The following is a 72,089-nucleotide window of genomic DNA, read 5'->3' on the forward strand; positions in this document are numbered from 1 at the left end:
CCCAGCCAGGTGCAGAGATAACCAGGGGAGCAGCTGTGTTACTTGTCAACGGGATTTCCCAGGGACGCTGTGAAGCTGATACCATTTATGTGCCATAATCTACAACATCAGCCTCACGTTGGCACTGCCCGGCCCCATCGATCCACGGTCTGGGCTCAAGGGAGCTGCAGCTTTCTTCCAAGACACTTCTGTGCTGCATACTTTGACTGGAAGGTATGATTAAGTCTGAATGTCAAAAGGTACTGAGGGGTTGAGGAATAAACTCAGGGGAGACGAATGTAGTGAGACGTGCTATTATTTAAAAATACCCTGGATGATTTATGCACCTTCTGTTGCCCTCGTTCACCCCCTCACTGATGCTTATGCATTTATGGACTTGAGCTTTCAGCTGGCAGCAAGGTCTTTCTGCCTTGAGGAGGAGATAAAGATTCCTGACACTGAACTGAGGCTCATAACCTACTGAAAACCCAGTGTTGTATGTTCCTGACCTTTTTCCACACTTCAAGAACTAGGAGGTACCCAGCAAAACAATCAGGATTAAATATTTTTTCCCCCATGCATAATGGAGTCACTCTCTGCTATGGGATTACAGAGACCAAAAAGATAAATAAATTCACAGATGGATCAGACAAACTTATGGAAGACAGGACCAAATAGTGCCTATTAAGCGGGATGATTGAGATGCAGTGTCTGCTTAGGAAGTTGCTAAATTCTCATTGCTGTAAACTAAGACAAGAAGGGGAAAAGGAGCTGGATGCTTAAGGAAGAACTGCTCTGGCTGCTGTCCCAGTTTATACTCTCACTTAAGCATCTGTTAATTGCAGTTGCCAAAGGCAGGAGCTAGGGATGGATGGATGACTGGTCTGAGTCAGAATGGCAATATTGAAGTTCCTATCCCAGCCTGGTCATCTCCTCCCAGACACCCACATCCTGATCCAGTCGCGACTCTGACTCAGTCAAAATGCGTGGTGAGAACCGCCATGGAGTCACCTGGCACCAGGACCAGGGTGTGCATCACCACCAGCAAGAGGCTGTTCAGCAGCACTGAGCATTAACTTGGCGAGGAAAATAAATCATAGAACTCATTTTGGGGGGTTATAAAACCAGTTCATTCTGCAGATATAAACATTATAAAATAAAAGATAAAATAAATCATTAAAAATGGGAACACAGCAGGAGAAAGGAAGTAAGGAGAGGTAATGAATCTGGAAGGACAGATAAGCAGCTGGAAGATGAAAGAGGAAAATAAAATTAGAAAACAGACCTGCAGTGGAAGGAGAGTGTCACAGAAATACACATTTGAGGGGCAAGTTCAATTGGTGACTGAAGTCAGTGGATTTAACATTGCCTGCAGATTTTCAGCTGAAACTATCAAGGAAGTAAACTTCAGAATTATTACAATGTCATCTCACCTTCCAGAAATATCAGCAACTGCTAACATTTATATATATACACATCAATGTGCATATATATACACACATGCATATACGTTTTAAAATATATCCACATATGTATCCACACACGTGTAAACATTTAGGATTGCAGAAGAAAATAAGCTTTTTTGTGAAGATATCAATGTTTGCTGTTGTCAAGGAGGGAAAGCCACATACATTTCATCTGCGGTTATTTCCTAGCTATGCCAGAGGTATATCACTAGCAATATGCTACCCAACAAAACCTGGCAATATGACAACTTTGAGTGAAAGCTTTGTGAAAACAGAGACTGAAAGATTTGTAAATGCATCTGAAATGAGATGGACAAGTCAAAGAACCCCATCCAGCTGCACAACGAATTTAAAAATGTGATGCTATGCCACCAATGATGGCACTTTCTTGGAAGGTGTAATCACGTGAGGAATGTGCATAACCCCAGTTTTCTGTATGCAGTTTCTGGCCACCCTGGGCTGGTGCTTGGGGTAGAGAGAGGAAATTCTTGTGCACACACACACTCTCCCTGGAAGCACATAAGCCATTACTTTGTAGCAGCAAGGCTTCCTCTGACCTTTGGGTATTGCATATCAGAAAATGGCACCTCATTATGCAGCTGCAAGAAGTCAGAGCAAATGGGTTTTGGTTTTTTTGAAAAAAAAACAAGCAAACAAAGAAACAAAGCACAGAACTAAAATAAAAATCCCCAAACCAAATGAACAAACAAGTCCAAACTTGTCCTACAGCCAAGATTCACCCGAGTTCCCTCCTTGGTTCAAATCCTTCTCTGTGGAGTAATACAGCTGAGTGAATAAAAACGTGCCCCTCCTTCCCAATTCACTCCAAAGTAGAGATGATTAAAGCTAACCATTTATCATGGTCCCCTCTGCGCGGGGCCAACTGCTCTGAGCTGCAAGGAGAAGGTGCAGTATCGCTTAGCAAGGAAATTCCAACAAGGACATGGCACACTTTTTTAGGACGAAATCCAATTAAAACATTTCCATTTTCACCTCCTGACCACCCAAAGTAAAGCAGAGTACATCTAGCTCCAGAGCACTTCAAAGCACTGTTTAATTGTATGAATATTTTAAACGTAGCACAAGAGAGACGGATCCTCCGCTGCTCTCAATTAGCAGAGCTTCACAAAGTCGGAGCGATGCACACCAGTGAGGAGTCAGGCCCCAGATGGGGTTGAAGAAAAAAGAGATCCGAAAAACACAATAACACAGTATTGAAATTCTGGTTTTGCAGAACATTTAAATATTTCTAGTGCTGTTCTGTATGATGCACAAATCTACAAAGGTCTGATTTTAACTATCATCCCTGTCTGGCAGGACTAGCCTTGCTCGTACTTGGTGGGGATGCAGGTTAAACACCGGAGTTCTGCAGAGCTGAGAGCTCCTGCAGCTGAGCATCCATGTGTCCTGCCTTAGAGTCCCTGGACTTACAGGACTCTGGATCCCCGGTGACATGAGATTAACCATTTCTGAAAGTCTTGATTCTACAGGTTTTAGCAGAAAAGATAATTGAAATACCATTTGAAATGCGATATTGAATGGTGTAAGGCAGCCCCATCTCCTGAACGTTGTGTATCACTTCGGGGCTCTGTGCAGTGTCTCTGGTACAGCTGCTCTTGGAGTTGTCTCATTTAAGGAAATAAAATACACACTGAAAAGAGGCTCCTGCTCCTTGAGTCTGGTGTTCAGAGCATTCTGAATACGAAATGGCCAAGGAGACTACAAAAAAATACTCATGTTTCCTTTTTTTTAAAAAAAGGCAGAATTTCAGGATCTCAACAGGAAAAGATACACTTGATGGGGAAACATTCAGTAGAGTTTAACAGATTCACATTACTGCAAGAGAGCTATTTTGGATGGCTAAAACCCCTGCGAACAGAATCCAATTCTCTGGGTTTTTTCCAAAGATTTCTGTGGAACCCTGTTACATTTTTACAGAATCCTAGAAATTCCCTCTCTGGTGGATCCTCTGAGGTTTCGTCATTAATGCAACTCCTGGAAGAGTGCTCTGCATCAGTGGAAGAGGGAAATAAAGTGCATGTTGCATCCCCAAAGAGCCAAGATACACACAGAGCGTATTCACACATCTGCAACCAGCAACCTGAAACTGTAAAAGCCGATGGCACCGTATTACTGAGTTGCTCTTCAGAGAACTTTGCAAAGTCTTATGTTCATACCAATGATAATGAAAGTGATTAGCACAGTATGATTAAATTCCCCGTAGGACATTTTTTTAAAAACAAAAGGTTGGAAGTTGGAATTATGCTCTTCTGTAATGACTTTCAGATTATACTGTCTGAACTGCATCGTTTTGCTTGGTATAAAAATATTAACCCATGAGAGAAGCTGCAGATGTTGGTGGTGTTACCAAGTCTTCAGAATCAAATTAATAACCCTTCCTTTCACCACCACCCTCCTTTTTTTTTTCTCTTTATAGATCTTTAAAGTAATAAATAAACCCTAGTTTCACATGTTTCCTAATCTCAAGATATTCAAAGCACTCTCAAGTTCAAGTGGCCTCATCTCAACAAGCTCCAGCTCCCTCAGCCCCAGAAAAAGGTTGTTGAGTTAATAGGAAAATGGAAGGGACACTCATGTTTTAAACTAAAGGAAAAATATAAAAACAAAACAAAACCACACACACATTGACCTCAACCCTGAATAACAGCTTTTTCAAGGTGAAAATGAAAAGCCATCACCCTGCGATTGGCCACTGCATGTGAAAGGGCCAGAGCTGGATGGGGGGTCTGGAGCCCCCATGCTGCATGGTGGAAAGGGGGGTGTTCTGCCCCAAACCCTCACAGCTGTGGAAGGGGAAGGGTTTCTAACACAAATCCTTCTCCGGCATCAGGCTGGCAGCCCCTGAAGCTCTGCAGGACCTCACAGGGCACTTTGCTCCCACTTACAAAGGGTTTACAGCCACACAGCCTCACCGCCTTCTGAAGGAGCTGCTGGACAGCCACAGCACCTCACTGCTATAGGGGCTTTAGCACATTGATCTTTCTAATAGTTTCACATGTCACTGACAGAGTAGCCTATTTAGCTTCAAGGCCTTTGAAGAATTAGCGTGTACCAGACCCATGGCATTAAACAGACTCTCTGAAAGTTAATATGTGCAGTTTCACACCCATTAAGTGCTGGGAAAATTGATCTGATGTCAGGTGGAGGAAGTTTTTCCACAGACCCTCTCTTTGGGCAAACAGCTAGAAGGGACCACTTCAGACATCACCCGTTTCAGGTACAGTGGATCTTCCTGATCCCCTTAATAAGCAAATTGCCCTTTCAATAGTGTCCCAAGGACTTCTGCTGCCATTAGGCCTGAAGTAAAGCTTACAGTAGCATCTTCTAGTCTCTACCCATAATTTGTCCAATGATAGGAAGACCATAAATTCAGTACTGAGCTCTCCTGAATAGCTGCCTTACTATCCAAAGCAAAACTGAGGCTTTGATTGCAGACCCAGGTTGCACCAAGGGATTTGCTCAGTCTGCTGTCCCAGAGCAAGATCCTATGCAGAAGACCTCCCTTCAGAGCGTTATCTTACACCCTAAAATTATTTTTCTCTGCACAAAAAAAAAGAAGTAACAGATACATAGTGCATGGTTGCACTTCTCCAGATGCATTTCCAAGGCCAGGAGTGCCTTACAGATGCAATACTGGCCTTTTGCAGAACACCCTCACAGGCTGAGGCAGCAGATGTTTTGCAACAGCCACCTGTGACTTCCTCGCCTTAATCTCCCAGATCCCTGGCATGTCTCCAAAAATAAAGAGATGGGGAAGGAGGGTTTGTTCCTTTCTCTTGTCACCTTTTGAAAACACTAGTACATAATGTAAAATAACAGTAACCTGAACTTCCATATTGAGTTCTGCCTGCTAAGGGATGGAAGGTTGTGAGCAAAGCTTGTGGTGCTGATGTGTGGGAAGCTGCCTGACTCCCCTGCCCACGCAGTTGCCCTGACCCAGGGCAGGGAGGGGGGACACCTGGGTACTGGAACATTCATGCTGTGATTTAGAGAAAAAGAGCCAGAAGAGAGTGTGATACTTGGGGCTGAAAGCACTTGACTTTAATGGCTCAGTGACTCACAGGGTTTGGCTGTGCTGGGACACACTGTGCAGGATTTCCAAACCCTCCCCAGGCCAGAGTACAGCAACTGCATCCCACTGGTCCATGCGCAGTAACACTATGTTTCTTCCCATCCCAGACAAATTTCCCATGTATTATCTTCCCAGGCTATCTACATTTGTCAAAATGATTTTTTGCCAAATTTCAAGATGAAGTAGACTCCTCTCCCCTATCTTTATTTAATATTAAGATCTGATCTACTTACCTGCCCGTTAAATCCTAAGACACAAAACCTGGGAGGCAGGGTCAAATATTTGCTACATGAGAAAGGTAGAAGTCTATGTATCTTGCTGGACAAATGTTGACTGTGAGTTTGGAAACAAGTGACTGCTCCCTAAATGTTTGTGTAAAGTTTTGCCTGTGTGAAAATAGTCTTTAGACATCACACTTCCATAATATCATTTCTGAGAGTTCAGCTTTTTTTCCTGTTATTCATCAAATCTGCTGCTTTCTGCTCTCTCAACTTTCACTGCACAAATGCCTCTCCTAGGAGACAATTATATACGCTTTTTTAATATTCTTAAATGTTATCAGATGCCTCTGTAAAACAGTTGTCAGATCTCCTACAAAAATCTAAAGGATTGCTGTTTTGCTTGGAGTGCCTTTGCTTATAATAAATCAGATTAACAAGACTAACTAAGTGCAGTTTAACTCTTCCCACTGTGACTTGAGACTTTCCCGAACCACACGCGCTGCACTTTTCAAGCTGCGCCAGCTCTTTTTACCCATTAATGAAAATGAATTAGGGGAGAAGTTCTCCATAACATACTTTATTTTTCAAATCAGCATGAAGGATGAGCACTGTGCCTGGCAGCCGTCTCCTAACACACACCTCTTCCCTTGTTAGACCAAAGGTTAGACCAACAAAAGGGGGTTGAGATCCCAGAGTGGCGGGGGAAAGTTTGGGGTGCTTGAGCTCAGAGTGACAGTCCTCAAAACAGCACCGAAGATCCCAGGTTGTGCACAGCAACCTGATGAGCAATTAAGGCTAAATTTGACCAGCCCTTTACCAAGGAAGTGTATTCACCTCTTGCACACAGTGCCTGGGGTATTTGACATTCCTTGACCACTGCATACTTCAATTAACTTGTACCACTGATTTCCTGAGTTTATTTTAAAATAATAAATAAATCAATATAGAGCTATCACTTCTCATCTGTGAAAATAACCAGCAACGCCACTGCGTTTAATATCCTGAGAGGGAAAAGAGCAGAGAAACAGATCTTAGAGAAGGTGCCATCATGCTGGCCTGGAGAGAGACCAGCAGAAATAAAGAGTTAACAGCAAGACTTCAATTGGCTTGAAAGGTGCTAAAATTTCATTCTGCCTGTTTCAGAACGTGGAGCTCAGACAGAGGGGTAAGATACCTGCAAGAACACCTCTTCAGAGAAGCACTGCCTTTTTAGACACATAAGAGTGGACATTTGTAAGGAGACAGATCTACCAAACTCAGAGCTACTATTTTCCAAACAAGCCACTCTTATTGAAATTCCTGATGGATTTGCGTTCCCAGGTGTTCTCTCAAAAAGCATGTCACTGTCAGCGGGGGAGTGACTGGGAGGAGAATGCACAATCTATATCCTAAATCAGAAGGATCTCAGAAAATGAGCTGGCCAAGGAACAGCACAAGAGAAATGGGGCTTATGATGAAAACACATAAATCTGTCCCCCAGCAACCTTGATGTCACGATTTTCAGACACCATGTACGATGGCGAGACCTCCACTTTCCAATTCTTTTTCATGGATAATTCAGATTCGTGAAGTGGATGGGAAACTTCAGCCAAACTTATATCACCACACAGAGTCTCAAATATTCACAGGGTTTTGCATTATGAATCACTGTGCTAACTGGTGCGCCCGCAGGCAGCTTGGCCACCTTTGGCTGTCCTGGCTCTGGCGTTCAGCAGAAAACCTCTCAAGGTCTATTAATCCATTTGACCAATGACACACAGAAAAGTCATTTTTAAGAATGGTCAGTACAAATGTCAAACACAGTTACACTGGATTCGGAGCAGATTGCACCTCGACCTTGCCCAGGTCACAGCCCTGCAACCTCTCCCGTGCTCAGGTGGGAGATGCTGCAGACCCCAGGGCACTGCACTCCACGTCCAAGGTGACACATGGCGCTTCCATCATCTTCACGGGAGGTGCCAGGGTCCCAGTACAGATGGGAAGCCAGCACGCACTTCCTAAACTGCCTGGCCCCAAGCATAAAGAAATAAGGATGAGAACAGAGCAACAGCAACATTTTAATTCACTTTGCCAAAAGAAAACTCAGTGGCGCATCTAAAACTTTCAGGGAAAGTTGCATGAGCTGCCAAGCCTATTTCTTCAGGCACAGAAACCCAGTGAAAAGGTTAACTCCGAAAAATCTCATGTACTAAATAAGCTTTCAAGGGTTTTCCTATGCTCCTTGTCTCTCACCTAGGCTATTTTCTACTACTTGTTTAATAACAGCGCAGACACCAGTGCTGTAACTGGTGCCACGTTTCCATAGACTCTCTGAACAGAGCCTGGCCAGCGTGAAGCTCACTGAGAACAGGAGTTGGACCAGCTGTTCATTTGACCTATGTATTATCTTTTTAAATATGCAATTGCAAATCTTATCTTTTCTACACATATGGCTCCTCTACAGAAAACGCTCTTTCCACTAAGGGAACCTCCAGGGGCATAGCATTAGCTGCAAGCAAGCAATGCAAATACCGAAATGCTTTATCACCGTAACAGAGTCCAAATGAAAAAGCAATATTTGACCCAGAGATATTTTTCAATTTATTTTAAAAACCCAGATGACTAAAGGCTTCTGTAGGTACATCCAAATAACAAACAGTAAAATTATATAGCAACTGCTTACTGACAAACTACAACCAATGAGGCATAGTCCTTGAAAACTCAATCATGAGTTATGTCAATTTGCTGTATTTTCACATTTTCCCTCTACCATGAGTCTTCAGATAACCTGCACCCATAAGTAGGTCAGGCAGAAAACAAAGGGGAGAGCAAGGCAGGTTTGCCCAAGACAGAGGAAGGTTGCTGTAGAAAATTTGAGACAGGAGGCTTTGGGGGAATAAATATCCTGCTGTGTTACTTGTACACATCAGTGCAGAAAAACAAGCGTTTAAGGAAAGGTAAATTTTATACATGAATACAAGGCTACTCACATGGCCTTGTCTCAGGAGAATAAATTATTGCATCACTTGGGAATAAAAAAATCTATCAGGTTTAGTGCAAGCTAAGGAACCTCACAGAGCAGTTTGGAGCAGGAAGCAATGACTGCAGTGACATGGACGGCTGAAAACCAGACACAGGGACAGGGGATGCAACAGCTGGATCACATCAAGAGTACCATAAGATATTTAACAGTTTCCTCTGGGCAGCTATATAAGATGCCACTTTGACACTTCTCCTGACAATTTTTTTTTATTGGGTTTTGGGCTGCAATGTGAATTCCCAGTAGATGTTTCATGATAAGCTTCCAAGTTCATATATACGATGATTTGATTGAACCCCGAAACTCAGCTGAAACTGCTGAGCTTCATCCAGTTATGAGGTAAACCAAAGTAAAATCCAAACAATGTCTGGGCAGCAGAGTCAAAGGTCAGAATTTGTAAAAGAAAGCAAACCCAAGGGAGTTCCTTGCAGTTCCAGGTTTCTCAATATTTCTGACATAGCAGAGAATTTCTGGGAAGCCAGAGAAAATTAGCACAGAACCAAAACCAAGTCCAGCTGATCCATATGCAGGAGGGGGAAAGGGCTATGTATAGACATAGTGAAAATCCAGAACTGCTCCAAGGCATTACTAAATGCATCAAGCAAATTCCAAGTAATATGTTTCTGCTCTCTCAGAATTAACAGGGTTAAAGTATTATCACTTTCAAAGAGAGCTAATCTCTTACTTGAGATCGGTTTAAAAAATTAGGGTATGGAGCTGTGTTGTTTCTGTGTAAGCTCTCAGGCCTCCCCAACACTGGTACCAAAGGTCAACTTCAACCAAATGGGACAAAGACAGGACAAGCAGCTTCAAACCATGCAGGAGCTCAGGCCAGGTTATGCTGGGAATGCAGAGCACCTTACCGTGTATGTGGCCAAAAAAAAAGCCATCTTCCTGTAAGAATGTGTTTGTTGGTATGGGTGTTATTTTATTTTTGATGGATATTTGTGCATCTTCAGGAGTGCTAAAGCCACAATTCTGCGCACTGTGTACCTGAATTTTGAGCAAAGCACACACAAATGTGCAAACTATTCAACTCCATTTTTCTGTAAACGCCGTCATAGAGTTTGCTCTCCCTTTTGCCTCTATGCTCCAGCCACAAGACAGATCCGTAAATGATACATATGACAAACACTCCCAAAAGCGTTTATGTGATTGGGGTTGCTCTGGTATTTCTGAAAACATTGCTCATTGGAAATTCAGTGTCTGCATAAGACCCTTTTAAACAATTCTTGATTGTTTTGTTCCTTAGGTACTCTTTCTGTTTCATAGTGGTTTTCAACATGTCCTACATTTTGACTGCGATCATCCAGGTACACTGAGAAATCCTTCAAATGCTTTGATGGATTTCAGAAATCCGCATGTTCTTTCTTTTTATAACCCGCTATTTATACCAACCATTGGAGTTAACTCTAAAATCTTCACAAATACAGACAATTATGACTCTGTTCTTTGAAAGCACACAAACCCAGGCTACCTCTTGCAGTTACCAGACGACAACAAAGTCCTTGGGCTCTATAGGAGCACTTGGAGTCAGCATTATAGAGGTTATATTAGGGAAAAAAAAAAACCAAAAAGCACAATGCAGCTACACAATGATCATTTGTCCTCCAATTTCACCCAATAATACTGATTTAAACAAATGGCAAAAAAAATTTAGCTTTGCAATCTAAGACACAGAGTCTTTAATTTAGCTGGAAGAAAAACTCACACTGCTTTCAGCATGCATTACAGCTCAGGAAAAACATTCGGGCTTTATTTTGGTATCTTCTCTTGATCTTTCTTGTTGAGAATGACACCAAAGGCAAGAGCCTCTTCAGAAATGTCATCTCTTAACTAAGATAGAAATCTACAGATCAAAACACTGATACTTCTGTTTCTGACCTGATCTTGTGGCCGCAGTGGCCACCAGCCACAAGCTGTGCTGCAAACCACCAGACACTTATTTCTGTGCTTACAAACCCAACTGCACTTCCATTATGCTGCAAGAAAGGTGAAAACAAGCAAACCACCTTATTTCCACCAAGTTGAGTCCTAATGGGAAAAGTTTCTACTCAGCTCCCTGACCAGACAACTGTCTCGTATCTGGAGAAGCAGCAAGAAAACTGCAACTCCCAAGTAAATCCAAACAGGAACGACAGATTAGCTCGCATCTTTATCTTGCTGAACAAGAAGAGAAAAACCTCATTCCCTGGGCAGAGCAGAGCCTTACCTTGCAGCCACAGCAGGAGGGGTCCCCAGGAGCTCCTATTCCCAAGAGCAGGGCTGCTGTTCCACCTCCCACCTTGCCAGACAGGTGGCCCCAGCTGCTGCACATCAGCACATCACAGAGAGCTCAGCTTAGGGCTATCTGCTGGGAGAGGGGGCCTGCAGGTGTTTCCACTTATGCAACAGCATCTTGATTGGGATGCCCTGCCCAAACCAGTGCTGGGCTCCAGTCCAGAGCAGCTTGTGACTCCCTGTCCCAAAATGTTTTCCAGCCTCAACCTTCCCAATGCTTCACTTGTGCCTTTCTTGTTACACACCTTCCTAGTACACTTTTTTTCCTTAGGACTGAACTTAGGACTAAAACTGAATCTAAAGCCGAATGATTGATCTCAACCCTGAACTGAAGGTGCTGAGCAAAGCACAAGGTCAGCAGGACCCCACCTTGCACTGCTGGAGAGAGTGAGGGGTGATATAATGAGTCTGCTGAAGCTATTGGTAAAAGGTCCATTGTGACTCCAGGATTTCACTTCCCAAGCTTTGCTGGGCATTTCACTCTAACAAGCCGGGCTGTTCGTCCTGGTGCCAGGCCGCTCAGCAGCTTCTTGCTGAGAAAAAGTCCATTCCCTTAGACACGAGTAATGCCAATGTGAGGAATAAAGGAATTTTCAGCTATGTGAAGAGTCCTGTCCCACCTGAAGAGCACAGAGGCAGCAGCTTCTCTCCTGGGAGACCCAGGTACAAACCCTCTGGGAATATGAAGAAAATCCGAAAGAAACTCATTAGAAAAGCAGGAAGAGAGATCAGCAGTCCCCTGGCTGATGAAAAGAATTGTTCTAATGTAAGAAATGTATAGTTGAATATACACACTAATGGTAGAATACTGAAGGAAACAGCGTGCCTCTCCTTCTCCAGCTTATCTCTTCTGGTTGTTGATGGTATTGGCTGAAAACCAAACTCCTGGGCTTCAGGCAAAGCTCTTTGGGGTCTTTAGGTCTTAACAAGTTCAATGAGAACTTTGACCTGCTGCCTTTGGTCAGCTGCTGTTTAACCGAAAGGCAGCAGTGGTCTGTGCAGCTCTAAGCAGCAAGCAAAGCAAAGATAAAAATGATCAATGGAGGGAATTAGTGGAAGTTTCTCCATTTTCTGGCATGACAAAAGCAAGCACCACGTGTATTTGAAAAAAAGACACTTCCTAATTGCGACCACACAAGTCAGAAGCTTTTATTAACAGCTCAGACAAGAAATCCGAAGTATATGATTAGCGATCACTACCAAGTAAGAAACGTCCTATCTTTCTGACAACGTGTAAGAACATAAAGCTAAATCAACCGTTTTGTGATTTTGGAAGTACAGTGGGTTGAAACATATTTCAACGTAATTAACATGGCCAAACTAATGCATCATAATGTGTTAGGCTGTTGAATTGCATGGCTAGAGAGCAAAGAGTGAGGGTTTGGCTCAACGGGAACCAATGCCTCAGTTATTCCTGCTGTACTCCACAAATCCTCTTATTTAAGATTAGTATTTCTATTTTCTGTTCCTAGCTGTTTGGGTTGAGGCACTTTTCCTTTCGTACTGCAGCATGTGAATCACACTGCATATTAAAACACCACTGTAAAGAGCAAAAGGAGTTATTCGGTGATTTAGTCATGACCACTAGATAAGAAAATTTGCCCTCCCTCCTCTCTTTTAGCCTCCAAATGTGGGCAGAAGGAAGTTTCACTTGAAAAACGACACTTTGTGTTGTAAACTGTTCGAAATAAACCTTACCTGCCTTTGCATATGTTTGCAATTTAAAATGGATCTGTATTTAAACTAAATGAAATATTTACCAAAATGATTAGGGACATTTTTCATTTGAATAAGTCAATGAGTTATATCGTTAATACTGTTTAAAGGATTGGTGCATTTTTCCAATGAAAAATGTTTTGGCAATACTATTTTTTTAATATAGTTAAAAAATTGGCTATTTTTGGCAGAACAATTAGTATCAGACAAATAATCGAAGTGGTTCTGACTTTCTCATTATTGATAAAAGCTAGAGTCTCAAATTCTAAGACTTTTGCCAACTACTAAGAAACTCCAGCATTAAGCTCTGCATAAGGAAAGCTCAGGCCCCCCCTTCCAATGTAGTGGGCAGAATAAATCCCTGAGAAAAAAAAACTGTTGCTGTCAAAGGAGACACAAGAGGAGAGAAAAAAAGGGGAGGAGACAAAGGAATTTAGAAACTGGCATATCCGCAACAAAGCTAAAATCTCAACTGGTATAATTCGCTGTACAGCTCCAAAGCCAGTGGAGCATCATCATGTCCCAGCACTGAGGGTTTGCCCACACTGTTGTGCTTATGGCCATGCAGCAGAACATTGAATTCCCCACTCTACATATAGTATTTCTTTTCTGGCAACTACTCCATCCATTGTGGTGTTCCAGTATCTGAATTTGCTGGTGTACTGCCAGAAGGGATGTTTTCTTCTCTATTTGGAGGAACAGTCATCTTCCAGCTGATCCTTGATCTACTGAGTGTTAGGAAACCATGCTGAGGTGTCCTCCAAAGACAGAAATCTCCTGGGAAAGTTTTGCCAGCCTGGTTCAAGCTCTCCAATCCAGCTTTGAACAACAGTTTTTGGCCCCAAATCTTCTGTTCTTGTGCTCAATTGAATGTGAGACTCACAGGGAGACCTGTGATATTTACACTGTCCAAGTGTTGTCCTTTGCTACAGGAATTTATGGTGGTAATAGCACCATAAATGCTTTTTTCTAGCACTGTTTATTTCACATTATTGTCAGATTCCCTATCTTTGTCTTCTAAAGGGAAGAGGTGTTTTACAGTACAACAGCAGCACAGCAGCATTAGGGATGCTGGAACAATCTTTCTAATTGATCTTGGAAGGGGTGGGCAGTGATTTCCTTCCAGTGATTTTCATTAACTGAGCTCTTTGTTATTGCTTGGGTGTGGGTTATGAATCTCATGGTTTTCACATGAGTGTACCTTCAGTTCAAACACAGTTCAAACACAATATAATCCTCTTCAATAAAGAGGTGGAAGAATGCAGTTTTCAGTAGCATTTTTATTAAGTACTGGCAAACCCTTATGCATGTTAATGCTTGATAAAACCACAGCTGACCCAAATGCAAAATACTGTGGTGAGTTAAGGCATATGACAGGTGAAGCAAAACAGACCCAGTACTACATGACACCCACCATCCTTACAAACTCAATTCATAAGCACAGGGAAGTAGGAGGGGAGACTGTGCTCCTTAACATAGTGAAGTTTAATCATCCACTTTTTTTAAATGATTATTTTACTCCAGGCAGGCTATCTAAAAAAAACCCCACAGAATAACTGGATGAGACATTTGCAAGTGGATTGCATCTTGTACTGTCATTGAAGTTATTTTGTGGCAACACATTGATAATGGGCCATTTATTTCATATTCACATTTACAAACCCAGTCAGAAGAATGGAAAATTAGGTGTTTTTATGGCTTATATATGCTAAAAACCACAATTGCGGGTTGGCAGTTACAAGTTCTTGATATTCAACACAACATTTTCCTTTATTCACTTTTGCTTATATACGTAACCTATACAAAAATCAGTAATGCTTTACATTGCTGCAAGCAGGGAATGGGGGTTGTGCTAGTGCTTCTGCATTCCTGATGCAGGGATATCATACTGGTTATATACAAACCTGTCTTCCCCACAATGACAGCAAAAAACAGGGATTTTAATGCTTGACAGTATTTTCACAATACCACTGAGAGAATGTGCAAGAGCAAAAGCAGCTCAGTTCAATTTGTGTTATTTAGGAACTACTTGAAACAGTGCTAAAGGACTATGTGATGTAATTAGGCATGAGGTCAGAAAAGCTCCCAATACGATAAATAACTTAGTTTTGAAAACATCTTTTCCTGTTCATTAGGAAAAGCAAGTGTTAAGCAAGTAATCTCCCTCTTCAGTGCAATTTCAACACAACATATGTCATGACTTGTCTTACGAAATGAATTACAGGGCTTTCTGATAAGGCTTCATTTTACTAATAGTAAAGTGGCTTTATACACCCAATAGGGCTTTGTTAAGATGGAAGCATATTGTAGCACTAATGAAGCATGAGTTCAGCCTAATTAACAGGATGGCAACAGCAATCATACAGCCTTTTCATTCACTTTTATACATTCTGTCAGAGTAACAAAGTTGTGTTCGACACTGCTGGAACCCCCTGGCTTTGCTCCCTATTTGCACGCCTGCTAATCCTGCTTCTTTGTTCAAATGGGCCCAGATCCAGCCAAATGCTAAGCCCGTATAATCATAGATAATAAGGCAGGGCCCCCAGGCAATGGCACCGCTCATCCACCCACCTGCCAGCTCCCACTCCTCATATTTAACTTTAAGCACGAGAGCTGATCCCTTGCAATCAGCAGGGCCGCTCACAAATTTCCAGTTAAGCACACACCAAAGTGCTTTACTGGATTAGGGCCACTGTTTCTGTTGTAAGAGGGAGAGTCAAAGGCAGAATTTATTTGCCTGAATAACCTATTTTGCCCGTGTTGGAAAACAATAGCATTTTCATTACCCACTTCACAACTCACCTGAATGAATGGGAAGGTTTCTTGCCTCCAGCTGCTCTTTCATTTGTGCTTGTAAGCTCAGCCTTTGAAGGGCAGTCCAGGGTAAACTGTATCAATGAGTTATTTAGGCCTTACGTGGGCATGATGGAGGAGATGTCCAGGCAGAAACTAAATTGGTTTCATTAATTCTGACATGTTCCATGCAGTCTCTCATTTGAAGTGCTGAAAATAAGGCTGCAGATGGGGAGCTAAAGACGCTCTCCTTTGGCTTGGCTCCAGCTGGAGTAATTACATGCTGTCTGGCTGGATCCCCTCGTATGGCTTCAAATGGAAAAGTAATTCTCCACTTTTCTTCATGAAGCACTGCAATGTAGCATGGCAGCTGCAGAACGGCATCTGAGCAGTACCTGCAGTTCAGCAGTAGTGGGAACCATCTCTTGTAGACTAAATAAAGGCTGAACTCCTTCAGTAACCACCACAGATCCCTTGGAGAAAACTGTCCCCCTTTGGGGTTTGGCTCCTGACCCATAAGGGCTCAAACTGCAGATTGTGCAGATAGAGCTGGTGGGAGGGTTGGTACAGAGATACCCGCTACACCATAAAATTTTGGGGCAATTTCATCTCCAGTTCTGAAATAATAAACCCTGACTGCAGAAGATTACCTTTCTACTTTATTATAGTTCATAACTAGTGTGACAATGTTCTCTGGTGTGGCCCTGCTGTCAGTCGCTTGGCAGATCTACACAGCAACCACTCCAAAATCATTCAAGATTTACACTGAACTCAAGCTCAGATATTGGCCATCTCCTGCCTTCAGAATGAATTTGTCTTGCCTTGGTTAAAGTAAATCGTACACTATGTTTTTACATAGAGTAACTTCGTAAGCAACACGAAAAGAGATGAAGGAAGCTGTGATCAAAGTCTCTGGTAAGACTACAGTCATTGAGTGTATCTATCAAGTTGCTAGATTTTGCTCTTGTTCTAAAATGTTCCTTAGAAGATGCATTTTCATTTGATCACACATTTAAATAAAAGGGATCAACTGCAGCAGAACTTATTCTTAAAGAAACTTATTCACTTCTACCACTTACAGCCTATGGCAAGCTGATAGGAGTAGAAAAGATGACCCACTATTATTGGAGGAAACCTGAATAAAACAAAATTCGGACAGGAAGAGACAGACTGGACAGCTTCATAGACTGATAACATGTCAGGAAATCTCTCTCTTGATTAATGTATTTCAAGTCTCAGAGTGACTATGATTTTTGGCAAGAAGGAAGCTGGGTCAAGGTAAAACAAGAGGTGGGACACTTTGGCCACAAGGTGACATCTATCAAGACCTGTCCTTTACTGGTTCTTGCTTCCACATTGACCAGGACAGATGACAAAATAATACACACAATGCTGTCCTAAATATAGCTCTTCAGTTCCCAGGATGTTCTTTCCCTTCCATGATTACAATGCACCTACAAAAGATGTATTTCATTTGTACCTAGTGAGAAATAATTCTTATGCCCTAGTTTATCACAAAATAAATTGAAATCATGTTCTATGGTTATTTTTTTCATTACTTTTATGGTAGAGCAGAAATGCCTGCGGGGGAAGTAAGATGAACACCTCCAAAACATACTAGTAAATGAAAGGGTCAAAAACACATGAAGAACAATTTCTTTCCAAGTGTTTCATTTCATACTAATCTTCCAGGAAAGGAGCACAACGAGATTTGACCAAGTGTGGCATGAAAGCAGAGCTCGGGAACACTCGGGACACTTTCAATAGTGGGTCCTGATACAATATACATCTTTATTTGCAGGTACCTTCCCCCATGTCTGGCTGATAAACAGTATAGGGTGCAGATCCTGAGAACAGAAGATAACGATGTGGGAACAGAGCACACTAATAAAATACAATGAAGCCTTTTACAAATGGATGTCACACCATTTTTTTTTTTTCGGTCTGAGAAAAATATTCAGGACAGAAACCCTCATTAGAAATGAAAAACTTTGAGACAAAATGTGTACAAGCTCAAGACACAGACAAATAGTTACAAAATGTCTTTTATTATTCCAGGGAACACAACACCATCAGCAATGAATATGCTGCTTGTCTGTATTTATATTCCAAACAGCGTTGTTTCCTGTAAATCATTGGTTCTACATTTACCTGAGTTTTCTTCATCTTTTTTTTTTTCTCCTTTTTTTTTTTTTCCTGAAATTAATCATATCCATCAACACATAATGGCACGGGACACGTTCCCACGCCTAAGAAAAAGCATTCCTTTCAAATCTGTCTAGATACCCCACTCCCTGGACATTTTGACTTATGCTGCAGTGACATTCTCACAGCATCATTATCAACTTGGATGCAAAATAACTGATGTTCTCAACAAATGCTGCCTGTGCAGATGGAGCAAGCAGGTCCATGGCTGAGGGAAGAAGAACGAGCTATCGTGGGTGCCATAAGAGCACGAGGTGTTAGCAGAGATGGCTGAAGCTGCAAGGAAATGGTACGATGACTGGCAATAGTACGATGACTGTATCTTTGGAAAGATATATGGAAAAGAATAATAAGTAATACTAAAAATACTAATTAGAAAAATAGTGGAAGTAGAAGTGGGGAAGGTTAATCAATTAATGTTTTAATAAGAAGAGCTCCTGTGCTAGACATGGATATACAGCTCAGCACGTGTTAAAATACTCTGCAATTCAACAAGCCTTCTCTAGCTTGAAGTAACAACCAAGCTGGTACAGGTACCTCCATGCCATGCATGGCTGGGTGCTGTGAGCTGAGGTTTCCCCATCCCTCCACCCAAGTAAGCGTGTCCTCTGCGGAATTCTCCTGCCCTACCCTGACCCAGCTGCACCAGAAGAGGTGAACCACCAAGAACAGTGGACAGCCAGCCTTCTTCAAAATGCTGATTGCTATCTCAGCTATTTCACTTTGAAAACAGATTTCAAGTGGGAGGAAGCCAGGGCAGGCAGAAATAGGGGACAGTTACTGCAAGGACACAACCCTGCTGCAGTGGGTGGGATGGAGCAATCTGACCCATCCCGTGTCTCACCAGCAGCGTGAATGTGAGCTCCTGTGAGGCAAATAACAGGGAAAAAAGCATTCAAAGTCTTGTAGAAAAAAAATATTCCCTTTTCCTCAATTTCACAACCCTCTCTCTTTGCTTTTCGCGCTCCCTCTATTTCAGGTGGCTGATCAAGGGGGTTTCCTCTTCACCCGCAGCTCAAAATCAGAAACCAACAGGAAAACCCTTGTTGCCAGCAAATGGCTCAATGACTTCTCCAGCTTGGCATCAGGCAGGGCAGGGGGATTACAGTAACCAGCATCAACAGATTTGCATATTCAAAGCCTGTAATTGAGGAATAAGCAGTAATACCATTATACAAATCCCTGGGCCCTGAGTGGCTGGAGCCAGAGCTCAGCATACGGCATCCTTACCGAAATAAACCCACAGTGACGATGAGGCAACACAGGGGCAAGCACAGCCAGGGAGCAGAGAATTGCTGAACGGGAGGAAAAGGCACCATAATTCATCAGTAACTAACCATGTTCAGCCCTGAACTCCAACGGCTGGGACACCTTCTTCCCATCTCAATATTAGATGTATTTGAGCTCACAGTGCTTTTCTGGGTCCACAGTGAGTTGGTTGGCAAAATTATTGCCTGCAACTGAAGAAAGGCTACAGAAGTATATCAATAAAACAACATCCTTTTGTGTGCTACCAGTGAGCTAAGCACCCATTATCATGGTTCCTTTCTTCTTTTTCTCTTAACCCTTTTCAACCCTCTCAGCAGCAGAATTGAACTTGAGAAGGCATATTTCATCTGGCAGATAATTCTTCATCAACTCCACTTGTGAACTCATGCTTCAAGGTCAACAAAGGTTACAGAGAAATGAGAAGTTCAATTGGTGCATTTAAGAGCAACCAGTAATTACAGCAACATTTTTTGTTTAAAATGGCTGGAACACTGCCATGCTTTCAGAGGGATTCTGTTCAATACTGTCTTACAGTATTTTCCACAATAAATGGCTGACTCCACACCAGTAACTCAGTTCACCTTGATTCATGAATAACCATTCCTCACTTCCTACTATAAATACCATTCTAAACATATGGGAGAGAAATTGTAGTGAATTAGGGTTGTGCATTATTACCATGATTAGCTGCATTTGTTACCCAGCAGATGTCTGGGTAGTAAAAATCCCCCGTGAGTACAGCATCCTGGAGCTTCCCAATTCCTTGATAACTGGTCCAAGAATTTCTCATCCCTGCTGTGCTCTGATCCTGGTGGCCCAGAGCAGATGCTCGCTGTCTGCCCATCTCCTGCAGCACTGATCCCGCTGTCCCCACCACTGCGATCCCAGCAGAGCATCGCGCTTTCTCTGCTTTTCTATCTCCTCTTATCCTCCCTCCAGCTTTCCTGCAGACATTCATCATTCTCACAATACCAAAACACTTTGACAAGCTGAGCCAAATACTTCCCAAGCATTGCATTGCTGATTACCACCAGAGTTACAAATTTGATGCCTGATCTATCTATAAGTATTTACAATACTGGAGATACAGTTATAAGCATCAAGATGGAGCTAGTCAGACGTCGCAGCCCATGTCTGGCCCCTCTTTCCCTGGGCACCTCACCACCACATGGCTCTGTTCCAACAAAAAGCCTGAAGACATGAGGAGTAACTGGCACAAAACTGAAGCCCACAGAGATCAAGCAACTGGTCCCAAAACATGGAAGACAGACGGTACTGCCTTGAGAGCTCTGACGTGAGATTATCCTTTCCCCCCGCATGGGTTTCTCCATCCCAGGGATATGTCACTTTTGTCAGCTCATGTCTTCCAGCAGAGAGAAAAAAATATGTCACTGCCCCCCAAAGGCTCTTGCTCCTACAGGCTGAGATAGCGAAGATGCTCCAAAACCACTTGATCATTTACCAAACAATTATTGTTTACTCATTTTCAATCGGCACAGGATATAACTTGCAAAGTAACACTAACATCCAGTTCAGCCTCTCCAGATCAGAGTCATGATTAAGCAGCTCAGTTTTAATCCATTGCATTCAGAGACATCTGCTTTTGAACCTCTAAACTGAATTATTTATTTTAGAATAACTTCTGGAATCCATCGCCGAATCTCTGCTACAGGAAAGCCTGGGGAAAGGAACTTCTCTAACACCACACAAAGGAGCTGAAAACCAACAGAACCAAGTTCCAAGGCCAAGATTTTCAAGGTTTTAATTGAATAAACAAAAAAGTATAAAAATACATATCAACATGTTGTGCATGTTCTCTTTCTAATGGTTACCTGGCAAACTCTTCAAGGCAGGGTTGTTCTGAATAATTAAGTGCCATAAGGTGAGCAAAGTATGCGCCCTGCTTTATTGAACAGCCATTAGCCACACTAGAAACTGCACCGTAACATTAATTTGGCAGCTACGAGACGTTGGCCTCAAACAGAATTAATGCACGTGCACACATTTGCTACCCAGTCATAAATTTTAGTAATGCAATTTTACGAGCCTCTTAAAAGGTAACCATTGAAAAAAAAATAGTAACAGGAAAGGCAGGGTGAAGTTCAAGAGCAATATTTCATTACCAAGACAAGGAAAGAAGAAAAATGACTCAGCCTCCTTGGTTCTCCTCTCTCCTCCCACCGTTACTTGGGGAAAAACACACAGCACAACACAGATTTGTTTTATTGCAGTGAGTGTGTCAGCCCAGCAGGACGGCAGATCAGGAGGATTTTTCAATACAAGCAGAGATTCATCTGTCACTAAAGCAGAGTTTACAGCAAAGCTTTTCAACAGGGACCAGGCTCCCCATCGTTTCCAGGGCCAGGCAGAATAACAAGCATTTATCTGGTCTCTCTCCCAGGTAGGGATGTTTTACTGTATGTCGTTCCCTCTTTTCCCTCCTTCAAGGAGGGACACCCACCGTTGTGCACATGGGCTGGAGCCCCACCACATACTGGGGGACAACATACACACCACTTCAAGGCTCAAAATAAGCACAGAAAACAGAGTAATTTTGTTGTGAAGAGCAGGATTTGACATTTTTCTTATAACACCAGCAATCAGAACTGCATGTTCTTACCTGAGGAGTTCACCCGCTTATTTTCACCTTGAATAAATGAAATAATTTTTCCAACTCTCTGGTTGCAGAGTCTGGCCTGGAAATGCAACTTCAACAAAGCACAACATGAAGCAAAAGTCACCATCGTAATACTGCCATTTCCAAGGTGGTCTCATGATGTTTTGGGGATGGGTGAGAGGAAGGGCCAGGTCCCACTTCCTTAAGTGCTGGCAACCCCACCAGTGGGACAAGATCTTGGACCTCAGTGGACTTTCAGCTGAGGCCAAAGCTGATGTGTTGATACATCTGTTTACAGAGGAAATCTGGCTGACTTTAAGAAAAGGCAAGATCTGAGCCTGCACTGTGTGCCCAGACACTTGCTTAGTCCCAAAATCCACAGATCTGGGATACAAGAGGGCAGGGAGAAGCAGGATGTGGGATGGGTAATTGGGAGGCATCTGCCACAAAACTCTGAATTTCTAAAAGCCTCCAGCCTCAGCAGCAACTGTGTCTCAAGACACCTTTCTCCCCACCATTTTTCCTCATCCCAATACTGCAATAATTCTCACGGACATCTTCCCTACTCCAGTGGAGAACCTTGCGCATCTCATCGCATCCACCGCTGATCCACAAGGACCAGCAATGCCCAGTGGCACCGTGCGCAGGTCAAGCACAGTTGCTTTCTTGTGCTGGGCTCATCCAAAACCATTCACTAGTCTTCCTTAAAAATCTCAGTCTATTGCTCCTGGGAAGGATTCGATGTACTGTTGCTTTTGGAAAAGCTTTGTGGCTCTCCTACATCTAATTTGTGCTACATTGCAGAAAATAAATAAAACCACATGCAACTTACTTATAGGAGGAGCTTGGCTACAGTCAACCCACTTATTCCTTTTTTGAAGATTTTCTCCAGCTTCTAAGTGGACTGTGAAGATTGATGTAACAGCCTGCAAGAGATTGAGTGGTCCATGTTCCCAGAAGTCATCCGAAGTGACCCAGCTTGCTGGAGAACTAACAGCAAAGCAGCACTTTACCAGATTTAATGCTCTTTCCTGAAAAGATAACAAAGAAAAATAAGATGAATGGAAGTATCTCATCTTTATAATTACTTCCACAGGTGTTTGCCTTTTCCCAAAGTGCACACCAACGGAACTGACCTTTCCTTTCAACAGGACCAAGCTGCTTTGGGCAGACTATGGGCTGCCTTTTCTTCCATGTGCAGATTCAACAGGATGGAGTCACAGGAGCATCTCAGAGGGCAGAATATGGCCCTGAGCTCCAGCGTTTTGCCTTGTGACTCTTTTGTGCATCAGGCAGAGCCATTCATCAAAGCTATATCTGAAATAAAGAATTTATTCAACTGGTACAACTAATTGCTGCGAGCAATACATTCAGAGAAGCACAGAGAGCATGGGCTGCATCTTGGTCACTGATACAGCACTGAGTGCAGGAGCTTTCTTGGACCTTGAGACTCAGTGACTCTTACCAGCAACTACTGCAGAAACCTGGCAGTTGCCCCATTTTCCAGCACAGCGATGACCCAGATGAGGTCTATATATCCTCCATATCCAGCTTCTTGGCTGAAGAATGCTGAGCCAGAGTGCTTTGGGTTTTTTGGCATGAGCCTGGTCACATTTAGCATTTTTATGAAAGTTCCTGCTCTGGGATTCACACTGTAACATAAAAAAATCCAGAGGGCACTTCTACTTGTAAGCTTCTGGGCTTGATGGGTACAAGAGAAAAACCTGAAACTGATGCAAATCAGGAAACCATTTCCAAAAATGAAACCGATGCTGAATTGTGAATCACAAATCCCCTACCAAGGGGACCTGTCATGGTTTGCAGCCTGACTGACAATATCTGAGCACCAGGGGGTCCAGCTGGTGTCCCAGCCCCACAGGGTTCACTTGGCAGTCTCCATCCCAACCAAGATGGCTAAAGCAATGCATCAAAGGTGCTTATGGGGTAGAGATGAGGAAATCAAGACCTTGCATTACTACATTTTCATGTCATTGTTAGTTATTTATATATGTCGTTTCTGCCGCTCCCCTTTGCAACCTCTGATGGTGGGTTACCCCCGGTGGTGGGCTCAGCTCAATCTTAGTTTCAACACCTGGAATTTTGAGACCACCTGTTTTTGCAGTTAACAAGTCAAAAGCAACAAATTAAAATCACATAGAGATCCTAAACAAATTGATTGTCTGATGATAGGTGACTATAAATAGTGATCTACTGACATAAAAGTGACAGTGGTTGCATAAACATATAAGTGAAATAGATACCAAATTATTAGTCATGACCTTGTTTAAACAGTTGATATAGAAAAAAAACAGTCATGAAATAACCTATAAAATGAAATATTATGATTAGTGTCAAGAGCTAAGCTCCCAGAATCCCAGACATTGTGACGCAAAGGAGCTTTTTCAAGAAGCCAAACAAATTCATTTTTCATTATCTTCTGCCATCTTATTATTTCACAAGTGAGAAATCCATTAGCAATTCTGCCAAGAACTAGATAGGCTGCTTAGTTAATCTAATACTGAGGCACTCACAACCCATGGCTATCTTGATGTCCCTGGGATAAACACACACACACAAAAAAAAGAGGAATAGCAATGGAATAATACGTTATTATGACTGTTTCATTAAAACTTAGGACACTGTAATTTTGAAGTTTATTTGGTATTATATTTAAATGAACCAAAAGGCAACATTGTACAGTAACTTTATAAAATAAAAGTATTACATAGTACATTAACCAAAGCCCCATTAAAAAAAAAAAAAAACCCTAAAAAGTAATGTGGGGCAGATCCTGCTCTTGCTTTTCTGCACACATGATTTATTGAGCTGATTTCAAGCAGCAGTCTTGTTTTAGGAAAAGCAGATGGGATTTGCCCCCGCAATGGAGTACCTTGTCTTATAATTCTTGCAGTTTCATTTTATCATGTGTAATATATCAAGTTTATAAGGCATAAATAAGAAAAACAGTTCAATATGCTCATCATGATTTTAATTAATACAATCTAGGACACTTTTTTTCAATCACACTAAGGATTACACTGTACCTATAGCTTTAATTTGTTTGGGGATTTTTTTTAAAATACAAAAGTCTATCATATAGTATACAGTATGTACTAGTTGACAACTGGTTCACAAGGTTGATCACAATATTCTCGCAGGTTAATACCGTCAGGATTTCACCTGGTTTGTTTATTCTGTGCCAAACCTCAGGGCCCCTCCTTCCCATGTTGCTCTCCTCCGGCAGCAGCATCCCAGCGCTCCATCCCCTTTCCTATTTTAAGCCAAAAGCTCTGTGCCAGATGTGAAACCCGCTGAGAACAGCTGGGGATCCACATCTCAGCGGTGCCGAGGGGATGCTGGAGGCAGCCGGGGAGCAGAGGAGATGCAGAGGCAGCGGCTCCCAGAGGTATCTGCGAAGCAGGGCTGTGTTTTCCCTGCTCCCCTCGGGCTCCCAGGACTGTGGAGATGCCCCCAGAGGTTTCAGGAGCCAAATCAAGCTCCAAATGGGAGAGAGATCTGTGCCAAACCAGGGGTGCCACTGGCTGCTTGTGCAAAGTGAGGATGGGCGAAAGTACCTCAAGAAATTAGGAGCAGCGTGGATGCTTGGGATGCTGAGTGCTTGGTTTGAGCCAGCTCCACATCACTCATGCCTCCATAGCCTTCCAGATCCTTCCCAGGATTTTGGTCATCTCTAATGCAAAGACTCATCTGGTGCCAGCTGGATGAGTCTCACACAGAGGGAAGGGAAAAAATAAAAATAATTTAAAAAAAAATCCTTGCACAAAGAAAACAGGGGTCCTTACATCTTCTCTAATGCACCAGTGCAAGCCAACTGACCCCTGTAATCAATAACTTCTCCTGCACCCTTCTCACATCTCCACTTAGACATTCAGATATTTTCTAAAATCAGATTACTGAGATGCAACAGAGGAAGTGCTGCTGATTTTGGGCTGAGGGGCAGCAGGGCCAGACCGCTCGTGTCAGCAGAGGGGGGCTGGCGAAGGCAGAGGGTCTGCCCAATGTCCATCCTACACCCACCCTGCACCTCCAAGGGACATGTCACACCTGGTGAGGGCAGATGGGGACTGACACTGTGCCACCACAGGGCCACGCTGCTCTTTCTGACAGCCCCTCGTGTTTGCTATTGCTGGGCCAAGGAGGGATTAAAAGGGCTTTCTGACATTACCTGGAACCAGGAATAGATTATTTTTTTTTACATATACAATCTACATAAATTGTGCATAAGGTAAGCTGCAGAGCGATAACCTCTGGAGTGTATTCACATGTCTAATATTAGACATCTTGCTGGCGGCTCTGAACCATCCCCAGAGGTTTCTCTACCTGTCTATATTTACTACATACAGATCCTGAGCTCCTAAACTCAGGTTCTCTGAATCATACCATAACCAAAGGCAGCCTAAAATAGACAGTGTGAATTGCTCCCTCCCTGCTGTGACTCTATCCTGCAGCATCTGGGAGGAAAGAGAAATAATCTTGGTATTAGAAAGGGGCCAAAGCTACAGAATTTGTGTCAGGATGCAGGCCAGGCAGGCACAGGCTTCGGTCCAGGGGTTTATCCTTGTTCTGTATTTGCTGATGGGTCACCCAGCCCTGTGCTTACACTGTTTTTCTGACAGATAATGGTCCCAGGGATCACCTATCCCTAAATAAAATACAGCACACGAGCTGCACATAAACAGCTCTCCGGCTGCAGGAAAGAACTGACACGCATCTAAACACACAACAAAGCCTTCACCTCCCACATACCCTTTCCTCACTACTTTTTTTAAACCAGCCAGAAACAAAGAGCGTGTGCAGCACATCCCAGAGCGCTGGAGGAACGAGCATCCGATGCTTTCCCAGCTGCTGTGTCATTGTGTAGGGGGCTGCTTCTGAAGGAATCAAATTACCTTACCTAAATAAAGAGCATTCACTAAAAGAATCTCCTTTCCCTTAGAGGACTAGCAAGATCACATTATTTCCTGAAAATATATATTTATATAATTTTTTACTGTTTTTTTTCTCTACCATCTATACTTGACAGAAGAGTAATACTGTCTGGGTATTTGCTTTCACTAACCATGGCAAGAAATTTCTGTCATAGCTTGAGAATTCCTTTGAACCTGCTATTTGCATTTGGGATAAAGCATAAAATGGACTTTTCCTATGGGATACAGACTGCTTGCTGTCCGGTAGAGTCAACCATCATGCTTAAGTACATTAGCAAGAGGGAAGCAGATTTCCCCATGCCAAATGCATTGCATTAACAGCAAGTTTCCACTAGTGCTGAAAAACTGTGCCCTTAATATAAGTGCTCAGTAACCACCAGCCCTGCTGTTTGAGGAGCACTCTGAACTGTATAGAAGGCTTGCGGGAAAAGAACTTCCATTAGTACCCATTATGCTGTGATTTATGTTATGGGCTTAAAATAGCAAAATTAAACAGTGCTATTTAATCTACAGTCTAAAAAAAGGCACACAGACTTTGTGAAAATAAATTATAACTGTTCAGATTACATTTCCAAGAACTTTAACAGAGCGTTGCTTTGATTTGCCAGCTTTGCTTGCTGGCAGGAGTGAAATTGAGACAATTTCACTGTCTGCGGAGGTAAAGAATACCCTTTTGGCAAGGCAAGTTTGCCAGCTCTATGCAAATGTTATTCAACAGAAGCAACTGAAACCTCTTGTGATTGCTTTAAAACATAATCTTTTTGGTCTGCAGCACATTGCACTTATCTAAGTACTCAGTGATGATAGAGTGGGTCTTAGGGCAAGACCAAATACAAAGAGCCCTTTTTAATCTGAACACAGGAATGAACTCTGTTCACAGCTACTCAGTCTGCTTTCAATCAAATGGTCACGAAATACAGAAATACTATAAAATAAATACATTCAGAGTTTTCTACATTGTAGAGAGCTTTAAGACTTTCCTAGCTCCCCGATCTAATGCATATAGAACATTCCCTTCTATACAGTGCTACCTCCATGTACCCATACTTCTGTTGAATGCAACATAGCTCAGAAAACCTTCCTCTTTTGCCTGGATTCTCATCAGTCTCTGATTCTGTAAAACATTACACTGTTTCTTTAGGAAAAAAAAAAATATTGCACTTTCAAAAATGCATAAAAATTTAACTGAGTTCCCATTAACTCCACCACACAGTCTGTTATTTAAAATAATACTTTTCAAAAAAATGTTTCTCTTGTTGTTTTGCCGGCATTCACAGCATTCTCCATCAGGATATCCTCAGAACATTCTTCCTTAGCAAACTCCTTACAGTTTTGCCATCAGAGGTTTGAAAGACAGCATGAGAGATCTGAGATACACATGGCTGGGAGTCACAGGTCTGTCCACGGGTTCAGGATTTCATTGTACAAATGGGAACTACAATGACCAGAATAACCGTACAAGCTGCTGCTGTTATCAGGGCAGCTATCTTGCAAACCTTTGCTCTTCTGAACTCAGCTTCTTTGCGTTTTAATAAGGAATCATAGCCAGGAGTATAAATGTCTTCCATCCAGTATTCTAAGTTGTTTGGGTTCAAGGATTCTTGAGTCTAAAAATTAAATGAAAACAGTTGTTAATTGTCTAGAATCTGCCATTAACAATACAAATAAATAAAGCAGATGTGCCTGAAGGCCTCCCAACTGCATCTGGGTCTGCGTCAGGATAAAGTGGGTTATCGTCACTTCTCGCTTCCCTTCAATTCCGTTGTTTCTGGCCTCAGTTCCACAAGACTGACGAAAGTGGCAACAAAATACTGCAAAAAATAAACTCCTGCAACAGTATAATTCGGCAGCAAAATCCCTCACACACTCCTGATTTGTCAGAAACTTCGTCATCACGGATGGCATTTAAATAAAGTCTCTTTAATCTGCTAGACAGCAGAGATGTCAGCACCTACCGGTCTGTTACTGCTTTTTAAATTATTAAAGCCCAGCTGATGGGAAGGGTTCTTAACACATCCTCCTCACGCACCACATTTTATAACGCTAACCCTATTTTTGCTGCCCTAACTTGTTCACAGGGTGCAACTGCCCAGCCCCATCAGCACAGAGCGCTTCTAGAGGGGACATTCGCAGACCCCTCCAGAATGACAACGCTGGGGCCACCAGCCCTTCATTTCAGGCTGGGAATACACAATCACAGGTGCCAAACAGCCCATGGAGGGGGTTGCAAGTGGGATTTCTATGAAATCAGTCACCCAGGACAGAGTGATCCTCAGCTTCGAGCTCTCCTCCCAGCTCCATCTTCCAAAAACCACTTGGGTACCTGATGCTGTCTCAGTTTTAGGGGCAAGAGGAGAAGGGGAACTGGACACCCAGCATAAGATTTGCTGCCCCACAGTACACGCTTTGGACCCTTCCACGGATGAGACCATTTACCCTAATGGGGGCAAACGAAGGCAATATTCTGCCCATTGCCAAAGTCTGAGTCTCTCTGGGTTGCAGGTTATTTTAAAAGTATCTTTAAAATTAAAGACTTTGCCCCCCCATTCCACACAGGGGGGAAAGAAGAAAAAAAATACGAAGTGAAGGAAATCTGAAATCAGAAAATTAAAGGCAACCTGGGGAACTTTATCAGTGTCTCCATCTAAATGTTTTCTTTTTCTTGTTTTTATCTTTTAGTTTTTTATTTCTTAGAATTTTAGCTCTTCAAGCTTTGCATTTTCACCTTGCCTGTTTTTTCCCTTCATCCTTTCTGTTAGAGAGAACAGGGGAAAAAAGAGGGAAACCCAAACACTAGCCATTCTATTACACTTACCAGCAGAAAGGAATAAAGAAGAAAGAACATTTTTTAAAATGACAGCTTTCTCTTGAAGTTGTCTCCTGTGTCTGGGGCTCCAACAGGCCATTTCTTTCAAAAATTAAAAAGATTGCACATAAAAATGTTCTAGTGAGGATATCCTAACACATCGCACTTCTGGGCTTGTATCAGACCTGATCCAAAGCTTGTTGGACTCCGCACTAAGAAACTCCAGCTGACTTGAGAGGGATTTGGGTAAGCCTTTAATTGGCTGATTCAGATTTTGTGGCCACGAGCTACTGGCTGGAACTTTGCTTTGCCTGAAAGCAGCGGCTGCTTTATGTACAGAACAACTACAAGAAGCGATTTTATAACTACCCCAGAAGTAAACATTTTAAACTGAGCAATGGTTTTATGATCATTTAATTGAGATCTCTGTGATAGCATCAGTATGCTGAAACAGAGACCATCAGCTGAGTCTGAGATTGTACCATTTGGGCTCTGAATGACCGATTCCAGATTTCTGAAAAAAATCGGCAATCTCATCTCTAAAGGCATCACAAAATGGCCTGAAAATGTTTCGTCCCAGTGGATCATCACACACAGAGCAAAGAGATGAGATCTCACACAGCCCCCACACCTGGGACAAACATTGACCTGACTGTAGCTTTGCAATTTCCTTTTTTGAAGGAAAGCCCAGCAGACTTGTCAAGTGCCAGGAGAAATCTTAAATAAACAAAAGGAGAAAAACCCCAAAGATAGTGATGCTATGCTTCAAGGAAATAACAGTTTGGGACCTTTCTGCTCTGGTATTGACCTTTTAACTACTTCAGAAGGAAGATGCATTATTAAAAAGGCCCATTACTGTTAATCAGCTTCCTTTCCCATTTCATGGCCAGACACAGGAATGTTCATTAAAGCATAATGTATTTACTCTCAGTTCTAATAAACTTAATCACTGAGAAAAAAAAATCCACTCATCAGTCTGTGTCTATTTTTTAAGTTTGTCAGTAAGCTCTATTATGAAGTCTAGACATGGGCTTTGCGGAGTAGATGCAATTCTGACAGTCCTTTTGGTGGGAGCGAATCACACCAGTAAAGTTTTATCACCTTTATCCTCAAGATAAATGATGGCAATAAGCCGATTTCTCTGGTTTGCTCATAGTCGTGCAGAGCTGCTTACAGGGAACGAAAAAGCCCTGCGAGGAGCAGATGGAGAACACTTCCCCCAGGGGAGCTTTGCCTCCAAATATCACCTTCTTCGTTGTCTCTGCACAGCAGGTAAGGGGTGCTTTGCAACTGCCTGCTCCAGAGGAGCTTCTTTCAGCCTATTCCTACTCTAGCATACAGTCTGCAATGCCAGGGTGAGGAATTTAGTAAGTCTTCTAAAGCTTTTAAGACCCAAAACGCAGCAGGCAGGTGAGGCGTGATGCAGCCTGGTCCCTATGCTATGCAGCTTCTCTCTGAGTGCACTTTACCCACAGCAAGGAGCAAGGGCTGCTGAGGGCAGGGAAGTTTGTATGAGTCAAGCCAGGAAGTTAAGTTTTTGTGCATAAATTCCTGCACAAATGCTCGTGGGAGTTGCACTGCAACACTGTAATGGTTTTAATTCCAAACCAGCTAATGCAGAGTCCTGAGGCACGGCAGGTCTCCTTGGGCTAGCCAAGTCTTTCTCATAGCATCCTGATGTTCTCCTAGGGCTTAGTCTGAAGGGTTTGGAGCTGGGTTAGGTACCTGAGTGCCGCGCCATCAAGACCCTCAAGTCTCAGGCTTTTACATGCCACCTTCCCCAGCAGACAGGCTTTGGAGACAAGCAGACTCCATCCTCGAGTATGGCTGCACAGCACAGACTACTGATTCCAGAGCTGGGGTAGTGTGGTGCTGGTGAGCCCCGAGATGTAGGTCAGTGTAACCCAACTGCTGCCAAGCCTGCAGCCAAATGAGGCAGCTTGTTCTGCTCTGGGGCACATACACACATGCAAGGAGCCCAAAATGCCTGAGGTTGACACCAGTCCCCTGCAAGCTGCTGCATAAATGCATACAAACAATAAACAGTGATCTGCGCATCACTGTGGATTTCATTAGGTGATGTATTTTGTGTTTTATGACCAAATGCAGCAACATCTGTTTGATCTTTACACATTTTGGGTGTCATTCTTCACGGTTCCTCTTCAAACCTGTGCTCAGATATCTTCCTTCCAGAAGATGTCTGCATTTAGCTGGTTAGACAGGGCATCCAACGTGGGCACTCAGTCCTGAATCTAGGCAGCCATTATGTATCAGGAATGTGATTTCAAATACACCACAGTTTGGGAAAATTTAAATCCAAAGTTTGGATTTGTCTCCCAGTAACTTGCTCTGCTTGTTGCAGAAGGGTCTGTACACCTCCAAGCTGAACTAAAATGTAAACAATTCTCATGTTCCTAGCAAAATGGAAAAAGCCCTAACACTTAAAATCTCTGTGTACAAACAGACAGAACAAGGATAGAAGAAAAAGCAGCAATGACAGCTTCTGCACCACTCTGCCTCGCTGCAGGTAGGGACTCATTCATCTCCGCACCCCTCTATCCCTAAACTCATCTTTAGAGCTACTAACACCGTGATGGCTTAGCAGACAACACTCCACTGCAGAATAAGCTGGGAACACCAACCTGTCAAGGATCACCATTCAGCGATCAAACATCCACATTTTCCTTTGTCCCTGGCCAGGATGGGGAGGGATCAGCAAGATTAGAGGCTCAACACTCCATAGTCCCTTCCTGAGCTATCCAAATCCCTTCTTAAATACCTATTCTGGCAACATACATTTGCAATCAAGCCATTCAAATCAAACAAATGGGACTCACTTGTAGATCCAACGCTGCAATCTTGCCTTTATCTCCTGAATTCCTCGTGTATTCCTCTATGGTCCATGACGGCTGGGCGCGTTTCACTTCAGCCAGCTCTGTCAACCTCATGTCTGTGTAGAGCGGGTTGCTTTTCATGTGTGACTTGAGTGATGCAGGGTAGGGATGAGGACTAAAGACTTGTTCAATCAAGAAAGCATCTTTTGGTTGTTTAGAGAGTCTATGTGGCTGTGGGATTTCGTATTGCCTGTCTGCCTGCAATAGGGTTCAAAAGAATTTGAGAGAAGAAACAGGACTATGAGGGGGTTAAACACAAAGGACAGAGATATTCCTTTCAGAATCACCATATGATAAAAATGCACCAGGTTTTGGCTGCCCTTAATTCATCTGCCCACCTTCTTCTCGCCACCAGACAAAAAAGGTATTTTCCAGACACAACTTAATGTTCACCGTAACATGAACACAAAGCTGATGCAGCAGAGGAAATTTGAGGTTCTTGCTGTTTACAGATTATAAAACTATTCTGAAAACAGCCCTGACACCCATAAAAAACTCAGCTGATCTGGAAAAGCTAAGAGGTCCATGCCAGCTTCTAGATTTCTGTTTCTAGATCAAATCTTAACGTGAAGACATCTTGATGGAAGGCCCCAGGTAGCACCCTTTTGACACTGCACCATCCATGGTACCAAAGCAACGGAAGCCACAGTCTACCACAGTAATGAGGAGGAGACTTACAAAGTCAACATTTCATCCAGGGCAGAACAATGTACAGAAAAGCCAAGGTTTGGGCTTACTAAGGGTAACCTTCTTCCCCTTCTGCAACCTACTAATAACCCATGGTTTATGGTTTCTTATTTACCCAACTGCACTTATTTCCATCAAACCTCTTCCTCTCCTTTCTCAGCCCTCATTCCCCATCATGAGGCACAGCATGCCCGTCATGTAGTCCTGAATGACAAGGGAGCTGAAGGCCCCTCAACCCTTCCACTGTCCTTGAAACAGAAACAAGAGTCCACACCATGCACAGTTTCAACAGAGGACATCCATGATATCTGTGAGATCTTTGAATGTGAAACTGGGTGGCTATTGGGAGGGATGGGCAGAGTTTTTCTGACCAGCCAAAAGCAGACCACAGCTATGCTGCATTTCCACAACAGGAGGCTTAAGACTCGTTTAAATGACCGTGAAAGTCAAATATAGAGAACATAACTACAGTTAGCATCTCACGGTACACATACAAGGATTCTTTTCTTGAGGGATTTGAATCAATGAATCTATTTTGTTGGCTTTTAAATATGCACATAGTTCTCTGATAAAATATGTCACAATACAATTTCAAAATATCCCTTCTAAAACAGCCACTAGAGAATTTCAATTTTCCCCACACCCCTTTCACCAAGTTAATTATCTGACCTCCTTATATTGCCACTGATGATGAGGAATACCATCATCTTCCAAAGATGTCACCCACACTACCCCCCTTCCCTTTTCAAAAGAACAAAGCTTTTAAGAAACAACTTGACCATATTGCAGCTACCAAGCAAGAACAAATAGGTACAAAGTCACTCAATTATGATAACCATAAAGACAGGCATAATATGGCAAGGCAAAGTATTGTCACACCCTGAGGCTTGTGATGACTATGGAAGACATAACTAGATTATTTTTAAGTGCTTATTATGTGAATTAAATTTGAAATTACCTCTTTAGATTTCCTGTGCCAGTCCTTATTTTCTCCTCCATCTCTCTCTTTCATCTCCTCTTCCGTAATGCCAACTTGGTTGGTGTAAGTAATAGCTCTCCAGTCTCGAGGAGAGTTTGAAATACTTGCTATTTTGGATTCAGTTGCACTGTTTTCCTCTGTTAAAGATCTCGATGATCTCCTAGTAAACAAACTTTTTTTTAAGGCTTTTACTCGAAGACTCTCGCTATTACTTCCACTGGCGTCTGAACAGCACCATTCTGGATTATTCTCCAGTTTGCCTCCATGAGGAGTATTGTGGCACTGAAATATCTGTGGGGAGTTACTCTCATCTGATGCAGCCTCGCTTGTCAAAGAATTGAGATCTATTTGTACATTGACCTTCTCTGGCTGCTGAATTTTTTGATCCAACTTGCTTAATTTTCCCAGGACTTGAGAGATTTCTTCTCGGACGCCTGAGAGAGATTCCAGTTTCTTCTCTATTTCACCAATCCTCAAAACTAATTTGCAGACACTTGTTTTTAGTTCATCATCTGTGTTACTGATGTCTGCCCGGACCACTTTATCCAATTTGTTACAGGCGCTCCCATTGGAGATTTTAGTCAAATTGTGCTCAGGTGAGCTCTCACAGTCTGATTTATGCAATTGAGACAAGGAACCGGTGCTGTTGTAGCACGAAGACTGCATCACTCCGGTCGACCCACTGATACTCATGTCATCCAAAAACCGGAAAATGTCACTGATGTCATCGCTCACAATTTCAGAGTCATCATCCGATTGCTTAAGCGAGTGCCGCTCTCCGTACTTGGCTTGGCCCGCCGCACACAAATCCTTGCATTTCTTGTGGTCCAGAACTTGCTGCTCAGTTTGCGTCCCAACACTCGTGGTCCTGTCAATGCTTAAGATCTGGACAGAAGTACAATTAATGCTTTTATCCTTAAATTTTTTGACTGGCTCATGTTTCTCCACATCTAGAATGGAAGGGATTTCCTTGGGTTTATGCCCATTGGGTTTCACAGCGTAGTTTGCCTGCATAATCGGTTGCTGATCCTTCGCGTTTAGGTAGGACTGATGCCTGTCAGCTGAAGGAAAGTTTGGAGATGGGTTGTTCGAACTCTGGTATCGTGGCTTCTCTTCAGACTGTTTCCTGTTAAAAAATGATCGTTCAAAGTCAGGTACCTCCTCAGTATTTAAACTCCAGCTTTTAGCTGGCCAGGCAGTTTGCTTGGCAGGCTTTCCAGTCCACCTTTTGTTGTCCTCCGGCCCAAGAACAGTAGTTGGGCCAAAATACGTTGAAGCTTGAAGATCATCTAAACTTTCATGCTTTACTCGTCTTTTGTCTGGTATAGGAGAATAAACTGGATTCAAGTACTGGCTGCTGTATGGCATTTCAAAGCTGTGGTTGAAGAAAGCCTGCTTAGAGCTTTCTTTCCTGTTCTGAGGCTCTCTGTGTCCGTCTTCTGGCTTTTTATTGGACGGTATTAAGTTGGGAGATATTGTAATCAGATTATGAAAATCTTCTTTGAATATATTTCTTTTCTGGACACACGACTGCATCACAAACGGCTCATCATTTGAAATGAAAGTTTCTTTTATGCCTGCGCTTATAGGCAAGGAGTCCTGGTCTGAAATAGATTCATTTTCAAGGTTCATGGGGAAGTATGTACTCTGCATCTCACACGGTGGGGACGTGGCGATGGAGTAGGACGCCAGTGCCTGCAACCTGTCCAGAGAGGCAGCCCGGCCCTTCATGTCCTTATTAACGCCGAGTAAAAAGTTGGGTTCTGATGAGGGGACAAACTGCTGACAGTCTTTGCAGTCCATCTTTCTGCATTTTGAAGACCTTCTGATAGGGAAGCCCTGGTTAAACTCCTGGTCATTCAGCTCGCAGTTGGGCACGCAGTCTGCCATATTGCAGATTTCCGTGTCAGATCTACAGGATTCAAAGGACTCTTTCTTCTTCACTTTCTGCCTTGAGACTGGAAGTTTCTCCTTGGCCACTCCCCCGTTCATTTGTATGAGGTTGAATATCGTTACTATATCTGCTGCAACCATGATTTTCTTTGATTGCTGATTGTTTACAGTGCATCTCATTTTGTCTTTGAACAAAGTTGCTGGGAAATTAGGATCCAGGCAAGCGGTGTAAAACAGCACGCTTCTGAGCTTGGCCAACTGGGATAAATCAAACCTCGCACACAGGGACTTGCAGAGGTCCTGGTAAGAAACAGTATTTTGCTTCGTGTCCAGCTCCTCCAAGATCTTCACCAGGAAGAGTGAGGATTCCTGGCTGGTCTCCATGGCTCAAGCGTATTTTGTTGTTTAACCTGGAAACCGCGTTCCACTTCTACAGCAACACACAACAGCAAACAAAAAAGATTGTAAGTCACCCACAGATAATATTCAGGACCTTGTCATTCAGTCACAGATGGTACCTGATCACCTAGGCATGCAGTTGGGGGCTTGCTTGTATAACCCATCCTCGTGTTTCTGAGCTCTAGGCTGCAATCCTAGCATCGATGAAATCAATACTTAAAAGGAATCAAGATTTTCTCCAAAGAGGCTCATTTATTTTGGTGTATAAACAGCAGAAACTTTGGAGGGGCTGAACTAATGGCAGATATACAATCTGAGTCTGCTTGCTATGAGGCTTTCACAGAATTTCTTACCAACTTGTGAGAGGTGGAAAGTACAGACATGTTAACCTGTTAAGCAATAATTTTAGCCCTAGCCTAACCAGAGATGATCTACTACACCATGACAATTCGGCTGTTTTCAGATCTGACTGCAAATGACTCTCAGGAAGATTTTCTGACAATAAACTTCCAACTTGTTTTTAGAAGTTATCTGATCACATAATTACCATCTTGCTTATTTAAAACCATTATTTTCTCCTCTACTTTGAATTATCTCCCCTGGATAGCATGACACTTTTTCCAGAAATACCTTTTCCTAAGTTTATGATTCAGGAATGGAAAAGCTACCTGGTCCTATGTGAAAAATCTGTGTGAGCCTCATTTCAGCCATAAAGTGCAAAATTTAGAAAAGAGCAGAAAGAGTTAAACAAAAAAAAAAATCCCCCTGAATCTTGAAACCAATCCAGCAGATGCCATAGGGCTGGCTGCCAATCAGGGTGGATTTGAAGACTGAGAAACATCAAGGACAGAGAACATCCTCTTCAGTGATGTGTTCTCAGAGAAACCCTGGGAGTGCAGCTCCATTCACCAGCCTGAAATCACAGGGCAGAGCTGGAGAGCGAAGGCTGCACATTTATGTGGATAACAAGAACAGCTCGAACAAGCACAGCTAAGGCTACCAAACATCTTGAGAAGGATATAAACCCCTGCGCTTTCAGAGCTGAAACCAACCTCTAGCTATTATGGATTAGGAAAGGATGTTGATGGGAGGGCAGATTATTTTTCATCTGCCTACTGTGAATATCCTTGTCAGTGTCTCTGCTGTTGGCTACTAGGAGAGACAGAGCACGGGATGATGCAGTCTGCCAATTCCTCTGTTTGGTCACTTTGTCTTTGTTATTCTTATTGATAGGAATGACAAAAATATATTCCCTTCTCCCAAGGGTATGGTACCTTCCCCCATTGACTCCCAGCCTTAGATGACCCCTGGAACTTGTCTCTCCATCTTCACCAAGTGCAGAATCACTAAGTCAGGCTTGCAAGGTTTCTTATTACTCATTTAAAAAGTCACTTCCCAGCCAAAACTCTCAGGATTCCTGAGCACCACACCAGGAACACAGGACTCCTGTTCCCTCTCTTGTAGCTTTTCATCTGCCCTGACATTACATGCCGGTGATCACTATCAGTGTCAGAAGCCAGCACACATCATCTTTCATAAAAAAAAGTAACAGTAGCATCTTCCAGAGAAAAAAAATAAAACCTCCAGGTTGCCCATAAGAACATGAAACAAGACTCCACACAGACTTGGCAGTTTATTTAAGTGGCATCTTTCTACTACATATTATCAGAAGCTGAGCAACAGCACTGCGAATGTATTTCTATGATTGTAAACACTACTCTCAGAAACCAACGGCTACAGGGATTTTCCAACGCCTCCGCTGCATGCATGTCTGCTTTTAAAGCTCCTGTATTATGCATAGCAGCACAACTCTTCTGTGAACTGACAAAAGAGCAAAAATGTTATATTGCTCACTGCTCGGCTCCAGAAAGTCATGCTTAAAGCTGGAGGAGGTTGCTTGTATCCCTTTTTTGTTTATCAACAGTGCATGCTCATAGGCACAGCCTTTCTAACAACCTGCTTTTGTATTTCTCTGACATGTCACCATCAGGCAATGAAGCTCCCAAGCTAGGTCCAAACCACTCTGTCTGCCACTAGAGCCACCAGCACTGCTAGAGCGAACTTCACATGTGGGGCTTGGAGACTTCCCCATCTCCCAAGGGACTGGCATTGCAAATCGATTTTCTGCATGTTATCAATCTGCCATTTGGGGCGAGAGTGGAAATCTGTCTTTTTGTCACCTCCGGGCTGAATACCAGCAAAAGCAACTACCTCCTCCCATTTGTAACTTCACAGCTTCTTGCAAACCCCTCACCTGGATATGCATTTTCACAGCCTGATACACACTCTATGCTGTCTGCACCAGCCTGCCAGCACCCTGCTTTCTCCCCACTCACACTCCTGCTAAAATACGCGATAGCCAGTTTGCAATAATATATTTCTTAAAACCACCAACCCGTTTAGTTCCCTACCTTCCTGTCTTTACTGTCTCATCCCAGTGATGATATCCCAGACACAGTTTCTTTAGTTTTTTTATTTTTGCACCAGGCCATTCTTAGCATACTCCTCCCATCAGAGGTTTTAACCTCAATTCAGGTTTCTAAAACCTGTGAATCTGGTAAAACTTAAAGGCAGTCTGATTTTCAAAGATGTCAAGTGCTGACAAGTTCAATAAGTTCACTGGGAGCCCTGCATACCCCCAAATCTCATGTTGCTTTTATTTAGCACCAACAAGGAGCCTTGGTTTGGGGACTCCAAGCCATACCCAAGGGATAAGGCAGCAGCACTGAAGCACGGAGCTGGAGCAGTGGAGCTCTGCTAGACCTGGTTTAGCTCAGTCTGGGACCTTGTACTCCCAGAACCAAGTCTGGGAGGTGATGGTCAGTTGTAAAGCAATGAGAGGACACAGAGGTGAGGGTAACTGGGAGAGAGCTGAGCCTGCTGATTTGGGAATTCAGCCAATTTGCTCAACTAATGCTCAGCTATGGGAGATGGGAATTGAAGAGACAGGTTGCAAAATCAGATGTAGGCTTTGAGAAAAAGTAAGCTAGCTAGGGGTTGGAATAAACTCCTCTTTGCCCCTTGGCTGTTCACAAACAGCTTTCAGGTGCGAGCACAATTTAGGTGTGAAAGGTGCCTTTGGGCTTCAGCCTGAGTGTGGAAATGGGTGCTCCCTTGTGCCAAAGCATCAGACACATTGCTAGTGGAGCACACAACAGATTCAGAAGAATAGGATGTATTACCCCATAAGGATAAAATATAAGGGCCTTGAAATCTTGTTTCCTGGGTCAGGGATGTAAAAGCCCAGTGCCAAGGTTTTTAGTGGCACATTAAGCTCCTCTGTCTCTTGTCAAGCCTTCTAACAGCCTGTGACAGAGACAGGTGTCTCTTGGCAAGTCACCCCGGGAGCTGCCACATCCAGGTGCCAAGCACTTGGCCACGCACCGTCTCAGCTGTTGTGTCCACGTTCATTCATTAGCTCTCAAAGCAGGACCAGAATAGACCTGGACATAACACATAAATGCAAGGCTCCAAAATAAGCACAGGATAGCCTTTTTAAAAGGGTACAAGGTCACGAATCAGTCAAAAGCAGTAAAGCGAATGAAAGCACCCACAGCAAGAGAAGCAGCATGGATCTTCCTCAGATGGCCTGAATTCCAACCAACATCCTCCTGCCTTAGCTTCACTACCAGCAGCCACACACACCCTCCAAACCACCCCCAAACTGACCTTGTTCTCCAGAGACATGGAGCTAACCAGACACAGGGACAGGATCCAGCCTATTTATCTTCAGCAAGATGGTCTCTGTCCAGAGGAGCCACTTAACGTTTCATCTTTAATGATTTTGTTATATTAACTCTGGGAGGGTCGCTTTGACTCAGCTTCCTAAGATTCTACATTTGCTGCTCTAATAGTCCAATTATATCTCAGCATGGACTTGTACAGCATCATATTGCACGGCCAGTCGATGGGGTCTGACTCTCCTTGCACACAGATGAGCTCCAGGCTTACCACAAATCAATGCCTTCTTGCCCTGCACCAAAAGCAATGAACTGAGCTCTCATCTTACCATTAACTCACTATTTCAGCCTCTAGAGAAGAAGACCAAGAATATTATGATTGCAGTCTTCATCCCTAGCGGTGCTTTCTGCTGCACAAGGGGAATATACTGTTCTATTTTCTGGTGTCTTTAGGAATCAAGCCTCCATAAGACCTCTCCCCTGTGGTCCTTCAGACCAGAGGAACCTGTATACTCTTTCATGCAGATTGCTTCCCTGCAGAAAAGCCAGAATGCACTTTCCCTTCTCACCACCTCCCAAATCAGCTCTGGGATTGGGGGCCCCCCTCACCTCCTGACTACCCTATAAATTCACCAGCCACAGAAATTAATTAAATTAGTATTGCTTCCCAGTTGCCCTGGCTGCTTTCCCCTGTGGAACCTTCAGCCCAAACCCTGCCTTACTGCATGGGCTAAGGGCAGTGCATATCGGGGCAAATAAATCCCAGCACATGATTCCAGAGAAAGTCCCACCACTAGACTGCCCTGAGCAGCTGCAGGGTGCCAAGATGCCTGCCATGAGCCTGAATCGTGGCCCCTGGCAGACAGATCACGTTATCTTTCTCTCTTATTTCCTCCTTCATTTCCTTCCCTGTTCTTTGTGCCTCTGACATTTGCTCTCCCCGTTTCCCAATATTCACAGCAGGTGCAGCTAATATACAGATATGGTTGCTGGAGTCACCATTTCCCACTCCCTTATTTTGCCTGCCAAGAGGGAAACAGCATCCTTGTTTTACTTCCCCCCACGGTGACTAACGGGCCACCCTTTAATACTATTGCGGTGACAACAGAGCAAGTGATCCTCGCATAAATTCCCCCAGAAAGAGCCAGCTACTTCAGCACAGGAGAACATTAATATAGAGCCTGTAATATGCTGTTTTACTATTAACTTGAGCTCATAAATCTTTCAGCCTGTCTTCCCAGTGCCAGATACTATAAAACAGGGTAGGCAATGCACGCCTCGCATGAAACATGTAACACAGCGAGACGGAATTCAGTTTTTGTTTTCTCCCGTACTCACAAATCCATTCCTCTGTCAAAACATTGAGGAATTTCTGACAAACAAACAGACATCTCGAGCCCCATCTGGCTCCTACGACGCACACAAACGGGAAACAATGCCGGTTTCCGCACACCTTATTCCTCCTCCTCCCCCTGCCTTCTGCTGCCCATTAAAAAGAAAACTGAAAAGCGCACTTTGGAGCCCTGCCCGCGCAATGGCAATCGCTTCTCTCCACCTTTCATTGATGAGAAAAGTCATCCTGAACAGCCCGACACAGCCAGAGTCCTCCCAGCCCTTGGCTCAGCTGTGCGGGAGCAGGGTGGGCTCTGGTCCCCGTGGAGGGTGGGAGATGGGTGCTGGTTGCTTGTCTCGCTGGTGGGATTTTTGTACACTCCTCCAGAGCTGAAGGGGATGAATGCCTGCAGCCTGGGAGCTCAGGGGGCTTGTGCACCAGCTCTCACCAGCAGCTGGCTGCTGTTCGGCACAGAACCACACACGCTTTGCACCCTCCCAGGCATCCCACTGCTAACCCCATCGGCGATGCACTGGGGGGGTCAGAGCTGTTTTCGGGCTCTTATCTTGTGTGAACGAGCCTTGGAAAACCACACTTTACAAACCCAGCTCCTCAAAAGAGGCAGACTCTGCACAACACTTCAGTCCAACCCCACCGCTAGAATTCAGCAGCCTTTAAAGGCTCCCAGTGCAAAAATTAACAAGGAACTTCTGGATAAAGGCAGCATACCCTCACAGCCGTGTCACGGCTCAAGTCAAACAAGGTTTGCCATTGATTTGTCTTGCACAATAACATTAGGCTGATTATTTGCATTGTCCAGTTATGTAATCCAGTTTAAGATATCTATAAAATCTGGAAAAGTGCAAACAATCATTCTAAAACTGTGCAATAAATTACTTGAATTATTACTGCATCATATGCTCTTGGTTATTCTTTGTGAACTATTGGCCCATGCAAACACACAAATACTGTTCTCTCAATATGTTATTAGAGCACATCCAAGTCACAGTTTTCCCCAAAATTTTGGCATAAGGAGACATCATTGCAAACACTGACATATAGACAAAAAAAAAGGTCTAATTGTATTAAACACAACCGTTTTTTTCAATCTATAGGCAACCTGGATTTTGGCATGGCAAACCTATAAGAACCCTACTGCCAACCCAGACCTGACTCTGCACAGACCGGCTTCCTCACCCTGGTGGGTCCAGCTTCCCTGGTCCCCATCCCTCCAGGCTCCCTGCTTGGGGTTTGGGGGTCCCAGGGCCCAAACCTGGGGTTGCCCACTTGCTCCCCCCTCCAGCTGCCCATAGACAGATCCAGCTGTTCAGGACTGAAGTGGAGCTGCCAAAGTCACAGAAGTAGTTTCAAGATTTCTGAGTCCCCCCCTTTCCTGGGGACCCTGATAAAGAGGTGGGACCCCTGGGCGTCCATCAGGGACCACAGGGGCTGGAGGGAACCTCTTACCTGCACTTACCCCACCTGCTCCCAACCCGGCGGGAGGGAGCCGGTGCTGAAGCCCCCTCCCGGGCACTCCGGTCCCCTGAGCATCCCTGGGGGCTAGAGAGCAGAGAGCACTTGTCCTCGGTGCCCCTTTCTGCCAGTCCGCCCTTTTGCACATCCGTGCCCCCCTTCCCGCACCTGGGGCTCACCTGGGGGCTCCGCCTGCCTCTTGCCCGGGGAACGCGGCCGTCAGGGCTGGTTCTGCCGCTGCAGCAGCCGCTTCCCAGCGAGGAGGAGGAGCAGGAGGAAGAACCGGAGCCTGAAGCCCCAGCAGGATGCCATAGCGCCAGGCTGCGCTGACAAAGGCGGCAGCAGGTTGGCATGGGAGGAGGAAGAGAGGGGAGGAGGGAGGGGGCTGCACAGGCCGAGCCTCCCTGCGCCGCCCCCCACCGCGGGAGGGGGCTGCCCCGGCCGGCCCCGGGCGCTGCGGCAGCGGGGAGCCGGGGGGCTCGGCCGCCCGCAGGGACGGTGAGCGGCGGGGATCCGCGCTTCGGCTTCTTAAAAATTATTATTGCTTTTATTATTACTATTCTCATCAGTGCAAGTGGTGGCTTGCTCTCGCAGCCTCAGGAGCTGCGGGGGGGCCCGGCCCGGCGGCCCTGAGCCCCGGAGCCCCCACAGCCTCTGTCTGTGCTTGGGCTGGGGAGCATCACTCAGTTCATTGTCAGCCCCGCTGTTTCCCCCCCATCCCCCTGCACCCCAAATCCGGATAGAGGGTGAGAGCACAGCCTGGTGCAAAGGCAGGCAGGGGATGGGGATCCCCAGCTGAAAGGAAACTGCGTCCCACTTGGGGACATTGCACCCCACTGCCAACCCCTGCACTCCCACCACCCTTGGGGTGCAAAGGCCACCAATGCACTGGCACAGCTGCCCGTGGTACCTGATCTCACCTCAGGCTGGTGGTACCATAGCCCCCCTTTAATCAGGCAGGTTGTGGCCCCTGCAGGGATGGGGTCTGGGGGTGTAGGACACCTGCACAAGGTGCTGCAGGGGCTGCAAAGAGTGGGAGTCCCCATCTCAGGTGTGCTGCAATGCATGGGGAGCTCTAAGCTATGCTCACTGCCTGCCCGGGCAGACAACAGCTTACCTGAGATCTAGGCATCACATCTTTCCTTGCTGGTGGTCGGCTTGCCACACCACTCAGAAAATATTACAAAGAGTTTTTAATAGAGGTGTTGCTGGGTGAATAAAGCAGAAAGATGTCAAAGGCTTGACTTTTCAAGTCATTAGTACTGCTTGAAGAGTGGACTATCTATCAGCTTTTCTTTCCTAGAAGAATCAATTCAAACTGTTATATGTACAAACACGCCATGGGCATCAGACCACTATGGACAAACTGGCATAGAACTATGTGTGTTACTTACTCTGACGACCTTAGGAACAGACCTCTTCACTTTTCTGGGAGAAACGAGGGGTCAGAAGAGGGTTCTTTCACTGACTTTGAAGAATATTGTATGTGATCCAGTGGATATATAATATCTGTAAAGACACAATGCACATAGTAGCTACTATGAGAGGAGATGATAAACACCCATCTCTGCAAATTGAAGAAAAGGGTGTTTATACTACATTTATTCTTACCACTACTTAACAGCATTCAAAGAGGCAGTGTCCTTGGGCCCCATTTTCCACACTTTTTTTTTCAGAATGTTTTATGCTATAAATAGCCATTTAGTTGCAAATTGCACGGCTGGATGATTTCAGCTCTACACCACTTCCTATAGAATGTGCCTTCAGGTTGTCAGACGGGCAAAAAACTCTTTGTACCCTCAGAATTGCACACACCAAGAAAGAACCAGGAAACATTTCTTATTGCTAGTCCAGGTCTAGCTGATCTTACTTGGTTTTGTCCAGGTTCTGACAGGTTTCCAGAGCTGGGTCCCATAACAAAAGCTGGTCCAGCTAGAAGTTAAGGAATATAATAAAAATAATGAGATAATGCATTCTGTGATTATGAAAGAGGATGTGTGATCAACAGTCCCCTTATTGTCAGGAAGTCCCCAACTGCATAATCCTGAACTCCTGGGAGGAAAAGGGACCACGCAGCTGAAATGATCACGTACCAGGCAGCGCTCCCTTGGCACACAGTCCTGATGTGTGCTTGCTTGCTTGAGTTGCAGCTGGGATGTGAAACTGCCTCCTGTGAAAAGTCTGGTGAGAATTTGCAGTGATTGAAAAGCTCAAGGCTTCAGTGGAAGGGATGCTCTTCAACACACATCCTTTGCTCCCCCATTGCATCCACTGTATTTTGCATAGACCATTGTACCCTCAGCCCCAAATCTCCCAAGTCAAGGGCAACTGGGAGAAGCCGTGCCCCAAAGCCAGGCTGCAGCTAGAGGAAATTTTGATCACTTTGTCTTTTGCTTTTCTTCCTTCCTCCTCAGCACGCAGAAATCACGTTTAATTGACGGCAAGGGTTTCATTAGCTTTTTGTGGCCTGGGACTAGTAGCATATAATTAGGCATCACCTGCAAAAATTGGTTTGAAACAGTTAAACACTGTGCAGATTCATAAGCATAGGTTGATTTTACAAAAGATGCTGGGTGGTGTGTTCTATGCTAAAGGTGATGCTCAAGAGCGAGGGGGTGAAACTGCCTGTGAGCAGTAGGGCTGCCCCACACTGGGGCCAGGGAAACTCCTCTGAGCATCTTGAGATGCTGCAGGTCTGCACTGACCACTCCCCTCCCTCGCTTTCCCATCTGGACTCCAGTTCTAGCCCACTTCCCAGGTCAGATTTGACAGCAGCTTCACTGCAAATTTCATCTGGGGGGAGAGCACCAGAGCTCTCCCTGTCCTCCTTCCCTATCTATATTTAGCACCATCATCTCCTGCTTCCCACCCCCCCAAAACCTTTCCTTGATGTCTCTGCTTTGTTCTCCACTCTCCTTTTCCCTTTCATCTCCTCTTTCCTTCAGTCACTGGCACATTTACCTTGTCTGGCTCCCCCTTAGTCTCCATCTTCCCTGCCCTCCCCTTCAGCAACTCCTTCCAAATTAAGCAGGTGACCCACTGGACATAGGAGATGTCTCCTTGAGCCAGGGGTGTCCAGGTCTGTGCACACCCACCTTTTCCAGCTTTTCTGGCATCTCAGTGCTGCAGAAACAGTGCCCAGCTCCTCACAGAGGCTGCAGTCTCTTCTATATGTAGCATAAAACTAATTTAAAGATGTTTCAGCCCAATTTGCTTGCCTGGCCCAGTACATATTCCTCATTCACACATGATGCTAATCCCAGCTACCCAAAAATGAACATATTGCCACTGTCTTGTCCTTTCTCACAGCAGTGATAGTGCTTTTTGTTCATGCACAGGAATAACTCCAGAGGGCTGGAAACACCGAAGCTGATGGATGCTGAGGGGCTAATGTTGAGGGTAAGACCTAGGAAAGAAAATCTGGCTTTAATCAATCCAACACTAGCTAGTTATTTCTCTGGAACTTTCTAGCTCCCTCTCCATATTGATAACTCTCCATGGGGAAGCAGGTTTTTTCCACTCATGTCGTGTCCACACTCTCCTGCAAAATTTTCTTTTGGTTGCAACCCCTCTAGAACTATGTGCATCCAACAAACTGGTATAAACTGCAGCAAGTCTGAGCTCAGAGCAAAGCGGGAGCCCTATCTCGTGCAGTGTGGCTGTAGCACCACACAGCTGTTGTGTTGTTCTACCTTGCAAAGACTTCCACATGCGATAAACCAAACTGCTTGTCCCATTGCCAGCAAAGTGACTGGCCCAAGGGCTCACTTTAAAGCACCAAGAAGTCTTTATGCAGCAAACCTTTTCCTCACCTTCCACATTGCAACCTCTGGGCAATTTTGTGCCTTTAGAAAAACAAGAGCTCAACATACAGAAAACCTGTCAAAAAACTTGGTAGTTTAGCTGCTCTCAGGAATCCCCAAATAATTCCCTGATGAATCTTTTACTGAGAAGTAAAAGAAAATAAATTTCATTTTAGCTGGTATGTGACTATACGTAGCACCTTCTTCAGCACAGACGTTTTCAAACAGCTAGCAGCAATCTAATTATATCAAAATTTAGAAAAAACACTCCTTCACCAATATAGCTTATAGTACAGAGACTGGCTTACATTTGCTAGTGTGCCAATAGCAAGTCCTTAGTCTCCTCTGGGTTTGCTTTCAAGAGAAAATCTGAAGCCCAAAGCATAGCCCTGTGCTGGGAGTCCAAGCAGTGACACCCCAGTGAGACGAGACTCTCTGCCCTGTTGTGCTCACTGGAGTGTTCAACCAGGAATTGGGAGAGCAGAGCAACCTCATGGGGAACAGACGGCCAACCCGGGGTGCTGCTTTGTTCCCTCCTCTGTCACAGTCCGGGTGGAACATTGATTAAAGACAGATACCAAAACTTTCTGCATTGTTAAATAGCACTTAGCAATATGTAGCCTGCAGATTGCTATTTTTATCAAGTACTCCATATTTGTACTTCCTCTGAAATCTCAGTAGGGCATCGATATTGCTGAAGTTGGTTTCTGCAGCCAGCGTGCGCACAGGCAATGCCTGGAAAGATGCATTTTTTAGCTGGCAGTGGTTATCAGTGAGTGATTGATAATGGGCAAACTTCTTGTTCAGCTAAACAGATTTTGGCACAAGATCTCTTGAAATATAACAACAACAACAAAATCAGCCTGTTGAATAGCATCCACCCATACCAGATGTGCTGACTAGATAATATGCCAAATTCTTCAAAGCAGTACACTTGACAGCAGTCCTAGGCAGAAGGCATTTTTTTCCTCTCAATATATTTACAAACAAATAGAAAACTAACTCTGGAGTGGGATGGATAAGAAAAAAATATTTCTGTGAATATCAGCCTAAATTTTTTAATGAGTTTCCCTCTGCGATGTTGAATTTCTTTCCAGTGGGTGTGGGAACAACTGGCTTTTGCTGACACAAATGCCATTGAGAAATGAACCCCTATATTGCATGTTCAAGCATTTACAAAATAGACTTTTAAGACAATGTACAAATGCACTGGTGATTGGTCACAGTGCAATCCATCCAAGAGAATAAACTTTACATTTAAGCTCATTTAACCAACTGAAGAAGATCCAGAAAAAAAAAAAAATCAAGGATTTACATTCACAACCACTCTTTATAAATGAGCCTTTGCTTGGGCATTGCAGTTTAGGTCTTTTTGAGTGCATTGCTAACCACAAGTAAAAGGAGCAAGATTCAGATACTTCTCAGGAAGCAGCAGAGACAAACTCCCTTTTAGGAGTTGAACATGCACAAAAGCACAGGTGCAACTGATTTTAGGTCAAAAGTAGGGCAAAAAAAATTTTAAAAAGTCAAGTACTCCTTTTCAATTGCAGCCCCTAGGAGGGAACAAGCTTCTTGCAGAGTGCTGGAAGGCGGTGCAGATGGAGTCAGTTTATCTGCACTTGGCCATTGCTCTAGTTGTTTGGGCACCAGTTCCTCTTGATCTGACAGGTGAAGGCAGCAGCAAGCATGACAGGTAACCACCTGTCTACTTTGCACAATTTCCTCAACCACAGCTCAACAACAGGCTGTGTAGGACCTCAGCTCAGGGCTGGAGACATATTTGTTTGTGTGAGCTCTTGGGAAGGTGTTACCTTCCATACCGAGTTCCAGAGAGGAGAAGGTATTTCCAAGCTGTACCAAGTACCTGCTGATTTCTTGCACATTCAGGTGAATTTTCTATGCAATCTGTCTCTCTGTTGGTTACTGGCTCATCCTCAAGTCTTGCTCATCAAGGTTTTTCAAAGGAAAATTAAAATAACCTTCCTGTGAGAGTTAAAACCTGAAGGAAGATATCTCCGCTCCAGCGATGATCCGAGCTGCAGGGTGACACAGCCCCACATCCCTGCTGTCTCTAAGTTCTTGCACTGTTTATGTGACCATGACCTGACCACTCACTGAAGCCAGAGGAGACTTTCCAGTCATATCGATGGATGTTGGACTGTACTTGCTGACACTTAGATAATATGTTGAACAGTCTTCAGATTTCTTGTGGTCACCAAGGAGTTCATAAATGCCTTAGCTTCTACCACCCTGAGTAATTATTTATTGGGGTGGCCTTTTTATAGAATCCTCTTAAAACGTCCATCCAGATTTTAAGGCCAGCAGAGACTATTAGCTCATCAGTCTGCAGAATAACATAGCCCATAGCATTTTACTCAATAACCACTGTGTTTAGCTCAGCAGTTTGCATTTGATTAAAAGTATCTTCCAGAAAAGCCTGCAGTCCCCACTGAAGGCATCAAGGAATGAAGAAACTATCATTGCTTTCAGTGGTTTGTCTAGTGGTTGATCCTCTCTTAGGTTTAAAAGTGAAACATTTACTGCAAAATATCTCCAAGCCTTTGAACTCCTCTGCTCACTCAGGTGGGGAGCACTAACATCTGACCCCCCCTCCACACTCAGCACCCTCACAGGTTTGTGTCCCTCCCCAGTATCAGCACGGTTGATGGCGCTGTCCTGCAGGATGGAGCTGTTCATCCGCATTTCAATCTTGTAGTCTGCAAAATGAAGGAAGAGCCTTTGTAAATCACTGCTGAGTGAAAGGACAAGTTCTCATTTCTGCCAGGTGGGTCCAGGGAAAGCAACCATTGCTGATGGAAGGGTTTAATTCTACCTCTTTTTTCCAGCAGACCAAAAGTTGCAACTTTTTGCCTTTTGCTTTCTTGCTTGTTCTAAGCTCTAGTTTCCCATCTCCTCTGTTAGTTTTGTTCCAGGAAACAGCATCTCACTGGGGGAGCAATCCTAGGTCCAGCTTGTCCACGCCTGATGGTGAGCAGGAATGCACCTCCACTTAACCTTGGGCTTCCTTGGCTCTGCTTTTATTTACACCGATTTCCTGCATCTTCACCATGGGAATAAGGATCGCATATCAACCAGATGCTCTGAGGCTGTCATGGATTAAGCAATATGCTCTGGCTGAGCCCATGAAAAGTGGAGAGTCTAAAGGGAAGGCAACTGCTGTGTGGGGGCTGAGGGCAGCTTCCCTTCTCCTGACCTCCCACATACCAGACATGGGAGCACTTACAGAAGCACTAAAGGACATATCTCACATGCTTTGTCCCAAATCTCTACATGGTTCACTATTCCTAACATCCTTTCCTCTGTGCTGCATTTGTCTGCCTTAAAATCCCTTGAAGGGATGCATGGTTTTGTGCTCCAAGAGCAGAGAGTAGGTCAGAACATCGCTATGGACAAGTCATTTCTTGCTGGCATCTTCAGGCCACCTTGTACTTCCATCTGGTGCGAATTGGGCTGGCTGCAGTCCAAGTATCCAGGCAGTAACACACATCAGGTTTTGTCTTCGGGCTTGGCTGGGGTTAAATCACTCACTTCATTTGAAATTGTCAGCAAAAAGCCTATCGATTTCAGCAGCCCTGGGGTTTCTTCAGCGGCTGGTAAGGCTGGAACAGACACTGTGACACCATCTGACGGCCACTAGAGAATAAGGAAACCGTGTCTTCACATATTCCTGTCCTCTTGTGTTCCTTCCCCCATGTCACAGCCCTGTTATAGGACACTGGATCATTCACATGAGGTATTGCATAATATAATAAGCTGCATCGTAACAAGATGCCTTTGTTAGACAGAAAGTCCTGCTTCCCCATGCTGGGAAAAATAGCAGATGAAAGACAGATGACCTATGGATCACAATAACTTAAATTACATTATGAAGACAGTGAACTGCTTGTGACATACCCTGTACAAGGCTCTTTAACCACAACAAATAGATTGAAACCTTTCTAGCATTTAATCTTTTCTCCCATTGACTACGGGCAGGTCATAGAGAAAAAGAATCTCTCCTTCTGTATCTCTATTGAATTTAATCAGGTTTGCAAGGTTCGCTCCCTGGGTGAGTTATTCCAAGTCCTTACACTTTCCTTGTGATATCTGGGGGATTTTACGCACGTTGCAGCCTAAGCTCTGTCTCCATTGAAAAAGCAATTATGGAAATGTAGAACCACGTTTTACATGGCAGTTTTGACACAACTTGTTTAGCACATGGGAAAGATACAAAACTTAAAGGGGTCACTCTTCTGCTCTGTACCAAGGAACACCCATGAGGTGTGTCATATCCAACCTGCTTGTGCACATCAAATCCAGGAGGACTCAGGAAAGTCTCACCAGGAGATGCAGAGAGAAGCCCAAGGAGAAGCATTCCAGGGAAGACACAGCACATGCGAGAAGCTGCATCTGTTCACAGATGGGCTGGAGTTTTGCAGGACTGAACGAGCAAGAAGATACCAAGACCAGCCAAACACAACACCTGATGCCAATGTCTGGGCAATAAATGTCAAGGTCAGCCTTTGCCACCACCGAACATTCACATATACCCCAGCCAGAACTTGCCTCTAAATTTGCAAGACAAGTCTTTAAAATAGCCTCATTGTATTTCACACTTACACAGAGAGACAGAAAAGATGGTAGGGGAGATCTTATTCTTTCAGTTCAATACTGTAGACTTCATCACTGCCAAGTATTACCAAAGGTGAAGAGCTAAGAAGGATTTTTAAAGCCTCTTATAGACAATGATATCTAGACTTGAGTGATAAGCATCAGAAGCATAGATGAGTTTTGGGAGTTATCCAAAGATGCAGGGGAGGACAATAGAGATGAGACAAGTTTAAATTCTGCCAGTAACTGGTTGGTCTGGTTTTGCTCTTCAATGGCTTACTCTGAGTTAAATTTGGAGGCACTACAGTGGGTTGGTTTTTTTTCCTTAGGTGAAAATTAAGCTATGACAATGCATTTCCACATCTTCTGCTGGCCCTTCTGGTGACAAAAATCTCACATCCAAGGGATGGTTTTGATGCAATCCGTTGTGGCAATGCCCTTGCTTCTGTGCTCCAACAGGACAAGCCAGACTCCACATCGAAGGATAAGAAGGTAATTGATCCCACAGAGGAAAAGAAAGAGCCTGAGGCAAGAGACACACACACAAACTGGAAGAATACAACTTATGCTTTTACCTAAATCAATAGTAACTATGAAAAGCTGCTGTAGCTGCAGGCTCTTAGTTGGATGTGCGCGAGTCTCAGATCTGAAGAGTGGTTTGGCAATTTTTGCCTGCAAGTATCTGCAAATCCTGCATGAAAGGGGGAGTGAGGTGGAGAAAACCAAAGCCACCAGGAGTTAGCTGCACTCACAAATAAGCACAGACAGTAGTGGACAATCTTCCTGCTCCAAAGACATGTCATTTTAGAGGTGCCAATATGTAGGCTGAGACCCATCAGCTCATTTCACTCAAAACAGTAAACAGACATTTTTCAGGACAAGTTTTCTTGGCTTAGGCTGGATTTGAAGAAGCATATCAGACACCCATCAGTTCCTCAAGCACCCTGTCCACCTGGGAATCATTTATTTTGGCTCCAGTGGCAAGTAGTAATATGTGAATTTATCATGGTCAGATAAACACTAATAAAATGTCCCACGTTAGAGAGATAGTGATTGTTCTGTCAAACCCAAACTGAATAAAAGATAAACAGCAAAATTTCATTTCTGCTCTAGAGCTGGAAGGACCAAGGTGTAGAAACACAATAAGAACAAACAGCATGAATTCTTTGCAAATAGCTTCCTATCTTCTAATTGCACTTCTCATCTAACTTCACTTTTGGTATGGCTTATAGAGGTAACAGCTATTGATCTACAACTAGTTTGACAGGGAGAGGTGCTGCAGAAACAGCGGAAATCTCATCAGGTCGTTGTCAGCTAATCTGGCCACACAGTAAGTGAGCAAGCAATTAACACCAAGCACTAGCTGCTGGGCTCATCATTATCCAGAAAGTATAAGGTCCTCTGAGGACTTGAATTCACATTTGAGTCCAGCTCATAATATAAAAGCCACACCTGAGTAATGTGTGCCTGCAGAGCTGATTTCAAAGAATACAGAAAAACAAGCACAGGAGCTGCAAACATGTTTTCCATTGACTGGAGCATACAACGTCTTATTTATCACGAGTCAATTGATGGCTAAACTCACCCAGCAAACTCATAAAAGCATTAGTTTGTATTTGTTGTTCACATTCAGAGACATTATACATCAAAAAAGGTCAATGCTTCCCAACTAATTCAATTATAACCCAGCCATCTATCATACTAGTTCAGTTAATACCACGTTAGCTGGATGTTTTTAGAGAATGATAAAAGTTAGAGTGTCCATACAGGACATTCCATTTAATGACAAAGCTCTTTGCGATAACAGAGCTCATTGCAAACCTTCCTGCAGCCATCCTTTGCCAACTGCTTTGTATAATACCCGAACTACTAGTTTCTGCAGGTGACAGGGTAGATAAATGCATTGAGAGACATTGCTGCAGTCTAAAGCCATGCTACCTATACAGAGCTTGAAAAACGAGAGTCCTCAAGGATGCTTTATTTGCCTGCATTTGTTATTAAAGGCATGGTCAGCAGGATTCATTTGCTGGTCTTTTCTCAATAGATTTAATCATAGGAAGAACCAGTGCCATCCTGCATCAGTTTGGAAATCTAGATGTCAGATAGCTACAAGGTAAAGATGTATTTAATAAATCTGTGACATCAGATACAATAAGAAAATATTATATTCAAATTTCTTTTTGAAGTGTAGACAAGTGATCTGGACAACTACAGTCTCTTTAGTCTGATTTCACAAGCCAGCAAAGCTTTTTAACACATGTTGAAGGAAAGAGCTCTAGATCCCATGGTGGCAGGAGAAAATGCACAAAGATAAATCACACCAGCTACGTCATTATCACTCTCTGATAAAAATCCTCATTTTTTAAAACAGCACACAGTCTATCTGGACTTCAGCAAAACAGCTGACATGGAAAATTAAGTTCATTGGAAATTATTTGGATGAAATCACAAATGGTAGGTAGTTTCCCACCCACCCTGCAGAGGGATGCTGACATACTGCTTCCAAAGGAGACTGAGCAGGCTGCATGGAGGTTACTAGAGGAACTAGTCCAGGAGTGGGACCCATTTTGGTTGCTACCTCTGGCCAGAGCAGAAAACACACCATCGCCTTCTGTAGCATTAGACAGAAAGCTGGGAAGCATTCCTAGAAAAAAGCTGAACACTGCACAGAAACAGAGACAGAGGGATGGGGCTCACACAAAGAAATTTATGATTCCACACGTTTACAGGGCACAGACCAGGATGAGCATCATCGGGAAGGATGAAGCACAACCTCACTGGGAGAACCCTGCCCCATGTGGTTTCCAGTGCTCAGCAATGTCCAATTCAGAGCAAAAGGTAAGGGGGATAAGGCAGTGTCGTACAAGGAGACTGTACAAGCTGCTTCATTTAGCCTTGCAAAATGAAGCCTGAGAGGGGGTGTGATTATTCTCTATAAATACATCAAGGGGGTAAACACAAGGGATAGAGAAGAGCTATTTAAGCTGAGGAAGAATATTGGCACAAGAACAAATAGATGTAAATTGATGAAGAATAAATTTAGACCGAAAAAAAAATCTTCAGAGAAGTTAGTTTTTGGAATAGCCAAATAGGGAGAATAAATATTCCTTCTCTCCCTTCAGCCTTGCTCAGTGAATGAAGAGGTTTGTATGGCACTTTTAAGAGGTTTGTATGGTACTTTTGGATGGGATGACAGCACAGCGCTCTCACGTCTAGGATCTCATGCCAAACAGATACAAGACCTGCTAACTGGTAACTTGGATATCACTGAGATCTCCAAGCCTCTGCTCAACTCATATCATCTACGAAGCTTCCAAGAGTTTCACACTTTTTTCTTTTAAATGATGAGGTTATCACACAGGCTGCAGAGTCAGCCAGGTCCTCTCCATCACTGCAGGACCAATCTGCTGATTGCTGCTGACACAGGTGGGTACCCAAAGGGCTTAGCAAGAAGGGTTAGTACAAAGGAAAGCTCAGAATTATGAGATGTTTAACATCAATGGGGATCTGAGACCACAATGCTGGAGTCAGTGCCTATGCTAGTGGTAGAGTAGGCTTTTAAATCACATAAAAAATCATTACCCATACTTATATAGTAGCATTAAGAGATTCACAAAATACCATGCCTAATGTAGCATGATACAAGCAGTATGTGGGAAACTGAGGCACAGATCATCAACATCAGAGCTCATCTATACTTTGATCATCCCTTCTCAGTTGAATTGTCCTGCTCTAGCCTTGCAAGAGGCCTAAAAATCATTGCTGTCAAGGTCAGAGAGGAGATCAGCACTGGTGCCAGGAGTGGTTTTTCCCAGCTCTGCGGTGCTGTGCTCGAGTTCACAGTCGTGACCTCCCTCCCTGCAGAGATGCACAACGGCCCGGGAAGTCATCTTGTCACGCTGCAGCTTTCAGCGCAGCACATTCACACTGGCTGGTTGGATGGTATTTCTCCATCAAGCAATATGTTTTAGCATCTTCCCCACGAAGCTTTTTTCTTGGGGCAAATGCATCATTTTCTCAGGTATTTTTACATTATCACAGCAGGAGCTGATCTGATGACACACAACTAATGTAGGACTTTGCTTCTACGTTTTGTCACAGCCTGCAATGAAATTAGATGGAGGGGCTTCTGAGATGTATGCATTTTGAGTCCTTGCATATCACACTGGAAAGCGCCAACTGATCTAGCAATGAACGAGTCAAATTCAGAAGCAGAGACTTAAGCGTATACTGGTATTTCAATGAATGGGTCAATAGCACCATAATTCTCATTACTCTTGCTTTGAGTCACACATTAGAACTCTCTTGCAGACCCAAATGAGTTCATATATCCCTCAAGTGCAAATAGGAAATGCAGTCCCCTCCTCTGGACATCAACTACCAATTTGTGTGTTGCTTCTTACTGTTCAGATCATATTGTGGGCTGATATTATCACTTTTGCCATTAAGTTTATTGTTTTTATCTAGACCAGCTGGAGTCATTCTTTTTAAAAGAGACTATCACTGTTCTTTATGAATCTTATCACAAGGATAAATCAAGAGTAACATACTTTTTGCTAGTCTATGAATCCATAACTGGCATTTACACTCCGATGGTTTATGCAGATGAGGATCTTTCTCAATACCTTTCTACACACACAAAAACCCCCATATGCTTCTCTAGAAAACCCAATGAATTTTAAATTGAAACCTTCCAGACTGACTGTGCATGAGGGCAGATTTTATTTGCACATTGAACACACTCCTGGATGAGAAACACATTCATTTTAATTCCTACTGCTGTATCTTAAAACACATTTTTCTTCTATAGAAAGAAAATCTTTGGGGGAAAAAAAAACCAAAGTATTTGGTGAAAAGCTTTTCTGGTCCTGGGAACTTTCTCTCTGAAACACAACATACCTAACACAGCTGGGCATTTCTTACAGTCGCTGGGGGTTTCCAGATGCAGCCACTAAAGGATGCTACAGGGGATCCCAGGACCTGGGAGCCCATGTACCCTCCCCATTTCCAAGTACCAGCCCAGAGACCCCAACTGGGGCTCAGCTCCAACTTGTGCTATGACAATGCTGGTCACCAGGACCTGGGCAAAAAGGCACCAAAGGCAGCCTCACACACCTGAGCCCTTGCTTCTATTCTGTTGGACTGAAAATCTTCCTATTATATCAGTGCTTTAGGAGAAGAAGTCCATAAAGGGCCTGATTTTAAACTGAATCCATTACAGATGAAGCAAAGTTCTATCAGTGCAATACTGTTTAAGGGAACATTGTAGCATGTTACTCTTCCCCTAGCATGATATAAAGGTTCTATTAAAAGTGAAAATATCAGTTTCTTAAAGACAAAAAAACCCCACACAACCTTTCAAAACAAATACATGTCCAAAGTGATGTCTTAAATTAAACACTAAAATTGTTCAGAAAAATATAAACCCCCTGAACCAGAGTTTGATTTATAGAGCACTGTTCCTTCAGAGAGGATTTGTGGAAGAGCTCACTCTGTGTTGTTCTTGGTAAAAGAAAAAGAAAAATCAATTTTTATAAAGCAAGATTATTTTAGGAATCACGTTATCAGAAATGCTGGCTGTATCTGGGACACCTGTTTTTCTCTCCCCCATCCTTTCTCTCATAAGGCAGTGACTCCAGAAAAAAAAAAAAAAAACAAAAATGAGAAGAAAAGGAGCCCAGAGCCTGCCCAAAAATAGGTTATTACTGCTTTTCTCAATGTGATTAAGCTTGTCTTTATTGCAATCTCACCCATTTTCAGTTAGCCTGAGCAGCAGAAGCACAGCTCTCTTCCCCAAACCCAGGTTTACTGCAGTCAGCAGCATCCCTGGTCCCATCGGCTGCTCATCCACACTCTCCTCAGGGTGGTAGGACACACCACCAGGAACACAAACACCCAATGTCCAAAATTCACCATTTTCCCCAGGGCAACCCCACTGTCTATGGGAATGGTGTTGGTAGCACTTGCTAACAAAGCCAAAACACTTAATTATTTCTCAAGCAAACCCTGGACTCCTGAACAGGTAATTACAGGGTGATGTTAGGAGCCTTGCACCTCATTTTCAAAACCAACACAGGCATGGAAAATTCTAACTTAACTTTGGGCTCCTTAATCTCCCAGGCTTTTCTGGATGGGATATTCACAGCACCCAGCACTGTTACACAGCTTTTGCAAAACATCCTCATCTTTTAGGAGCATGTACCAGCTCACAGCTCAGGAGACAACAAATGTTAAAAGCCCCTTATGCACAGCCAGTGTTTTATAATCTTACCGAGACTTCAGCTGCCCAAAGCAACCCAGATCCACTGGATCTGATGGTCCTAAATCAGGTGCAGAGATGACCTGGGTGCCCAGGTAGGAAAAGACAAGAGATGGCAACTGGTGTGAGGCAACAGAAGCCAGTATAGGGTGTGGAGGAGCTTAGAAGACACACCTCACTCCATCATAGCACGTACAAGCTGCTTATGGTGGAAGAAGAGTTAAAACATAAATGACAGCTCCCACATGGCCCTGTGTTGCAAAAGCCATCTTTCATGAGTAGGGAAAAAAAAGGAGAAAACAGCTGCTAAATAGAAAGAAAAGACACTGCGTGGAAGTGGCCTTAAAGAACTCCTCTGGGTTTGCAATAAGTCACTGGAGCAAGTTTTTCCTTAAATGTGTCTGAACGGCCTCCAAAGAGAAACATGTTATTTTGGAGATGGATGTTTTTATATGGAGCATAAAAGAGATTAGTTGCCAATAGAACAGCGCAGCAAAAGAAAATACTGAAAAATAACTGGAGACTGTATTAGTGGTTATCACACAGCTCAGCAGCCAATGTTAGAGTCTTATTCATGCTGCCATGTATTAATTTAAACATATTAAGACTTCAAATGGACTAAAGAAATCCACATAAGCATAGGGAAATCAGTTCATTCACCTGCCACCAGCCAATTTAGAAAACAAGTTCTCTCTCCTCCTGTCCTCCAGCTGTAGCCACTAGTACAAGTGACACATGAGTTTGTATCAGGATTTCAAACACCTAGATAACCCAGAAAAATGTTCAGATCATGTTGGATTTGGCTCCGTGACTGCAAAGAAGCAAATGCAAATTCTGTTATGTGTTGCACACTCACAGCAGGATAGAGAGAGCAAGGGAACTGCTGGGGCCATCAGTAAAGCAACCAGCAAAAAACTTGGCCTGGCTTTCCACCAAGTGTCCATGCTTTCTCTGAGCTCAGAGACAGGCTTAAAGGCTGTCCTTGCTTGTTACTGTTCTCCTCACTATTTATTTTCTCTCCAGAAAATGCTAAATACTTATCCCATTGCTGTTTTTTCAGACTGCTGTCTACATCAAAGGGACTGGAATTATTTTACAGCTCTTTTGGAAGCTTGTTTTTTATGAGATTAACAGAAAACTGAGGATTTGGATTACCAGGTGAACTTCAAGTGAAGTTATCTGAATTGCTGTTAGGCAAAACAAAGCCATTTTGTTAACGCAGAGATGTGCCTCTTGCTATATATCTGTGCATGCCTTCCTGGATGCTCACAGATGTGGATGCTAAGGCTACAGGGAAGTCTGTTGGGATCCATCCTGATTCACAGTATTGGTGCTGGGCAAAATAGCCCTTAAAACACACACACACACAACCAAAAATCACAACCAAACAACAACAAATCCCACACTCAGAAACCTTGAGTCTTCCTAGGCAAACTAGCTCAAAGATTTACCCAGCTCTCCATCAGCTAATGAACCCAGAACCTTGAAATCCTACAGAAAACCCTTCAGCTTCAAGTCACAGACTTTGAGAGACAGAATCCACCAGCTTTTAAAGGTTAATTTCTAGGCACATTAGAAGATACTTTATGTGTATGGCTCGGTTGGCTCCATTATTAATTCAGCAGGTTACAAAACTGTTGGTACATTCTCACCGTGCTCTGTACTGGAACATTAAGCTGTGGGAATTTTCCTTTCACCACTGGCATTTCATTATTTGCTTCTGTTGATTATTCAAATTGCATTAGATGTCAAGGCTTGCTAGATTCAAATACCTCACTAAGATGAAGGCAGTTATATCCATCACAGACAATGCCAAGGAAGTTAGTACAAAAGCTACACCATCCCTCAGGATAACAAGTGCATGGTATGATGTACAATATATTCATGCCATGCTTTATTTAAAAGTCTCTTGAAATGTCATAATAGCTTAGATTTAATAGAGGGAGGTGGAGAGGAGGGGAAAATCCATCCAGTTTCAAGATCGTGGTCTTCAGCCAGAGCTCACTGAATTGCACTGGTTTTTGGCCCTCACATATATAATTCATACCTAGGTCTCACCTGCCACTGCAGTGCAGACATGCTTCAGTCCTGTAAAGTGGGAGACATCTATATAGCAGAGGAACAACCTAAGAAATTACACTTTCCACCTTCCCCTCCAAAGAAGAAAGCTTGGTGCAAGGGTAGGTCCAGCCCCTGACCGCCATAACAGCTTTAAATATCCTCTGCAGACAAATAACAGTTGAACCTAAAGATAAAGAAGCCCTGTAGGTGCTCCAGCCTGTGCCCATCCAGCCTTTCTCCAGCTCCAAAGAAGTCTCCTCCTCCTGCAAGGTCTCCTGCATCAAGGACAGCCCAGACCAGGGATCCCACCATCAGGACATCAGGGTGCCCCATCCCCTGCCCATTCCTGTCCTGCACTCCAGCTCCCTTCAACCATGGGGAGACCTCTGAAGCAGAGATATTGGAGATATTTGATCCCACACCCCTGGCCAGGACAAACAATGGAAAAGAGCTTGCACAGACAGAAAACTGAATTAGATTTTGTTTAATACAGGGAAAAAAAAAAAAGGCAGAGATTGCCTAATTATTCTCTCAGCTAACCATTTTAACCTCATTTTCTCCTACTGAGTGAATATCTTATGCGATTTCTGTGCTAAAAGCAGCTAAATGTCGGACACATTGATCCAGCCTTTGTTTGTATAGGGTTTGGATCCCCTCTCTTTTGGCATCACATAATGAGTTTCTGTTAGCAAAGTGCCACTTTCTGGTTTGTTTTTGTTTGCTCACAGAGCTCAGCCCTTTGGAAGGCAAGTGCCAGCCTAAATGCTTGGGGGACCTCAATTGCTGCATGAGGAAACACTCCTGGTGTCCTCAGAGCATCCTCCTGGTGCTTCCATGGGACCTGGAGGTACCAGTGGGATGGGAAAATGGTTTCCATGTGGAAACATGACACGACATCACTGCCATCAGGTACCCATCCACCAGCACGGTGGGACCAAACCATGCTGGTGTTGAAGCAGCAGGAGTTACATCCCGACCCTTGTGGCCTGTAAGCACCATTTCTGTTTGAAAAATGGCAGCTCTGTCACACAAGAGAGGAAAAAACCTCTGCCCTGCACAAGTAGCAGGCCCATTAAGTTTAAAATATAGGAATTTATTTTTTGGAATAAGCTTTTTCTGCATTCAGAGCATCCACAACCTTTTATTTGTTACCTTCTCCCACGAGGCTGGACACTGTCTCCAGTTCCCTGCACGTGCTCTAGAAAAGAAGTACAAAGTATTTTCCCTCTCTTCTACAATGATAAACCACGTAAAGGCACATTAATCACAGAGCTCACATTCATTTATTTATGCCAGTATAAGACAAGAAATATTCTTTGTTTTTGAAGGTTTCTTTCTTAAACAAATGAAGGTTGAGGTATCGAAAGAAAGGAAGAAGAAAACAGAAATAAAGAGCTACATCATAATATTAAACATGGGAGAATATCAAGCCAATGCACGCATGGATTTCTTGCCAAAATCACTTCAAAGACTTACACAATTGAAACCAGGACAGACTAAAAGGACTGAAAATACTAAATGAACACCCTGAACAATTAAAAAAAAAGTGAATAGAAATGCTGACTGAAGAAACTTATCTGTGATCCCAAATCATTCCTGCTATCCATGTGAGCCCAAGCACTTCTCAGCAGCTGGATTTACCCTTCCCTTACCAGGCAGCACAAGGATGGGTCCTGTTTGGGTCACAGGCACTGACTGGCACAGCCAGATCCTCTTCTCCACCCCCAGCCCTGTGACAGGGTGAACAGGCAGGGAATGAGGCAGGAGTGAACTCAACTTTTTCCCTATTCCCAAGACCATAGGATGCTACGGGAAGGAAAGAAAGCCACCTATGCACAGCTTTGGAGGGAGAAGGGTTTCTGTGGGCTCTACATCTGGCCAGTGGATCCCCAGTGGGGAAACCATTGAGCTTCCATCCATTCCTTGATGTTGTGACACCTGACAGAGACACACTACTTCCTTCCAAGAAAGGTCACCAAATAAAAGTCAGTGCAAAATGGGCAGTAACTTGGAGGGACAATAGTGCCCCACAGAGCTCACCTGCAGTTCAGCAGATGTAAAGAATATCGCAGGTGGTTGCCCACATCAAGAACAAGTAGGGAGCTCAGTGGCTTGCAGGCAAAACCTGGCACTGAGGTTTCTCGTGGCCTCCTGGCAGAGCAGCTCCCCTTGGCCCAGCTGCAGCAGAGGGAAGGGGTTTTAATCAAGACCTGGGGTCTGGTAGAAGGAAACGCCCTCACCCACAAGCCACCAAGAAACAGTTAATCACAACTTTTCCAACCACCAGGTGCAAAGCACTGTCCTTCTGGGGGAAATTGCGGGGAATTCCTACTCCCCAGCCATCCACTCTTTTCACTGCCAAGAAGAATGTTTTTATAGTTCTTTATCCTTCTCACTGTGGAAGGCAACGCAGACTGATGCTGCTCTTTTGCCATCTTTTGGAAACACGGCTGCCTACACCACTGTGTCAGCCTGGGAGCAAAGGTCTCCCATCAGCTGGGTGTCCTGCACTGCTGAACAAGGAGAGGAGCTGAATTTTTCCATTGTATGTTAGTATAAAAGTTCACCATAACAAAACCAGAGGACACCAGTCCATCAGTAGTTCACATCCAGCCACAAGCCATATCCCCCAAGCACCAGGCACTAAAGAAACAGCATCTTCTGCAGATGTCTAAGAATAGGGGAAGGGACAAGTATAGTTTGTGAACATCTCTTGCAGGAAGATGTTATCTGCAAGAATGACAATCACTCTTAAAAGCTAATTAGGCCTTGCCTATGACAAAATGTCAGAGTGAAATAAAAGTGTCTGATCCAAATTTGTCAAGTGTCTCCCAGCTCTTCCATAAGACATTGTGATTTTTGACAGAACTGTGATGCATGAAGTCAAGATTCATCTGCAAACTGCAGATGAAGATATGATTAAGGGAATAAGAATCACTCCTAGTGGTCTTAATCAATTAGTTTTCATGCCTTGAACGCCTGCCAATGTAAAGTCTATTCTACAGGCCATTTGCAAGTGACCAAGGAAACCTAAGTTGCCAGTAATTTCCTGTAACATCCGGAAAACACAGTAACCGATAAAGCAGAAGGTGAATGCAAGTTATTAAGTCTTCCAAAACTCTTTGTTCAAATTCCAAGTTGGCCATTATTTTGTAGTTAATCTTCTGTCCGTTTGTGGTGATGAAGGAGGCAGATGTTTAATTAGTTTTAACAAAAAATTCCATTAAAAATTGTCTTGCTTCTACTGAACTAGATTTATAACCTGTGTAGACAGAGACAACTGAAATGCCAGAGAAAAATACTCTTGTGGGGAAGCTAAGAAAATCTGTATCTCAGAACATTTTCTCATGTTCTCTGGGACCTTCAAGGTCTGTAGTCTTGGATAGAAAAAAAACACATGCATTTTTCAGCTGTCACCGTCACTTACTCACTTAACAAAGGAAAAAGAAAAGCCTAATTATTCATGGGTCCCTTTTAATTTGCAGGGTTAGTGATGTTCAAGAAATAAAAAATTTTAAAAAGAGAGAGAAAGAAAAACACACTGATTAATTATCCCCGCACTTACAGCAGTAAAAAGAGAGAATTGTTTCCAGGCAGGTAGATCCAGAGTGGAGCGCTCAGGAAGCATTACAACCCACACTTATCCCAGCCTAGCACTAACACCACAGGGTTGCATTTACTTTTCAACCTTCTGCAGTTTTTGTTTGCACGTTTTTATGTAATATTTTGCTCGAGGACTTGTTTTGGTGCTATTCTGCCCAAACAATCTCATCAATGCAATTTATATACCCATCCTCCTCATCTACAGCTTCCCCAGAATCCTCAATTCAGCAGATTGAGCAAGCAGAGATACTTTTTTTTTTTCTGTACAAAACAATTTTTTTAGCTAGATTAGGGTCATTTATTTTAATTTTAAAAAGCGTCCTTTCATCATAACCCCCCCTAGCTGTAACAGGAAAACCCTCCACATGCAGACAAACTGTTAACAAATAACTACAAGATGTTTCAAGCTCGTGTTTTGCAATCATATATTTTGCTATTATCCTATTGTGCACAGAAAGACCTACAGTCCTGGTAATTTTGGCTGTTCAGCCCTCTCTGTGCCCCACACGTGCTGCTGTGACTGGGAACAGATCCACCCCCAAAAGGCTGCTGGCATCCTTCTTCCACTTGTTGCAATTTTCTTTCCTCTTCTCCTAATTAACTCTATAAAGCTCACTGCTCTCCCTTAACCTAAAATATTTTAACATATGCAATAACATCAAACCACCCCACAATTAATTATTTGCAAATACCAATAAAAACATACTTTGTGGCACTGCACAGCCCCACCAATGCAAATTGAGCTTAGATGTAAAGCAGATGAAGAGCTGAAAGGACTCGCTTTTGATCACAGAAAAAGCCTGTAGCACAATAAGACTTTGGCCTCTTTCAAGCTGCATTCTTGTTTTCCCATATAAAGAAATAAAAAAGGCAAACATTTCTTCCAGGGCAGATTTCAGCCTTATACAAAATTGAAATTTTCACCTTCTTTAAATAACACTACCCTCTTTGCCACAGTAAGCTGCAAACTACATTTGCCAAGACCATTTTTTAAACAGCTGTTACAATAAAGGTTTTTCCAGTAAACATAATCATGTGCCTAGACTGGATCTGGGAAGCATCCACTAAAACCACCCAAAGAGAGAGATGTAACGGCAGCAAAGTTTTCCTTCATGCAAGAAAAGGTCTTCGCTGGAGGACATTCAGAGTAAGCCTTCACCACAGAGTTGCAAGGGTCTTCTTTAAGAAAGTGTAAAAAAATAAGCAGAAAAAAGCTAAATTTTCTCCATTGACTCAGCCCCCCCACTTTCCCAGATAGTTCACATGCAGCTGATGGGAGATTGGGCTTCTTCCTCAGCTGGAACCAGAGCTCTGAGGAGTTATTGCAAAGCCCAGCACCTTGCTCAATAATTGCATTGTCAGAGGTTGCATTTTCAATACATGTGTCCACAGCCCTCCCCACCCCTCACTAATGCACCCCAGCCCTGCACTGGGCAGGCTGCAAAGTCTCATTCCTGGTGAGGAATAAAAGCTGCTTGTCAATATACACAGGAGCAAACCCTGACAGAAAGGGAGTCACTGGAAAGAAATGTCATAAAGGGTGGGTTTTTTTAGGTTTCCAACAATCAGGGCCAGGTTCCCCCTGGTCCTCAGAAAAGGGGGAGTGGGACATAGGCTGGAGCCCCAGGGTCAGCTCCTGCTTCCGGAGCCATCCCACTTCTGACCCAGCAAACCTCTGTTGTCACACACAAAGCCATTCCCTGCTCAGAAATGCCCAGATGGTTTAGATTATCTTTCTCCCTTTCTAAAATGTGCCTTGTGCCCAGGGCAGGAGTAGTTTAGATAGCATATATAGAAATAAATGATAACTATAAAGCAAGCAACAGCAGCGTGGAGGGAATGATGTCTCCCATAGTGTGTTAAGGGACTGTTAAGAAACAGAACAAGCTGCACTGAGTATCAGATCAGGAAGAATGGTGTTTTTCTTCCTCTTCTATTCCCTGGTGAAAGCCCAAAGGCATTTCTTGCTCGGCTCCGAGGCACAGTGCCAGCACCTCTTTTAACAGAAACTTGTTTTCTGGCCAAGCAGACAGATTGGGAAGCTCTGGTTAACCTGAAAATGTCTTGCTCTCAATACTCCAGCGGGTGCTAGGTTTTTCTAAACTACTTCTTTACCTCCCGTAACAGCAACTGACAGAACATCCTCGCAAGAGAAGTCTGCTTTCCACTCCCTTTCCTCAACTACAAAAGTCCCTTGCACATCCCATTCACCAGCCTTCCTCAGCAACACTTCCATCCTCTTCTGAACTTACTGCTCCCATCTGCCACCTCCTGCTTTATCATTCAAGCAATGGTTTGCAGAAGGAGTCTGAAAGCACCCTGTGTGTATAGTATGGGGGCCTAAGGAGGCTATTGGGAAGGAAGAATGTATTTTATTAGATTGAATGGAGAAGGGGCACAGTGTAATCAGTAGAAATGGGGTGGGAGGGAGTGCTGCTTGCAAAGGTTTGAAATGCCTTGCACGGGGCACAAAAAGACAGGACATTGAAATACAAGGGAAAAAATAAGTGCAAGATGTCAGTCAAGTGATAGTAATGTCACAGGAGACCTGGGAATTTCTGCATCTCAAACATCACTTTCCAAGGGGCAGGTTGATTCCTGGACCATTGCTTTTCCCACCTCGAAGCAGGGCTAAGGTCCTGAGCACAGGGAGTGGAAGTCAAAAAAACAACACACCATACCAAAACAAAAAAGACACCACACATGCAGGGATGCTCCAGAAGCATGTTCAAAGTGGTTTTGGGGTTAACAAAAGTCCAGCTCCTTGAGGGTGGTGAATGTGGCCAGTGAGAGACAATCAAGGAATGTGCATGATAATCAAAGACACTGAACAAGAGTCTTCAGGATCAACATGGCCTTGGCAGGACCCAAAGCCAGCCCTAAGGTAGTAAAAACATCACTGCCCTAATAAACTAGAGCAAGCATCAAGATACTGTTGGGTAAATAAAGCAGATGGGGAAAAAAATAGGCAGTGGGCTCTTTGTAGCAACAGGCAGGTTCAATGCAAACCGCTGAAGTCTGGAAAATCACACCATGGAAACATCGCTGCCTGCCCTGCTTCTCTTATACTCTTCTCTGCACAACATCCATGGGCCACCAGCTCCGACTGATGGCTCTTCAAGGCAGCATCCACCATAGGGTGAGTCCTGCACAGCAGGAACATAAAAAATAAATGTAACTTGGTATGGTCCCAGAACAAAATGAACACTTAGCTTCAATTTGCACTCAAAAAGGTGGATTTTGAGCTCTGAGACACAAATAGGATGAGTAATATGAATGAGTTAATAGAAATGGAAATCACCCCCAGCTGAAGTGGAAGTAAAACCCAGAGCTTAATGCACTCAAGTTAGGAGAACTGGGTAATTCCTGAGGATAATGATAATTAAAAAAAATAAATCTATCAAGGCATAAATGGCAGTGTGTGCTAGGGAACAGCAAATGTAAAGCTGCATTTAAGAGAAGCCTATTAATCTGGCTGCACTAGTGTGCAAGATTTCCTGAACAAGTTATGAAGGGAACAATAATTAAAAGATACGGCGGTTAATGGAAAGTGGTATAAAATGTAGCATGGGTTTACAAAGGGAATCTCATGCCAGACTGAATCTAGTACCTTTCTTTAAAAAGATAACTGGTTTTCAACAGGGGAAATGTGGTAGGTCTAATCTATTTGCACATCTGTTAGGAACTTGGTAATAAAAGTGCATGGGAATTTACTAGTTGAAACTACAAAAAGAGAGAGGATGCTACAAGAATTAGTAGCAGGTGAGGAACTTGCCAAGGAGGTAATGGGGATACACACAGAGGGAAAACTGGTCCTTGAGGAGGCTCTTCTCTCCTGGATGGAGCTCAGGGACAGCATTGCCTGGCACTTTCACTGCCAGCACTGGCTCAGGTAGGACATCTGCAAACTCTGGTGGCAACCTCGGTGGGACAGAACGTGTCACAGAGGCACCCTAAAATGACTCCAAGCAAATAATAAGCTTAAACTGACTTTAAATCAGAACTGAAACTGAATGACAGACCAAAGCCAAACAACAGAAACCAATGTAAGACAGGGGGGTAATCCAAAGTTAGTCAGCACTCCAGAAAGGTTTAATAAACTGAAGGTTCCATGTCCTAGTTGGGGATATTATCACCATAAGACCACATCAGAGTGATGCTCCCCAGCATGCAGCCCTCGCAACAAGAGGCCTCACTCGCTCCAGGGCACCCAGAAGAAATAATTGCTTGTCCGGGCAGAACAAAGGCTCACTCAAGGATAAATCCAAAAGAAAATCACTCAAGGAGAAAGTGAGGGTTCTCCATCACAGGAAGTCTCCTCAGGTGGCATCCCTGGTCTACGGGCAGGGCTCTGATCACAGTCCCATTGCTCTGAGCGGACTGGTCCCATCTGGCTGTGGCCATCATGACCATGGACCAGGAGCTTCTCTAGGTCTGGGCACCTGGTTGGCTGAGGACCCTGTCTATTGACCACGAGTCCAGCCCCTTCTGTTCCCCCCACCCTGGGGGAGGTGTCTGTGAGGAGCCACTGTACCCGGGGGCACAAAACATGCTGAAGAGCTGTTAACTGCCCTATTGAAAGCTCCAGATCTCATGGGGTGTGTGTAACTGCCACAGGCCAGCTCCAAGAAGGCTGGGCTTTACTGCACAGGGGCCACAGAGCAATCCCCAAGAACGGATTAATAAAGTGGGATTAAAAACAAACAAAAAAACCCCACACGACACATCTCTAAATTCAGTCACGCATTTAGACATTACTGAGCATCTGTGGTCTGACATGAGAGCACATCATTTGGAAAGGGACCCCATCTCAGAGTAGACATGAGACACCAAATGGGAGGTAGCCATGAAAAAGAGAGAAATTCAGTTCTCAAATACACCAAGTTAGGAAGTTACCCAAAACCTTTACATAACATTACAGAAGAACACAGCAACATGCCCGTTAAGGATGTATGCACCATTTCATCACTCACATTTTGGAAAGTTTGAATGGCACCCATCACTCAGACATGCACAATGTCCTTTCCAGCCACAGCAATAAAACTACAACATTGAGAACAGCTTGTGTTTGGCTGAAAACAAACAGCCAGCAGATCCTTCCTGGTGACAGGCACAAGTCCCAGCCCAGCATTCACCAGCTCATAGTTGCATCCCACCTGGTACAGACCAATTGCCAACAAAACATTTTCTCCATGTTCTCGCCCTCCCATCTTTTATCTTCAGCGACCCTGAAAAAATTAAAGCCACTGCTGGGTTTCTATGGTTGATGAAATTCAATTCTCACATTTCAGGCACTTAATAAACCTACATGCAGAACAAGGGTTTTTTTCAGGGAGTATAACAATTTATTGTCCTTTGAAGTAGGCAAGGACAGTGGTGTAAATGTGCTTAGTTTTAGAAAAGTTCTGTGGAAATTTTATGCCATAAAACATCCAGTTTCTGATGCTCCCCAAGCCTGCAGTTCTCTCCACAGCTGCACGACAGCTTTGTTTCTTCGCATGGTTTAAGTCCAGAATCCCTCATTTCTCTGCAAGCTCAGCCACATCACTATATGTGACAAGATGTGAAGTTTGCTTTGTGCTGACAAAGAGGAAATCCAAATACTTCATCCCCAGCTGTGAGCTATGGATACTGCTGGGGCACCAAAAATGGACATCAAGCATGTGGCAAACCATCTGCCCCACAATGACCAGCAGCATCAGCCCCCACCACAGCCAGACTCATTTTGTGACATTTTGCAGCATTTAAGGTTGTTCTCCATAACTGAGACAGAAACCTCTGAAATCTACTGCAAGTGTAGTTTAGGAAAAAAAGATACCCCTTGGCAAAGGAAAGGACTTGGACCATTCTCCTGCCATCAGACAGGGAAACCCAGTGCTTATTTTCAGCTATTAATCAATATGGTGCTGGCACTGGTCAAACCCAACACAAACTGATTGTGGAAAAGCCCAACACACCTTCCCTGCACCACGGTGGGCAATTTCAATACCAAATAGGAATGATATTGGTCTGGACCATGGCTGGCTGTGTTGCTGCTTGGGAAAGCTTTCCTCAAAGGCACCTTCTCCTTGTCTTGCAGGAGCACCTTCCACCCCAAGTTTCCCCCAAGCACAGTGGCTCTTCAGCTCCAGAATCACAAGCCACTGCCTAGAAGGCACAATTTTCCCTATTTTAGCAAAGTGGCAGATACTCCATCAGCATGCAAGTGTCTGTATGGCTATTAAAGAAATAAAATCAGGAAAGGCTGCACACATCAAGTGGTACTAAACCGCTATAAAATTCAAATCAGGCTGCATTACGTTACACAAACTTGCCCCAAAACCCATCCCAAGTAAGGTTATTAAATGGAAGTGACTCAAGTGCTGTAGAGGAAAAAGAATATGAAAATTCCCAAGAAAGCCAATGCATAATTTTCCCATCTCAGTTCTCTAATGTGGCAGTGCTAGGAACACTTCTTATTTTGGGAACGTCAGGCCAGCACGTTCTGTCTCCATCCCAGCATGCTCTAATCAAAAGCATCCTGATCTCAGGTTCAGCAGCTATTTACAGGAACAGGCAGCAGTGTGCAAGCAATCAAAGACATTACAGAAGCAACGAGTCCAAGCAGCCTTAGCTGGGTCTCCTACCCTCCTGAAAGGCACATGTCTTTGTGCTTTAAAATCTCCATCCACCACTACACCGAGCCAAATGGAGCAATGCAGACAAGATGTGCGTGGTGTGGCCAAGCCAGGCTTTCCAGGGCATTTCCCACTAAAGATAATTTGGTTTAATTGCATGTTCTGTGGTGTGTCTTGCTGCCTCTGGGTACAGTGAAGAAATAAGGGAGGAGGTTAGGAAGGTGCTCGACCAGCCTGGAAAGCACCTGCAAAAGAGCAACAGCACTTAAAACTTGGCTTTCCAACAGGAGACAGAAGAAGGTCCAGTCCTGATGAAGTTTATGGTTTAACTGTCTTGAAGAGGTTCAGGCATGCAACAACTCACAGCTCTGCCCTCCCTGAAACCAAAGATTCAGACATTGCGAAATGGAAATCAGTGTTGATGAGCAAGAGCTCACTTTTTATTACCAAAATAATGAACAAACAGCTACTGCTCAAAAGGGCAATAGAAGGCTTTACAAGACCATCCACAATTTGAATCTTAACAAGCTTAAAATATCTGAATACCACAAGCATTTGATCTTTTATGAGAGGGGAATATTAATTTACTGCTGAAGAACATTTTGGTTTTTCACCTCCTATGATGAATCTCCCAGAGAAAATCAAATCAGTTCGCATTACTACATGTATATCATTAGATCATACTGAGGTACCATTCAGAAGGTAATTGAATAAAGTTTTTAATCTTAGGTGACATTCAAACATAAGTAAACAGTTTTCTCACTATTAAAAAAATATCACTCTTACTTAACAGGCAGCAGACGCAATGTCAGCTTTTAAAGAGATTGCAGTATTAAGCTGGACAAAATGACAGAGTTGACAGTCTCTCTTCAGTGATCTTTAGAAAACAAAGTTTGCTTGCAAACATCATCTCAAACTCTCTGGGAAAGATCAGCTATACATGGAGATGGTCAGAAATTTATAGAAGACATTTAAGTTTTATTTGCAGAAAGTTAATGTTAGTTTTCAAAAAGACACAAGAAAACTGATACAGTTTATAAAACAATATCTTAGCATTTCTCTTAGTTATTCTCTTACTACTATTAGCTTTTGGGAAGAATATGAGCATGTTATGATAACAGTTGGTATTTAACTGAAATGCCAATTATGGGAAAAGGCAATACATAATATTGGTAATCAGTGTTTTCATTTCTGCTTATCTCAATAAAGACATACTTTGAAATAATTCCATTGAAAAACTGTGATGGCTTTCACTGAAAGCCTCATTTTAAAGAGATGAAAAGAGTCTTTGGGGTTTTGTTGTTGTTTTTCCCTGACACAAGGGCAGTTTCCCCAGCTGCTCCCCAGTCTCCCCTCCAGTGTCTGGTCCCACTGGACCCGCGCAGTCCCACAGAGAGCACACGGCCATAAGCCCCAGCAAAGCTGGTGGGATCACTAACAAAACACCCACAATTAAAACTCCGGTTTTCTTCACACCCTGCCTATAACCAGCAATTTGCCGCCCACAGGCCCCCACGCCCCCCATGCTCAGAGAGGATGCTTGTGCTCCTGAGCCACAGGGCATCTCCTGGGGTTCAGCCACCCCAACCCACAGCAACCATCACAAGAGCAGCATGGAAAAAGCCAGCCTGACAGTGGTTTTCCCTCTCTGGCTTTTGATTGAGCCCCCTTAAGATACAGCTCTTGGTTCCTCCATGCCCATCCTTCTGCTGAGAGTCACTGGGAAAACTGGGGCAGCTCAGGTGCTGGTGTCCAACTCTGCCTCTACTCATCACCTTTTTGGGCACATATGCCCTCCTGAGGATTTAAGGAAATCAATATCCTCTGGTCCATGGGTATAAGTGAAACAAGGCTTCCAGAAAGTAGCACTATATTTTTTTTTTACTACATCACTGTTCCAATAAAAAAGTAAAATAAGAAGGAATAGAATTGCCTGGAAGCTTTCCTCACTGCTTCTTTTATGTTAATACAGATATTACAAACCCCTTTCTCTAGACATACAAACATTTAAAGAGTTCGCAGAATTTGCCAAACACTTTGAAACTGGCTCCACCTCGACACGAAAGTTCCCACAGTATAACCACCCTGCAATAACATCGACCTGTAAGAGGCATTGCAGCCAAAAACCAGCATGCCTGCTAAATTGAACGGTATTGCAGACCGCAAAATTCTCCAAAGATGAGAACTAAATGCAAGAGTCCACAGACAACTGGTGGTCTCCTGGTTAGTGCCAAGTTCACCCAAGCCAAAACCTCCCAGGGACTTCTTCAGACATCCCAGCTCCTGGCTTCAGAGACTCCCATCTCCCCCTCACTGCCTGATCTATACATCAAAATATAGATTTTCCTACTGCCCTGCACCAGGCTCTGTCCTGCTTAACCTGC

At 43.7% G+C, this 72,089-nt stretch overlaps 1 protein-coding gene across 1 annotated transcript; it reads right to left on the bottom strand.

Moving 5' to 3' along the window:
- Positions 1 to 28,016: 28,016 nt before the first annotated feature.
- Positions 28,017 to 36,250, bottom strand: MINAR1 (membrane integral NOTCH2 associated receptor 1; the record flags this gene model as incomplete). The annotated part of the gene is made up of 3 exons (XM_080351170.1): positions 28,017 to 28,214; positions 32,251 to 32,505; positions 33,953 to 36,250. The coding sequence occupies 3 exons, from the start codon at positions 36,248 to 36,250 to the stop codon at positions 28,017 to 28,019; spliced, it is 2,751 nt and encodes a 916-aa protein (XP_080207296.1).
- Between the last annotated feature and the right edge of the window lie 35,839 nt (positions 36,251 to 72,089).

This window comes from Nesoenas mayeri, assembly GCF_963082525.1.
Source record: "Nesoenas mayeri genome assembly, chromosome: 11".
NCBI classification, from domain to species: Eukaryota; Metazoa; Chordata; class Aves; order Columbiformes; family Columbidae; genus Nesoenas; species Nesoenas mayeri.